At 46.6% G+C, this 64,270-nt stretch overlaps 2 protein-coding genes and 1 gene segment (V, D, J or C); 1 reads left to right on the forward strand and 2 right to left on the reverse strand.

The window, feature by feature from the left end:
* Positions 1-9,413: 9,413 nt before the first annotated feature.
* On the forward strand, positions 9,414-11,170 carry LOC133752039 (probable non-functional immunoglobulin lambda variable 5-48). The segment is given in 3 exon segments: positions 9,414-9,513; positions 10,133-10,429; positions 11,163-11,170. Coding segments are annotated over 3 exon segments (405 nt in total).
* A 15,959-nt stretch (positions 11,171-27,129) lies between these two features.
* ZNF280B (zinc finger protein 280B) lies at positions 27,130-44,447 on the reverse strand. Of its 4 annotated transcripts, none has more exons than XM_062182366.1 (2): positions 44,385-44,447; positions 27,130-32,231 (listed from the first exon to the last, which is right to left on the reverse strand). In XM_062182366.1, the coding sequence occupies exon 2, from the start codon at positions 32,164-32,166 to the stop codon at positions 30,553-30,555; it is 1,614 nt and encodes a 537-aa protein (XP_062038350.1). In that variant the 5' UTR covers positions 32,167-32,231; positions 44,385-44,447; the 3' UTR covers positions 27,130-30,552. The 4 variants fall into 4 exon arrangements, with proteins under 4 accessions (XP_062038350.1, XP_062038352.1, XP_062038351.1 ...); XM_062182368.1 differs by lacking the exon at positions 44,385-44,447 and adding an exon at positions 43,128-43,146; XM_062182367.1 differs by lacking the exon at positions 44,385-44,447 and adding an exon at positions 43,115-43,133.
* A 4,267-nt stretch (positions 44,448-48,714) lies between these two features.
* Positions 48,715-50,343, reverse strand: ZNF280A (zinc finger protein 280A). The gene has a single exon (XM_062182324.1). It carries the CDS (start codon positions 50,341-50,343, stop codon positions 48,715-48,717), a length of 1,629 nt encoding a protein of 542 aa, XP_062038308.1.
* Positions 50,344-64,270: the final 13,927 nt, after the last annotated feature.

The following is a 64,270-nucleotide window of genomic DNA, read 5'->3' on the forward strand; positions in this document are numbered from 1 at the left end:
ATCCTGGTGGGAACTTCAGACCTATTTTTCTCAGGCTACCCGCAACCCTGGGACTTAGTCCCCTTCAACAGTAAGCTTGGATTCAGAGTAGAATGGGGACTCGAGGCTTCATGGGGCTTTCAGTAGCAGAGTACAGACAAGGGTGCCTCGTTTCTAACATGACGTGCCTGAATGCAAAGTCTGAAGTTAAATTAAATTACGACATTTTCCCTGAGAGTAACAAAATGAAAATGAATAGAGCAAACCAACGAACCCAGCCCGGGCACTTTTCGGATCAACTGCTAAATGTCTAGCTTGAGTCTCATAATGCCCCAAACGCATAGCACACAATGAAACGCCATGTGTCGTGTCACAAAGCAGGAACGTCAGAACTTGACTTTGTGCCGAGCATCCAGACGCCAATGTGGAAATGACTACGGTGCTGGAATTTCAGAGCGACAGTCGTAAAACCCCCTGGTGAGCAATTTCAGACGTTCTTGAAACAAACAGGAGAGAACAAGTCTCAGAAAAGAAACAGAAGTCATAAAAACAGACCAAAGGGGAGTGGTTAAAACTGAAAAATACAACATGTTAAACTCAACAACAAACCTCTGGAAAGGTCTGAGAACTTAAATTCCAAGCGCTGAAGAAGGTATTCAATTCAACCAGGGAAGAAAGCACGAATAATCATCAGAGCACAGCAGAGGGAGCTGTGGGTCTGGCTTAGAAGTGAGCCAGGCCTGAAACCACCTCGCACGGTTCACCTGTCATGGATGGGCCTGGTGCTTGTGCTGAGGGGGTGGATTCAGACATGACAGCAGGTGCTTCTCCCAGGGCGCACGATGAGCTCACAACCACTCTACTCCCTGATGGAGGAGCTGCTCCCTGGGTTAAGGAACCAGAATCGGATGGTATTGGAGAAAGGTTCTTATTTGCATCAGGTACACTACCACCCCCAGACATAGGCCTTTTACCCAGGGGCTGAGATAAAAGAGACTTCAGAGGGTTCAGCAGCAGCTGTAGCTCCTGAGAACCCTTGGAAAATCTACACCATGGCCTCTCCTGCCCCTCTTCTCTGTCTTCAGTCTCTGCCCAGGCTCACAGAGATTTCAGTGTCTGGCCTCTGGAGGGATGCCTGTGTATTTTGTCCTCACTCTTTTTTTTTTTTTTTTTTTTTTTTGGATAGGTAGAGTTACAGACAGTGAGAGAGAGAGAGACAGAAAGATCTTCCTTCCGTTGGTTAACCTCCCCCCCCCCCCAAATGGCTGTTACGGCCGGCATTGCGCTGATCCGAAGCCAGAAGCCAGGTGCTTCGTCCTGGTCTCCCATGCAGGTGCAGGGGCCCAAGCACTTGGGCCATCCTCCACTGCACTCCCGAGCCACAGCAGAGAGCTGGACTGAAAGAGGAGCAACCGGGACTAGAACCCGGTGCCCATATGGGATGACGGCGCCGCAGGTGGAGGACTAACCTAGTGAGCCACGGCACCAGGCCCCCTCGTCCTCACTCTTAACATGTGTGTCTTTGGTCTCAGAGACCATTTCTCAGTCTGTGGTGACTCAAGAGTCCTCTCTGTGTCCCCAGGAGGGACATCTCATCTGTGGCTCGGCACTGCGACAGTCACCAAGCGCCACTATCCACACTGGTTCCAGCAGAAGTCTGGCTAAGCTCCTGTCGGTCTAGGAGACAAGCAACAAACTCTCCTGGAGATCTGCCCCGTTCTCAGGCCACCCCGCACCCTCGAAGCCCTGACCCTCTCTGGGACCCAGCCTGAGGACAAGGCTTCGTACTACTGCCAGCTACAGCATGGTGGTGCTTGGCACTCAAATGCGGATCCAAGATAGGAACTTATGCTTGACCACGCCTGGATAAACATAATCGTGTGTCCTGGGCGTCATGCGACAAGAACCCTGGGCTCTCAAGGCAGCCTAATGTGGACCCCCATAGAGAGAAGGGCAGAGGAAAAGCTAGGAATTGACTCCTACTCCTGTTTGAGCCCTATCCTGGCAGGTGTTTGTGAATGATTTGGTCCACAAAAAGCAGAATTCAATTGTTTCATGTTCCAACAGAGCAGCAACAGCTGGGCCGGATCTGAAGCCTAAAGCTGACTTCGTTTCCTCCAGAAAAAATCATCTCCAGTAATGTTCTCTTTGTCAGTTAAGAGCCAAGAGGAGAAACCAACCTTCTGTTGTGTGTTGCTATTAGTTGCTTTTATTATGTTTCATTTTAATACAAATCTATTGCATGATGATTTTGGATATGAAGAAAAAGGAAAATTGTCAGAAAGGATACTTCTTTCTAAAGTTATGTGATAAACTATGTCCCCCTAAGAAGACACGCCACAGTCCCACCACCAGAATAATCAACTATTTTAAAGATGGTGTCACGGGACGAGTATTGTGGCATAGCAGGTGAAGCTGCCATCTGTGACATCAGTATCCCTTTGGGCGATGGTTCGAGTCCCAGCTGCTCCACTTCCGATGCATCTCCCTACTAGTGGCCTGGAAAAAGCAATGAAAGATGGCCCAAGTGCTTGGGCCCCTGCCACCCATGTGGGAGACCTGAAAGAAACTCCTGGCTCCTGGCTTCAGCCTGGCCCACTCCTGGCCATGGCAGCCATCTAGGGAGTGAACCATCTGGGGATGGATGATCTCTCTGTCTCTCTCTGTAACTCTGCCTTTCAAATAAATAAATAAATCTTTTTTAAAAATAAAATAAAAATGGTGTCACCGCATATCTAATTAACTATGACGAAGGGTGACCTGGTATCTGTCCGAGAAGAAAGCCAGGAGAAGGCAGCCAGCACCAGGCAAAGATTCGGACAAAGGACTCGTGCAGCTGCAGACCAAGGAATGCAGAAAATTGACCACAAACAGCTGAGAATCAGGAGAGGAACAGGAAACATTCCTAGAAGGAACACTGGAGACATTTTTGTGACTTTGGAAGTACTGAGGGAGATGTTTGCATTTTCTGTGGGAACCCTTGAGTACATTATGCCTGGAGGAGTTGGCTCACTGGCTGTGTGGTTAGGAACCAGAATTGATGAGGCATGAGAGAAAAAAAAAAATCAATACCCCAGCCCCCAGCCAGGCTTCCTCCCTGTGTTGGACCAGTGCTTCTCAGACCTTAAAGTGCCCGGGGGTTGTCAGAGGACCTTGTAAAATGTGGATTCTGAATCGTGGGACTGGAGGGGGCCTGGGAGTCTGCATTTGTAAGAGGCTCATGCCCTTAAAATCCACATGGTGTAAAATAAGATGTGTAAAATAAGAAGTGATTGTCAGAGAAAAGCAAACACCAGTGTCTTACAGAGAGAAACAGGAGGTTCTGCTTAGAGAGGAACCCGCCAGCCCACACAAGGAGACTGCCAGATACGTCAGCTGGGAAGCTGGGAGAGGCTCCGGTTTATTTAAAAATCAAACAGAAACAAAACTCTTCTTGACCTGAGCTCCCCGTCTAGCTCCTTCCCAGGCCCCACAGCGTCTTCTCCAGGCCTGATTTACAACTCCCCTGCTCCATTCCTGGGTCTCTCTCCCTTTCCCACCACCCTGTGCCTCCTAGGTTTCTGAGCAACTCTGCAATTGCAATTGCAACTAGACGAACTGAAGCAAACCTACCGCACGTGAGTGTAACAGCTGTGTGACCAGGGCTATAGCTTTAGCTATCCAGTCTAGGTATATGTAACTACATATGCACTGAAAAACTTAAAGTTGTTTGTGCCAAGGTTATGGAAGACAACACCTTGCTTTGTTCAGGGCCCAGAATTTTACAAACTCTCCGCTGGGCCCGCTGGCATCAATCCATCAATCAATTGCGCTGTTTTCCTGCTAAGAGCCTCAATGTCCCATCTCTCAATCCGAGTGTCCTGTTACACTTTTTTTCCTAACACCCTGGTGTCAGTGATTGGCTTGATATGCATCCGATGAACCCAGGTTTTATTGGGGGTTTCATAGCATACTGATGATCACAAAAGGACTCTGGTCCCAAGTGGGCTTCTCACCTGTAGCAAACGGGCCCTGGGCTGAAAGCCACCCTTAGGGGCTGTTCTGTAGCAGCCTCAGGGACACCCCCTAGTGGCTGACTGTTGACCAGGTCTCACTGGCCTGAAGCACATTCTGGGTAGAAGAAACCAGGCTCCAATTTGTTCAGAATCTGGGGAGACATCTTTGGTAGCGCAGCCACACCAGTGTCTCGTGTTGGAGGGGGATTTCCATTTCAAGAGCCAGAGAAAGTTCTGTGTCCTGAGAGACTACTTTGTAATGTGACAAATTTTTTTTTTAAAGCTTGATTCTTTGTCAACAGGTCCAGTTGTAAAATTCAGTGAGTAATCAGAGCTCTAGTTTACACTTTGCAAAACTGGGTAGTATTAATTATAAACCCAGGTGTTTTTACTGTAACTCTGCTTGGCCACACTACTCCCTGGGATCCGACGAGAAGTAGTCACTTAATGGATATCTGGGTTACGTCGCTATACTTTCATGAAAAGGAAGAATAGGAAGAAATGTCACATAAGCAAGATTTTATGCTATTACATCAAACGGAGCCAATGCAGAGACAGTGGGACAGGCCTAGAACAATGGTTCAGAAGGAATTAAATTAACCCAAATGTTTGTTGGTTCACATGACTTAGGTAAATCTCTGATGAGTAAACTGTTTTAAACTTGTTATTGAAAAAAAAAAAAAACAAAAAGATGTGAACATGTTTTTGAATTGCTAACATACATTTGTGCCCGTTTCGTGGCCAGGAGACGCTACCTTTGTTAATATTTCAGATCCTCTCATTTTGATGTATGTTACGGATTGGACAGGATTTGGCTGTCCAGATTCCTGCAGACATTGAAACTGCAGTTCTGTGCTAGCGGTTGAGGGATAATACTAATGTCTGATGGACTGGGGCGGAGGCTTGATCTAATTGAGGCGGCTAGGAGGCGGCCTCTCGGGAGCTTGAAGTCGCCAGGGGCTTGCCTTCCCAAAGGGCTGGTTACTTGGCTGAACCACGTGATCCTTCCTCCGTACAGCTCCATGCTTCCAGACAAACAGGGCTGCCCGATCTTGAACAGTGAGCCTCCGACATGCAAACTGAAATAAACCTCTTCCTTCCCAAGAAGCTCCTCTCAGGGATTTCAGCACAAGTAGCAGAAAGCTGACTAATACAACGTAAAAACAAATAACTCAGATTAAAGGGCAATATAGTGGGGCCGGCGCTGTGGCGTAGCGGGTACAGCCGCCACCTGCGGGGCCAGCATCCCATGTGGGCGATGGTTAAAGATCCAGCTGCTCCAATTCCAATCCAGCTGTCTGCTATGGCCTGGGAAAGCAGTGGAAGATGGCCCCAGTCCTTGGGCCCCTGCACTCATGCGGAAGACCCAGAGGAAGCTCCTGGTTCCTGGCTTCAGATTGGCTCAGATCTGACTGTTGCAGCCAATTGGGGAGTGAACCAATGGATGGAGGAGCTCTCTACCTCTGCCTCTTTCTCTCTCTTAACTCTGCCTTTCAAATAAATAAATAAATCTTTAAAAATAAAGTGCAAGATGGTGGCTGTTGCTTCCTGCTTAATGAAAGCAGGATTTATTGGTTCAAGTCCCAGCTACACCACTTCCCAACCAGCTTCCTGCCAATGCACCTGGGAGGTGGCAGATACTGGGCCCAAGTGTTAGGGTTCCTGCCACCCATGTGGGAGACCATCATGGAGTTCCTAGCTCCTGGCTTCAGCCAGGCCCAGCCGTAAGAATTACAGGAACAAACCAGTAAATGGAAGGTTTCTCTCTCTCTCTCTCTCTCTCTCTCTCTCTCTCTCTCATTCTCTCTCTTCCCTCCCTCCCTCCCCCTTCTGTGTAACTCCGCCTTTCAAATAAATAAATAAATCTTTTTGTTTAGCTATAATAAATTTTAGAGTTTTTCTTTTAGTCATGCTTATAAAACATCCCTGCTTTCATATGTAAGCATACTTGTTAAAAAATAAAATAGGTAAACAGAAAAGATACTTGGTCCTAAATATAAATGCAAGTACTCTTGGCTTCTTAAATTCTATAAAGAGAAGGAGGAGGAGGAGGAGGAGAAGTTGGGGCCAGCTTTGTGGTGCTGCAGGTCAAGCTGCCACTGGCATGCCACACTGGAGTGCGGGTTCAAGTCCTGGCTGCTCCACTTCTGACCCAGCCCCTGCTAATGAGCCTGGGAAAGCAGTGGAGGACGGCCCAGGTGCTTGGGTCCTTGCCTCCCACAATGGAGTTCCACCCTCCTGGCTTCAGCCGTTACGCCATTTGCAGAGTGAACCAGCAAATGGAAAATCTCTGTCTTTCCTCTTCTTTCTCTCTTTATCACTCTGTCTTCTAAATAAATTAAATAAATGAATTCCATAAAAAGTTAGGATGTCTGGGACTATTAATAAAAATGGTTTTATAGGATATACGTGACAGTTCAAAATTGCTTACAAGGTTTTCACTAGAAATTAAGGTTACTAATAGTAATTTTTGTCCTAATGTAAACTTACTGATGTTCCACAAGAAGATAGAAGAAAAATACAGGACTAATAACTGAAAGAATATAAAATAGCTAACAGGGTTTGTGGAAGAGGAATCTTGAGTGGTCAGCCTGGTAGAGGTGTAAAGTGATTTATTATCTACAGGGTTTTCTAAAGACTGAACATTAACACCAAAGGTACACAGACTGACACAAAACTGGATTCTAGTCTACTGTATTGAAGCAACACATTTTTCTTAAAATGTCGATCTGTTCTTAGTACAAATTCACAAGAAGGCTTGATCTTAATCCTGAATTTTTTTGTTTTTTTGTTTTGTTTTGTTTTTTGTTTTTGTTTTTTTGACAGGCAGAGTGGATAGTGAGAGAGAGAGACAGAGAGAAAGGTCTTCCTTTGCTGTTGGATCACCCTCCAATGGCTGCTGCGGCCGGCGCACCGCGCTGATCCGAAGCCAGGAGCCAGGTGCTTCTCCTGGTCTCCCATACGGGTGCAGGGCCCAGGGACTTGTGCCATCCTCCACTGCCTTCCCGGGCCATAGCAGAGAGCTGGCCTGGAAGAGGGGCAAACGGGATAGAATCCGGCACCCCAACCGGGACTAGAACCTGGTGTGCCGGTGCCGCAAGGTGGAGGATTAGCTTGTTAAGCCACGGCGCCAGCCAATCCTGAATTTTTTTTAAAGATTTACTTATTTATTTGAAAGTCAAAGTTACACAGAGAGGAGAGGCAGAGAGAGAGAGAGAGAGAGGTCTTCCATCCACTGGTTTATTCCCCAGTTGTCCGCGACAGCTAGAGCTGCGCCAATCAAAGCCAGGAGCCAGGAGCTTCTTCCAGGTCTCCCACATGGGTGAAGGGGCCCAAAGACCTGGGCCATCTTCTACTGCTTTCTGAGGCCATAGCAGAGAGCTGGATCGGAAGTGGAGCAGCTGGGTCTCGAACTGGCACCCATACGGGATGCTGGCACTTCAGGCCAGGGCGTTAACCTGCTGCGCCACCGCACCAACCCCCTGAATTTAAAAAAACTTTTTTTGAGGGGTCAGCACTGTGGCATAGTAGGTAAAGTCGCTACCTGCAGTGCCGGCATCCCATAGGGGCGCTGGTTTGAGTCCCGGCTGCTCCACTTCTGATCCAGCTCTCTGCTATGGCCTAGGAAAGCAGTAGAAGATGGCCTGGTGCTTGGGCCCCTGCACCTGCATTGGAAGACCCAGAGGAAGCTCCTGGCTCTTGGCTCCTGGCTTCAGATCAGTGCAGCTCCAGCCATTGCGGCCAGTTGGGGAGTAAACCAGCATATAGAAGACTTCTCTCTCTCTCTTTCTCTCTCTGTTTCTCTGTGTAACTCTTTCAAATAAATTAATAAATCTTTAAAAATTCTTTGAACTATATTTTGAACTGCAGCTTTTCCTGTCTTTACAGTTTCGATTTGATTAATTGGTGACTCTGCCCCTCAGCTTTAGAGTGAGGTCTTGTACGCTGTCCCTCCCCCCCCCCACACCCCCGGGGTTTTGACTGGACCTCACACTGAAGATGTCGCCAAAGCCTCGGAATAAATAACAGAATAACTTAATTCTTTACTTGGGACTTTTCTTGAAGTACTTAAACCGTTATATGTAATTACACAATTTCAAGTGCTTGTATGGTCTGTAAGTCAGGTACCCTTCTCGTCAAGGCTTCTTGTTTACACTCTATTGTAGTGTGGTGTATACTCACAACCTTGGACACCCGCTCTTCTTATGTCTAATCACATTCAGGTACAGACCCATCAGGTCTGACGCTCAAGTCCTCTCATCCAGCTTCCCATAAGGACAGACAAACACTGCAGGAGGAGGGAGTTTGCTTTGTTTTCCTTTATCTTTCTGGTAACTAACCAAGGATACAAAAATTCGGTTTTGTCAAAATAATTTCTTGTGTTCTCTTTATTAAATTTTGAGTACTTGAAAAAGTAATCTTAAAAGAGCTAAAGCGTTATTTTGCTAGCTATTCATTTTGAAATATTTAATCACTTTATAATGCTGATTAAATCTAGCTTATAACTGGTTGAACCAAACTGATTAAATAGATGACTATTACTTCACAGTGATCTGGGGTTCGATTTTGACCCAGTGTTTTTTGTTTTGTTTTTTGACAGGCAGAGTGGACAGTGAGAGAGAGAGACAGAGTGAAAGGTCTTCCTTTTTGCCGTTGGTTCACCCTCCAATGGCCGCCGCGGCCGGCGCGCTGTGGCTGGCACACCGCGCTGATCCTAAGGCAGGAGCCAGGTGCTTATCCTGATCTCCCATGGGGTGCAGGGCCCAAGCACTTGGGCCATCCTCCTCTGCACTCCAGGGCCACAGCAGAGAGCTGGCCTGGAAGAAGGGCAACCGGGACAGGATCCGGTGCCCTGACCGGGACTAGAACCCTGTGTGCCGGCGCCGCTAGGCGGAGGATTAGCCTGTTGAGCCACGGCACCAGCCAACCCAGTGTTTTAATCCTTTTGACCTTGTTAGCAGGCCTGCTCAAGGTCAAAGTTCTCAATGACATCTCCTGACTGTAAGATATCCAGCTGGGCCCTTCGAGCTCCTCACAGGGTGTCTCTGTCATCTGAGGGGGTGATATCTCATTAGGCTGATTTAGATTACATGGAAAGTACTGTCAAATCACAAAATGATGCTAAGCTTTAAGTTGTATCAGTAGCTTTTTGATATATATCCTAGAGATGATGAAAATTTAGGGAGTGAACCAGTGGATGGAAGATCTCTCTCTGTGTCTCTCCCTCTCTCTGTCTGTAACTCTGCCTCTCACATAATCTTTAACACACACACACACACACACACAAGCTTATGTACAAGAGATCAGCTGGGAATCCAATTATTTAATGTGCAAGAGATGAAAGGCAGACAAAATACGCACATCCTTAACCCTATACCAATAAAAGGATATCATTGAAGTACGTTCTCTGAGGGAGCTAACACGTCTTCAGTTACGTACATGTGTGCACGTCACAGAGACCAGGACTTCTGCTTTGAGGAAGAAACCACAGTAATCACCACGCTGCATCAGAATCACGGGATTCAATACCAGGTCACGAGTGAGTGAGCAGTGCCTGGTGAGCTGCAGAAATCAAATGGATTACTCCCTCTCTGGGACATGAGGCTGTGTGTGTCCTGCTACCAGCAGGGGGCACTGTGGGGCTATCCTGCGGACCCACCCAGAAGCTGTCAGGACCATTCAGAGGAGCCCTGGCCTCGGGGCTGGGCCCTGTGCTCACTGCAGGGGAGTAAGCAGCTGTGTGCTCTCAGGCCTGACAGAGTCCCATAAGCAAGGACTTTGGCCTCACAGGTGCTTCCTGTCCTCTCAAGGCATCCCTGAGAAATGCAATAAACCCTCATCCTCCTCAGTCTGCAGTGGGAGCAGAGCCCCAGCACCAGGGCTCAGGGAGGGGCGGGGCAGGCACTGGGCGGGGCCTCATTTGTATGAGCAGCCCCTCCTCTGGCACAGACTGGGGAAGAAAAGGAGGCCTGGGGCAGCGCAGCCCACTGTGGGCATCAGGGGCTGTGACCACCATGGCCTGGGCTCCTCTCTTACTGCACAGGTAGGTTCGGCCCTGGGGGACCAGGTCCCAGCCTGGCTCAGACCCCTTGCTCAGACCCTGAGGGACGTGAGCCTGACCTCTGCCCCCTCCCGTGTGTCTGTGTCTGTGTCTGCAGGTTCCCTGTCCCAGCCCGTGCTGACTCAGCCGCCCTCCCTGTCTGTGTCTCTGGACACAACGGCCAGACTCACCTGCACCCTGAGCACTGGCTACAGCGTTGGCAGTTATGGTATAGCTTGGCTCCAGCAGGTGCCAGGGAGGCCTCCCAGGTATCTGCTAGCCTACCACACAGATGATATTAAACACCAGGGCTCCAGGGTGCCCAGCCGCTTCTCTGGATCCAGTGATAACTCGGCCAATGCAGGCGTCCTGAGCATCTCTGGGCTGCAGCCCGAGGACGAGGCCGACTATTACTGTGCGGTGGGAGCACAGTGTTTCAGATGATGAGGAAGCGAAACAAAAACCTCTGGGCCCACAGACCTTGGCTCTGAGGGCTTTCAATGATCAACGTCTGTGGAGACCCCTTGGGCAGACCTCTCTGCAGCAGGCTATGCCCAGGAACAGGGAAAAAAGAAAACACACAGGTGCAGCCTGAACCTGAGCCGCATTAGGGCATCTGGGGGAGGCACAGACAGATGAGGTCACAGAGCACAAGGGCACGGCTCTGTAGAGTTTGCACTGAATTAACAAAAGGAAACACACTGTCAGCTGCTGGAAATGCTGACCAGCACAACCACGGTCATCCACCGATCCATTTCCGCAGCTTGGCTCACACAGTGTGCTATCAGTGATGCCCCAGAGCTGATTTATGGGCACCCACTCCGGTGACAGACATGTGTGGCTCCCTCTGAATGCGACCAGATATTCATAGACACGGACTCCATGGACTCTGACAACCCCCAAATCCTCCCTCCCCTTCTCTCTGTCCCTGCATCCCTCGCGCCTCCTGCTCGCTCCTGGAGGGATTCAAGCCTTCACCCATCCCCACACTGCATTTGAAGAGAGACCTGAGCAGGCTCTGCTGCTGCTTCCAGTTCCCAGGGGCTGCATCTCCAGCGAGGGCAAGTTCCAGAAATCACAGCAGCATGGACCCTTTCACATGCTCCTGCCAGCTCTCATCCCCTGTCCTGCTTTTCTGCTCCCTACAGTCTCTTGAACGTGACAACATAATTCATGCTTACTTCCTAAAAATCACCTGTTCATTCAGTCATTGAATATTTGCACATGAAGTATTATCATGGTGGGTTTTTTTTTTTAAATTATGTATTTGAAACTCAGAGGGAGAGAGAGGGAGAGACAGAGAGAGATCTTCGATCTGCTGGCTCAATCCTCAGATGGCTGCAATGGCCAGCACTGGGCCAGGACAAAGCCAGGGACCAGGAGCTTCTTCCAGGTCTCCCATGTGGGCCATCCTCCACTGCTTTTCCCAGGCCATTAGCAATCACCTGGATCAGAAGAGGAGCACTTGGGCCACAAACTGGCACCCATACAAGATAACAGTGCTACAGGTGGTGGCTTTATCAGCTATACCACAACACCAGCAACTCATGGTGATTTTAATTCAACATATTTGAAATTGCACAGTTTAATAAGTAGTAGTCGATATATATATATATATGCATACATATATATAATTTACACACATTAACATATTGTTACATATTAATCTTTGTATCACTAATTTATAAATACAGTTTTTTAACGACCACACAATAATAATACAGAACACTTCCATCACCCATAAGTTTCTCTTGTGGCAATTTTCAATGTCTCAGCAACTCTGACCTGAAGACCCCGGGATCAGCTTCATACGTACAGATGATTCCATCCTAAGGGAAGCATGTGGTGTGTGCTCTGTTGTATCCACTTTCTAATGCTCCAAATAGGAATTGTGAAACCCATGCGCGTAATGTGTGTAGGGGCACTTCATTCTGTTAGGATTGTGCAGGCCTCCAATGCAGAAATGTTGCACCTTTCTGTTTAGTCATGTCCCGGCAAGCATTTGTGGTGTGTCCACACCGACCCGCTCCAAGTAATCCTGCTGCATGTTTTCATCAGTAAGTCACTCTGCGGTTCCATTTCCCTAGAATGATTCACCAGGAGTAGAAGGATAAGTCACAAGGAAAACTGTCTGCTCACTTTAGAAGGAAGTACTCAGCTGTTTTCCAGAGTGGCTGTATTCCTACCAGCAAGGCAACCCTGGTCCTCTTGTTTCGCACCCCTGCTGGTCCTGGCTGCCGTCACGCTGTCCATTCTGAGTCACTGGTCTCTCGCCCGTCCAGAAGCCAGCCCAGGCTGTGGTGACTCAGGAGGAGTCACTGCCCACACATCCTGGAAGGACAGTCACACCATCCTGTGGCTCCAGTGCAGGGGCTGTCACCACTAGTAACGATGGAGCCCCAGAATTCCTTGCTGGATTTTCAGGCTCCCTGCTTGGAGACAAGGCTGCCTTCGCCATCACAGAGCCCAGCCTGGAAGGAGGATCACTGTGCTCCGTGGCATAGTGGCCAACGTCAGTGACAGCTGAGATGAGGAAGTGACACAACACCCTGCCTCAGCCTCACAGTTTGCTCCGCAGCATCTCCTGGTCCTGTGTACAAAGATGAACACCGGTCCTACAAAGTGTGTCTGGCATCTGAGAGGGATGTGACTGTCTCCCGAGGCCAGAGAGCAGACTGTGGGGACCAGACAGCTTCCAGTAAACTCCACCTCTCCTTATTCATGCCCGTGTGTAATCCTGCCTTTGAGTGAGTATGAGTGACTGTTGTACTGAGTGTGTGCTTAAAAGGTGACCTAAGTCAGCCAGGATGCTGTCTGTGCTGCGAAGACGCCAGATGCCCTCTGGCTGGTTCCCAGGTCACAGGACCTTTCAATGAACCTCAGCTGCAACCAAGGAAACAGCAGCCATAGGCAAGAAAACTTCTTGCATCGGAAGGGGTGAGCTTGAAGGCCACTGTAGGATGAGTGATTACTGACCCCGTTGCTTGCCCTCCCTGCCTGACAGATCTCATCCGGTTGTCAATGTGATTCGTAACCATACAGAAATCCGTACTTTGTAAATCTGATTCATGGGGCCAGCACGGTGGCAGGTCAGGTTAAGCCATGGTCCATGATGCCAGTGTCCCATATTGGAGTGCCTGTTTGAGTTCCAGCTGCTCCATTTCCAATCCAGCTCCACGCTGATGCACCTGGGAAAGCAGCAGCAGATGGCCCAAGTACTGGGCCCCTGTCACCCATGTGGGAGACCTGGATCAAGTGTTTGGGACCTGCCTTCAGCCTGTTCCAGCTCTAGCTATTGTAGCCACAGAAACCAGTGTACACCGAGGCCATCTTTAACAAGATGTAACAACTGCATTCTAAGCAGAGAACACAGGAGTGGGGCAGGCACTGTGGTGCAGCAGGTTAAGCAGTGCCTGTTTGAGTCCTGCCTCCTCTGGTTCCCATCCAGCTCCCTGCTGATGTGCCTGTGAGACAGCAGACGCTAGCTCAAGTGCTTGAGTTCCTGCCGCGTATGTGGGAGACCCAGATGGAGCTCCCGGCTACTGGCTTCAGCCCGGCTCAGCCCCAGCTGTTGTGTACAACTGGGGAGTAACCAGCAGATAGAAGATCTTCCTCTGTTTCTCTCTCTATTTAACCTCTCTCTCTCTTTCTTTCTGTGTGTGTGTGTGTGTGTGTTATTTTAGCCTTTCAGATAACAAAAAAATAGTCCTTTCAGGACAGAACACGGAGGCGATGGGATGTCACTCCTGAGATCAGGTTATCTGAAGATGCAGTCTCCCTCGGCTTCTCTTGCCCTGAGGCAGGGGCAGCAGTGCAGCATACCCTGTTCTGGGGCAACCCTGTGGAGAAGCACACGTAGTGAGGACCCAAGACCGTGAGCTGGATTAGAAGTGAATGCTGGGGCCAGCACTGTGGCACAGCAACTAAAGCCGCAGCCTGCAACGCCCGCATCATATTTGGACACCAGTTCGTGTACTGTCTGGCTTCAATTCTGTTCCAGCTCCCTGCTAATGGCCTGGGAAAAGCAGCAGAAGATGGCTCAAGTGTTTGGGTTCCTGCACCCACATGGGAGACCCAGATGAAGCTCCTGGTTCCTCGGTCTTTATGGACATCTGGGGAGTGAACCAAAGGGTAAAAGATGTCTGTCTTTGTCTCTCCCTCTCTCTCTCTCTGTCTCTCCCTTAGTCTCTGTAACTCTTTCAAATAAATCATTAAGAAGAAGAACAAGAAAGAGGAGGAGGACCTGTTGTGCCAGCCTAACCTTGAGATGAACGCAGCCCCTGCTGACAGTGTTCCTGCCACTAAATGAGATGCCTTGAGCCTGAGGCACTCAGCCAGGCAACCCCTTGCTCCCTAACTCACTGAGACTATCAGAAAATAAATGCTTTTATGTTTTGGGATTGTTTGTTACACAACAACAGATAATTAATAAAGAGACTGAGGTCCACAAAGTTAATCATTGGAGGGAGACTGAGGCACTGTCCCCATACACAGACACACTGGGCCTCTGCTGGAGTGGGTACAAGGGGCAGCGTGTGACTAGGCTCACGGGGACTTAACCAGCCTCAGGGCATGGTTGCCTTCAGCAGGTGCAGTGACTTGGGGAAGATGTCCTCAATGAGACATGGACGGAGTTGCAGCTTTCCCAGCTCTCCAGCTTAAAAGAAAAGCAAAGGATTCACATTTTTTTTTTTTTTACCTAGGACCATGGATTTGAGGAAAAATTCAGCCTGTGGATTGTGTGACCTGCGATTATTATAAAGCTATTAATATGGGGATATCAGGATGTGAGGGCAATCTGGCTGCGACACCTGTCACCCCATTGATCGCCAGGGTTGATTTGGCTGATCTGGCTGGCTAGGCAGGTGTCCCCTTCCTCCCTCACCGCTCCATGTGTGTCCCTCCCAAAGCTGCACGCTCAGTGAGAGGACGACCTTCCCCACTAGAGGAGGACTGGTCTGGACTCCCCTGCCACAACCTCCAAACAAGCACGCATGATGGAGACGTCAGGGAAAAGTCTGGGCGAAGGGGACAGAGAAAGAGGGCCCAGTCACTGGGACTGTAACTGAGGTCACATGGTTGAGTGGACAGAATACACCTGAGCAGGCCAGGCAGGTGGCTCAGCAGAGAGGCTGAGCATGCAGTCTATTTGGACCCTCTAGGTGTTTAAGGGAGTCTGTTTACCCCACCTCCTCCTCCAGGACAAAGGATGGAGAGTCCTGGCGGAAGGGCTTGTTGGATGAAAATGAGCAAATTCCTCCCCAGATCTGCTGACACCTGGGCAGAGTAGGGGGGCTTCCTTAGGGCATCTGAGAAGGTTTTATTGCCCCATGTTATCAGGTAACCCATTTGGTCCTGAGGAGAGAGAGTTCTCCTGGGAGCTCTCCTTGGGGGAAGGGCTGGGACCACCTGGGAGGTTATCAGGGTCTGAGCAGGACTTTGAAGTACAAGATGCTGGGCTTCCGGAGCTTCCACAGTAGGCGCTGGTCTTCAGGCCTTTCTCATACACACAGGAGCTAAATTTCTGACTTCCGACCTAACAGTTTAACAAACTCTTTCTAGTCCTTGCATTTCTATAGACATCTGTTTCCTTTTGTGGCCAGTCACCCAGATATCAGCTACTCAGTTCAGAATGGTACAGGGAACCAGCACTGGGTCCCAAGCCTTGGGCCCCTGGCTCCTGGTGAATGAATTCAAGCAGAAGACCTGCCCAGGACCTGTCCAGTCCACCATCCTTGCTTCATCCCACTCCCTCTCTGGCAGCCCAAGAGTTGGATCACTGGAAATGGACCTGCACTGGAGTCGAAGGATGACCAGGTCGGAGCCACAGATCTTATTGGCTCTAAGCTGAAAAGCCCTTCACTCAGCCCAGCTTCCAAAGTGACCACCGCAGCTAAGGAGACGGCAAAGTAGGGTCAACAACACTGTGGGCAGAGCTGTGACTTTCCTGTTAGAGATGTCACCTGCCTTCACCTGGCCAGGTTTCCTCCCAGGCCAGGTAGGTAATGGAAGTCAACAGGGTGCCTTCCCCAAGGAGGTTCACACCTCCCTTAGGATGTACCCCATGTGAAGAGATAGATAGGTCTGGGCCTCTTAACTTACAAGGCCTAAAGCCCACCAGATTATTTTCAAGCCCCTTCTGTCAATTTCTATTTGTCTCTCAATTGGAGAATTTATTTGTGGCTTAGATAGCACCTTTCTTGAGTCCTCTAATAATGACTCTGTCCTTTGTTCTAGACCCTGTCTAGCCCACTCAGGTCTCATTCCTTTGTAATAATAACCTCTACTCTAACATCAATGGCTCTGCTCCCAACCTGTGTGTACTGATGGTCCTCTCCTCCACTTAATGTTATATGATTATTCAGAATTTCTCTACAGACAAACCCCTCCACCTGCAAAAGTTGAGTGGCCTTTCTTCCGGTCTTGGCTGGGATCAGATTTAAGCCACATCCATCAAAAAATCCTCACAAGGGTCCAGAGACCCCCCCATTTCCTCTCCTCTATGAAATCCTTTCATTATCTGGTTAATGCCACTCTTAGGATCATCCGTTGCTATTCTCACTCTGACTTGTATACTACAGTGTCTGTTTAAGTGTTTACAGCAGGTGATAATGGAATGAACCAAGGCCTTCAGCAACCAGGCAGTCAACCAGATGCTTCTCCATCCATACATGCCTGTCCCTGCAGAGCCCCAAGATACCCCCAGCGGGCCCCTGTAGACAACGTCCCCAGTCAGCAGGAAGTAGCCAGAGAGACTCATCGTCACCCCCTTTCCTATCATCAAAAGGTTGGGATGGTAGCTTTGGGGTCCGCAAGGAGGGAAGGCCTACACTTCCGGGAATGGAAAGTCCCTACCTGTACTTCAGGTTAAGAAAAGTCCTTGTCAAGGTCCCTGTGGGTGCCTAAAGGTCAACCAATGAGGATCAGACCGGTCTCAACCTTTAATCCCCATGCCCTGAATCTATAAAAGGAGCTCTCCCAATCTCTGACGCGTGATTTCCCAGGCCCCGCTCTGTTGCTCTGTTGGGACCAGGGACCCTCGCCCGGGAGTGGAACCCCAATAAAAGCCTGTGAATTAATTGATTCGTCTGCCTGGGAAGATTTGTTACGTGCCGGACACCTTGCACTAACTCCTGGGGAGATCAGATGTATGCAAATCCCACCCCAGGCCACCCCCAACACACACCCCAGTAAACCTAGGGCCTTGGAGTGGGACAAGAGGAGACCCAGAACCTGGAGCTCTGCCTGCCTGTTGTTTTGTTGACCCCTGATGCTCTATTGTGGTGCTGCAGATTCAATTTAGCCTGAGTTGCTTCTGCGATTTTTTTCATTTGTTTGGGCCTCTTTGTTTTGTTTTGTTTGTCCCTCTTAATCCCTCAAAGGCCTACAGACAGATAATAATGCAGCCAGGCAGCAAGCAGGAGAGAAAACAGCCAAACTCTAGAGGCCTCTTGCCAAGGACTGCCCCCGAATGAAAAAATAGGTCATCAAAAGGAGAAAAAATAACTTCAACTAGTGTTAAGCAAAAAAATAGGTTTACTAAATATGTTAATCCATTCTTTTAACACAAGCCTCACCTTTTACTTTAAAGGTTTCCATAGAATTTAGTTATTTTATCTTTCAGCAATATGCTAGTTTTTTTTTTTTTCTCTTGCCAACATGTGTAAAAAGGGAAGCCAACTACAAGTGCAAATAATGTGGTATTCTTTTGTAACTAAAATCTTGGAATGTTCTGTAGTGTTAAGCAAAGCCCTATCTTGCTTGATACTAAGTAAACTTTTGAAAGAAAAAAAAAAAAAGGAAACCTGGTCCTCTCACTCTATGCTCCGTGACACTCCCCAAACGTAAACAGGGTCCACAGCCCTACTCTCTCCTCATTGTATCTTTTTATTTATTTCATTTATATGAAACAGAGACAACATTAAGTTGTTATCTACTGATTCACTCCCAAATGCCCACAACAGCCAAGGTGGGCCAGGCTGAAGCCAGGAGCCAGGAACTCCACCCAGGCCTCTCACGTGGGTGGTAGGGATCGTAGCTGGGCCATCACACTCGAGGGTACATGTTAGCAAGAAGCTGGAATCCCCAAAAAAGCAGGGAATCAAACCCAGGCACCCCAAAACAGGATGTGGGTTTCCCAAGTGGCATCCTAAAGTTAGGCCCAAATCCCACCCTGCTCCTCCTTTTTATTTCTACATATCCACATCCATGCTTGTCACCTGCACGGATGGCCTGGGGGCTGTGACCCAGCAGGCCATGCTGGTTTGCAGCAGGAGGACTCCTTCCATGAGCTCCTGAGATGCTCTGGCTGCCGTCAGTATCTTCTGACAATTTTACAGGTGCACTTTGCTTTTTGCCTTTTAACCCTAAGGAGCATTTGAAAGTACTGAAATGTTTCTTCTTGAAAATGGTTTCTGTAAGTTCCATGAAAGCACGCTTCCTCCTTTCGCTCTGGACTACCGGCCTCACCTTTCCTTCCTTTCTGCCCAGACCTCTCCAATACGTACCTCACAGCACATGCAGAGTGCTTTCCTGTACTTCCAGTATGCTCTGGGGTCCTTCCCTTCGAAAGTCATCAAAGTCACCCAAAAGATCAAGTCCAAACTGCAGAGATGTTCTCAGCCCTTCTCAGTCCCAGCGCATAGCTGGCCAAATCAAATCTAGTCTGTTGTACTAGGAATACACTTTTCTTTCTCTCTCATAGTCCTTTGGGTAGGATAAGCTCTTATCCAGAAAGCTCTCATCTTTCCACAGTATCTGCTGGTTTTTCTCAAATGTCACTTAGATCTTCCCTGTACTGGAGAGCGTTCCTGATCTCTCCAGGCAGATTTCCCACCATTTACTCATGTGTTACAATGATGTATTTTCTGTCCCTATATTTTTATAGTTTTTTTTTTTTTTGCCAGTCTCTTGTCTCAGACTAAATTCTAAGAAGGTAGAATCTAATTTAGCTTGTGTCTAATAAGCAGTGATAAGTCTCTTTATAAAGTTGAGTGGGGGCTGAGGATGTGGCATAGCAAGTAAAGCCACTGCCTGCAGTGCCGGCATCCCATATGGGCACCAGTTCAAGTCCTGGCTGCTCTACTTCCAATCCAGCTCTCTTCTATGGCCTGGGAAAGCAGAAGATGGCCAAGTGCTTGGGCCCCTGCACCTGCGTGAGGGACTTGGAGGAGGCTCCTGGCTTCTGGCTTTGGATCAGCCCAGCTCCAGACATTGGTGGACATTTGGGGAGTGAACTAACAGATGGAAGATTCTCTCTGTAACTCTGCCTTTCAAATAAATAAATAAAAGTTGAGTGAAAGGATGAATGAATCTTTTATTTGTTTGAAAGAGAGTTACAGAGAGAGGCAAAGCCAGAGAGAGAGAGAGAGAGAGAGAGGTCTTCCATTCTGCAGTTCACTCCCCAAATGACCACAACGGCCAGAGCTGAGCGAATCTGAAGGCAGGAGCCAGGAGTCTCCTCTGGGTCTCCTACATGGGTTTAGGGGCCCAAGGAGTTGGGCCATCTTCTACTGCTTTCCCAGGCCACAGCAGAGAGCTGGGTTGGAAGAAGAGCACCTGGTACTCAAGCCGGTGCCCACATGGGATGCTGGCACTGCAGGCTGTGGCTTTAGCCCGCTGTGCCACAGCATCAGCCCCTGAATCTTTAACTTCTTTAGGTTCCAAAGGTTCTATTAAGGCATCTCTGTGACAATAATCCTTTTTTTTTTTTTTTTGGGAAAGGCAGAGTTACAGAGAGAGATCGACCTCTCATCCACTGGTTCACTCCCCAGATGGCCACAACAGCTGGGGCTGAGCCAGGCCGATGCCAGGAGCTTCATCTGGATCTCCTATGTGGGTGCAGGGGCCCAAGCACTTGGACTATCCTCTGCTATGTTCCCAGGCACATTAGCAGGGAGCTGGGTTGGAAGTTTGGAAGTGGAGCTGCCGGGACTAGAAAAGTGGCACTTATATGGGATGCCAATGCAGCAGGTGGCGGCTTTACCTGCTACAACACAGCACACAGCATGGGCCCCAAGGGGCACCTCAGGAAAACCCCAACAATCACAACCTCTCATTTCGCAGGTGGCCTGGAAGTGGTTGTACCGCTAGACTGTAAAGGCCCTCATGAGAGAAACTGCTGCTCTTCTGGTCTCTCACATAGCATCCCCAACAACTAGAATTCCTCCAGGCCATTGAACATGCTAACTCAGGCATGAGAATGCTTTTTTCCACCCCCAAACTACACCCACAAATTGTTCCATTTTAGTGGAAAATTCCACCCACAAGGGTGAATAAAGAGTCCAGGACCAGGTGTCTGAGTCCTGGGCCTCTGAACACTTCCGTGTCTTCCTTAAAAAACTGCTTACAATAGGTAAATGTTAAAAGGGTTTCATCAGAAGTGACAGTGGTCATGATCTGTGAGATTACAAAATGAAAAGTTTTTTCCTTAATTTTTAAAAATGTATTTATTTCAGAGGCAGAGAGACTACAGCACTCTCATCTACCGCCAATTCTCCAAATGCCACAACAGCTGGGGCTGGGCCAGGGCCAAAGCCAGCTCCAAAGCCAGGAACAGGAAATGCAATCCAAGTCTCCCACATGGGCGGCAGGACCCCAAGCATCTAAGCCATCACCACTCCCTCTCCCTGCACCCCCATCCTCAGAGATCTGCATCATTAGGAAGCTGGAATCAGGAGCCAGAGCCAGGATTTAAACCCAGGTGTTACAAGGTGAAATGCAGGCATCTCAAACACTGCTTCCAAAAAATAAAAACATTTTAAAGGCAAAATAATTCAATCACAATATTTGGAAGGAGAAAGTGTTGTACCTGAGGGAGTGCAAACAGAGGAGCACCACACATTGATAAAATTTGATGGTCCTTTATTGCCGGCGGTGGAGAGTGGGCTCATGCCCTACAGAACTATCGACCCTGAGGCCAAAGCAACAGGGTTTATAAAGGCAAAGACCACAAAATCGGGAGGGGAATTCATGGTTGCTAGGAACAGGGGGGAATACACGGTTATAGGGGTCAAGCTGACCTAAAACCTATGCGAAATTAGTATCAATTATAATCTTGACAATACCAGTTACAATCTTAACAATTCCAATTATAATCTTGACATTAATTCAGGTATTGGTTTTAATCATATGTAGGACATAGACAAATTACATTTTTATCATTAACCCAGGTGTAGCCTATTCACTTCCAAGCTTGAGCGATCATGCTAGGGGGTTTCTATGCTCTGCCAAGTGTGATGTAGTGCACTGCTATTGTTCAACTGTTTTAGATCATAGTTTCAGACCAGAGTCTCACGGTGTGGGGGGGCACCTTCCCAGAGTGGAGTCTCAGGTTCTCCAAAATTAAGTCCCTACTGTCAAGGCGTTACTTCAAAAGCCCTGTAAGATGGAGTTCAACTGCATTTAGTATTTATCATTCTTTTTCAGAGACACCGCCATATATACCTGTAATCACAAAACACAGATTTGTATGTTGCCTTCTCACTCTGCATTAAATCAAGCCTTCAGCTAACTATCCCCTAGCCAACGTCTTAACAACCTCATGAAAGCTGAGAGAGAACCAATCAGCTAAGCTGACTCCAAAGTTCTGGCCCTCAAACCAAGAGAATCTGATCAATAATTGCTGGTTTGAGTTGGTGAGTCCGGGGTAATACATTACACAGCAATAGATAAGATGGGTTCGGATACGGGGAAGGGGGATCTACTGCAAGATACATCACAGGAGTAATTCTGCAACTGGGGAGTGGGCCGAAGCTAGAAGCTGAGGAGAGTTAGTGCAAGCCGGAGTAGAAAACTGGAGTTTGAAGAGGTTCACCTGGGGTAACTCAAAAGCAGAGAACCTATTATTTAAACTTGGCACAGGGCTACCTAGTTACATAGCAGCAGGAAGTTTAGTGACACCCTCCATTGCAGTCATGAGAAGTGGAGAATGCACCCAATTAACTGAGTAACCTAGCTACGATTTCCAGGCAGAGTGCTACAAGTGCCGCCCGGTTTCTCCTCACGGCTTCTAGTGCAGTACCAGGGGCGAGATCCTCTAGCACAGGAATATTAAGGAAAAGGGAACCAGTACTTGCTGGTTTGGAAAATTCCTTATCTCGCCAGATGGCAAAAGATGCTAAAATCAAGGACTCCTAAGCCAAGATCACAACCAGGACACTGAAGAAATGGGGTCTAACTAAAGGTTGAACATGTGACTGTTAAAATCCTTCATGAAGGCTCAGAAAGATCCAAGGTGATGATTCTGAGGACCACTCAAACAAAGACCCTCCAAAGAGATTAAGGGTGGGCCTGAGATCATCTCAAACAATAGAATAAAAATGGTAATAAATTTAAAATCTTAAGAGAGCAAAAGAATCAGAATTTTAGGAGTATTATTGTTGCAGGAAAACTGGTGAGGTGTCAGGGTTGGTGTCCTGGTGTTGAGGACAATTTACCGGGCTGGATGCAACAGTGAGAAGAGAAGCAGCAAAGTTTTGAGTAGGAACCAGAGACACTCCCAGCAAAGGGAGGGAGACCAGGCCCAGGCCGCTGAGGTCCCACAGTCTAAGGGTATTCGTATGTCTTGAACCCATCATCTCCAAACAGCAAATGTAGTGGTTATGTACCAGCTATTGTAAAGGCAGGGGCAGTCTTAATGGAGCCTTTTCTAACTTCTTTTTGTCAAATCTACATCTTGTTGTCTGTTGGCAAAAATTCATTACGATGGCCTTCCACCCTGTGTTGTCTACTGTATACGTGCTGGAAAGGAGCCATGGAATGGAGTTAGTCTGGACTGCTTCTAGTACTGGGCTCCCTCTTAATCTCTCAGCTGGTTCAGCAGAAAACCAAGACAGAGAAAACCTTAACTTGAAGGGCTGTATCACTGTGGCTTTGGCATCGAGTTCTTTGGATTCAACACAAATAAGACCAACAGTAGACAAAATTTTTAACGACGTGGAGAAACACCAGTAGCTTGGACTGCAAGGACCAGAGTACATAATGAAAAGAGATCTTTGGACCTCAACCTTCTAACACGCACTTCAAAAATGCTGTGGCGAAAGTGGAATTTGGGGCTGTTTGATGTAGCAATTAAGTAGCTCGGGATACCTGTAACCCATTTCAGAACGCCTAGGTTTTGAGTCCTGGCTCTGCTTCCAATTCCAGCTTCCTGCTAATGTGTACCCTGGAAGACAGCATTGACAACTCAAGTAGCTGGATCCCTGCCACCCACACAGGACACCTGCACTGAATTCTTGGCTCCAGCTTCTGCCTGGCCCAACCTCATCTATTGCTGGCATTTGGGGGAGTAAACCAGGGCCTGGAAGATTCACTCTCTCTCAGCCTCTGTTTCTTAAATGCCTGCAACAGCTGGGGCTAGGCCAAGCTTAAGCCAGGAGCCAGGAATTCAATACAAGTCTCCCACATGAGTACCAAGGACCCAATTACTCAAGTCACCACCTACCGCCTCCCAGGGTGCACATTATCAAGAAGCTGGAACCAGAAGCACAGCCAGATCTTGAACCCAAGCACTCAAAAATGGGATATGGGCAACGTAAGCAGCTGTACTTAATACTCCTCAAAAAATAGAAACATGGGGCCTGCACTGTAGCGTAGCAGGTAAAGCCGCTGCCTGCAGTGCCGGCATCCCATATGGGCGCCGGTTCGTGTCCCAGCTGCTCCATTTCCGATCCAGCTCTCTGCTATGGCCTGGGAAAGCAGTACAGGATAGCCCAAGTCCTTGGGCCCTGCACCCGGGTGGGAGACCCGGAGGAAGCTCCTAGCTCCGGATCAGTACAGCTCTGGCCGTTGCAGCCTTCTGGGGAATGAACCAGCGGGTGGAAGACCTCTCTCTCTCTCTCTAACTTTTTAAAAAGATTTTTATTTATTTGCTTTAGAGATAGAGTTACAAACAGTGAGAGGAAGAGAGAGAAAGATCTTCCTTCCGTTGGTTCACTCCCCAAATGGCTGCAATGGCTGGAGCTGCCTAAATCCAAAGCAAGGAGCCAGGAGCTTCTTCCTGGTCTCCCATGCGGGTGCAGGGGCCCAAGCACTTGGACCATCTTCCATTGCTTTCCGCAGGCCATAGCAGAGAGCTGGACTGGAAGAGGAGCAGCCAGGACTAGAACTGGTGCATATATGGGATGCCGGGGCCACAGGCGGAGAATGAACCTACTGTGCCATGGTGCCGGCCCCCTCTATGTAACTCTTTCAAATAAATAAATAAATTTTTAAAAAGAAAAAAATAATAGAAACGTGGCATTGAGGCTTTGATATGTATGTTCTCACACACACACATAGCCTTAAGACATTTGTTTCTCTCCATTACTTTGGACTCTATCACTGGATAGCATTAGGAACTGCAGCTCACTCTCTATCAACAACAATGCTCTGAAACTTAAATTCTTGGCCCAAATGTCATAGTTGCCCAATGCTTGCCCTAAAGCTAAGAACGACTCTTGTGCCTTTGTTGCAGTCTTTCCATACCTTGGTTAACTGTTCTCATTCACATCTCATACCTAGAGCAGGCACTGTGGCGCAGCACGCTGACACCACTTGCAATACCAGCATCCCGCGTAGGAGTGCCAGTTCAAGTCCTAGCTACTCTGCTTCCCGATCCAGCTGCCTGCTAATGTGCTGGGAAGCAGCAAATGAGTCCCTGCCACCCACATGGCAGCCTCTGATGGAGTTTCTGGCTCCTGGCTTCAGCCTGGCCCACCCCTGGCTGTTTTAGGCAAGGAGTAAGTAAATGGAAGATGTTCTCTCCTCCCTGCCGCCTTTTCAAATAAATAAATCTTGAAAAAAAAAAAAAATCTCAGATTCACAAAGGAAAAGAGTCTAAGGGCTACCCACAGAAATGGAATCCACTTTTCTATTTATTAAAATGAAAGCTTTTTCAAAGTAAAATAATTCAATTATATAACATTTCCAAGAAAACAATCATTGTAAGATTACATGAGCTTGGGACAGGTGTATACTGCGGTTCAGATCTCTCCTCTGCATCCCATACTGAAGTACCTGGGTTTGAGGCACAGCTGCTTCAGATTTCAACTTTCCTCTAATGTGTACCCTGGAAGGCAGCAAGGATGGGTCAAGTAGTTGGGTCCCCGCCACCTTCATGAGAGACCCAGATTGTGTTCCAGGATCCTGATTTTAGTCTGGCTCATCCCCAACCGTTGCAAGCATTTGGAGAGTGAACTAGAAGATGAAAGAACTCTTTCTCTACCTTTCAAATAAAATGAAAATATTTTAAAATTAAGTAAGCTTAATTGCATTTAGTATTTATCTTTTTCAGATATTATCATGTACAACTGCAAAATACAACTTTACAGTTGCTGATTTTGCATTTTAAATAAAATTTTGTACTGCCATTAACTTCTGTAGTCATTACTTTGGATAAACTCTTGAAATTGTTTACAGTAGGTATATATATCTTTGAACTTCAGTTTAGTTTCCAATTTCCCTAACTAGGAATTACTCTCAAATGATTATTTTCATGCCTGTGCTTTTTATACTATACTCATTTGGCAGAGATAAAGTTCTATAATTAAAATGTGTTTCCTTTTGTTATAGAAACAAATTTTTATGCAAGCTACATAGCAAGGGAATTTATGTAAATAAACATGACAACATATATATTCACACATACCCTCCCAAGTTCTAAGCAAAACTCAATTCTCATTAAAACTATAAAAATGCTTAGTCCTGCAAAACTCTAAATGTTTGAAATTAACTTAGCCCCCCCCCCAAAAAAAAAACCTGAGCTTGAAAACTTTAATAAAAACTCAAATATGCATCAAAGTATTTTCGATTTAAGCAAAGCTATAAACAGAAGTAGGCAGTCTTAAATCTGTTCTTTATTATAGAAAAAAATTGGGGGCTGGAATCCTGGTGCAGTGGTTAAACCAGTCTGAAATGCCAGCACCCCTTATGAGCTCCTGTTTTGAGTTCTGGTTGCTCCATTTCTGATCTAGTTCCCTGCTAATGCACCAGGGAAAGCAGTAGCAGATGGCTCAAACAATTCAGTCCTGACACAAACATGGGAGACCCAGATGTCCAGATGTTGTTTGACTCCTGGTTTCAGCTTAGTCTAGTCCTGGCTATTGAGGTCATTTGGGTAGGGTACCAGCTATTGAAGACTCACTCTTTCTCTCTCTCAATCTGTGTGTGTGTGTTTATTCCTTCCTCTCTGTAACTCTGCCTTTTAAATAAAATAAATCTTAAAAAAAGAAGCTTTAAAACAAAAGGTCATAGAAAAGAACAATCGGCCGGCGCCACAGTTCAATAGGCTAATCCTCCGCCTGCGGCGCCGGCACACTGGGTTCTAGTCCCGGTCGGAGCGCCAGATTCTGTCCTGGTTGCTCCTCTTCCAGTCCAGCTCTCTACTGTGGCCCGGGAGTGCAGTGGAGAATGGCCCAAGTCCTTGGGCCCTGCACACACATGGGAGACCAGGAGAAGCACCTGGCTCCTGGCTTCGGATCAGCGCGGTGCGCCGGCCACAGCAGCCATTGGGGGGTAAACCAAGGGAAAGACCTTTTTCTCTCTCTCACTCAGTGTCCACTCTGCCTGAAGAGAGAGAGAGAGAGAGAGAGAAAGAAAGTACTTGGGAGACCCAGAAAAAAAAACCTCTGGCTCCTGGCTTCAGATCTGCCCAGCTCCAGCTATTGTGACCATTTGGGGAGCGAACTAGCGAATGGAAGACCTCTCTCTGTCTCTCCTCTCTCCATGTAACTCTTTTAAATAAATAAATCTTAAAAAAAAAAAAAAAAAAACTAGGTGATTTATAAAAAAGAAGGCAGCTGGGATCAGAAGCAGAGCTGGGATGTAGGTGTCCAAGCAGCAGCCAAAAGTCTCTGCCTCCAATTTCCTTTAAAGTCTCTAACAACAGAAACAGAAATTCTTTAAGCAACAGTTTAAGTAATATTCATTACCTTTAATGTTAAGTCACTTCTCATTAAAACCAACAAGAAAGCTCATCAAATCCAGCATTACATATCACTGATTAGAAGTTCCAGCCAGTAAAATAAGACTAAAAATCAACACAACTGGCAAAAATGTATTAAATAAAAATGAAAACATTATGTTATTGGCAGAAAGAGAATGTAACAGAAAATGTTTTTTCACAAAACATTTTATTATTATAATTGCTATTTAACATTCAATTTTTGGCAACATTAATAAAATAAATTTTATTTGAAAGAAGCAAGCAAAATACACAGGGTGATTCACAAAGAGCAGTAACAAAATAGCAATCTTAACAGATATTCAATATATTTGTAAGCAAAACAAAGTGACACTGCCTTAAAAAAATAGAGCACTATTAATAGAAAAACAGAGAAAGCTCCTGAAAGAACTCAACTCACTCTATTAATTTTCTTTTGGCTGCAGGCACAGAAATCAACTCAAGCTATCTCAACTCTAAGATAGAAGCGAAGTTCATAAGGACAGTAATTTCTCACCTTTTTGTGAAAATCTAGGAAACTTAACTGGATTAGAGAGGGGAAAAAGAAGAGGGAGAGGTAAAGTGCCTTTAAGGAAGAGGAGAAAATAAGGTTAAGAGGGGGAGGGGAATTTTAGTGTCATTCTAAGAACCTTGGTGAAGCTAAATGAACCAAAGAGAAGTGTCAAACAATTAAGTGAGGTAGCGAGCCATGCAGGCCTAGGGGAAGAGCATTCTGGAAGAGAATAGCATGTGCAAAGTCTTTGGATCAGTAAGGAAACTGGTTTGCTAGAGGCATAACAAGGCCAGCGTGTCAAAATAGTGCATCAGGGGGGAAAACGACAGAAAAGCATGGCGGTGAATGGAGGTAGGCAGGGGCCACAACACTTGAATCTGTAGTTGGCAATGTCGATCTGCACTCCTTAGGAGCATGCTTTGCAGGGGCAGGGAACCTTTTTTCTGCCAAGGGCCTTTTGGAGATTTATAATAGCATCTGCAGGCCATATACAATTACCAACCGAAAAATCAGCCTGCTATAGATTTATTGCATTTCAAGTCCCACCTGCAGTTGCCTTGGCAGGGCCAGACCAAATGAATTCGCAGGCCATACATTGTCCGCCTCTGCTTTAGACAAAGAACACAACAGAAGAGTTAGGAACACTTAGCGGTCACAAAAATACAGAACTAAAACATTTCTTATTTTTACCACAGAATAAGGGTAGTTAAGCATGTCAAAGTCTGCAGATCTATTTATACATGGTAGAAGTTTCCACTGAGGCCAGAACAAGTGGAGCGCGCGCACACACACACACACACACACTTTCTATATACCTAGAGAAAGGGCTCAGGCTGAGATCTGAGAAAAGTGCCATGGCCCACACAAACAGGCCTAGTAAAATGTTCAAGAGGCAAATCAATCAACCAACCACACAATGTATCTCTTCACTATCTGCAGTCCTTCCTCCTCAAATTATAAGAGGGATGCTAAACCCCTGATGTGTCTTTCTCCCCAGCACTTTGTGAAAGCTTAGGAGATTTAACTAGATCAAGGAAAGAAAGGTATAAAGAGACGTAAGGTACCTTTTAGAAGCAGCAAGCAAGGAACAAAGGAACAATTTCTCCAGACCTATGTCACATGCAGGATGCTGGAGCCCCTGACTGGTGAACACAGGCTGTTGCACATCTGTGTCAGGAGTGGAGCAAGGGCTGGCACTAGAACAGGCCCAGGGAGACAAGCATGGGAGCCAAGGCCTCTGATCAGGAACCAATACTCAGAACAGACTCCACAGTTCTGTGAAAAGCCCCTGGGGAGGGCAAGGGAAAATGTTCTCTGACAGAACAGTGACAGATTGGTTAACAGGATGTATCAGAAAAGGGAGATTTAAATCTTAAGATTTAATACTTTTTAAGTATTGAAGTTAGTAAGTGGTACATCTTTTACACACTGGAGTGTATCAAGTAAGACCCAAACAGTATTAGTATAATAAACTGGAAAATTACACAAATAAATGAATAACTGTTAGCTGTAGTACACTCAGATCTAAGGCAAGGTTCAAAATTGCAAGCTTATTATGTTCAATTACAGTAAGCACATAAAAAAAAACTAAGGAAAAGTCCTATGGGTTTAATTTTAGTCAGTCACCGGGGACTATTTTTGTCCACTATACTTACTGTTTTTGGACAAGCAGTCCCCGCTTCCAGCTTAACAGTGGGAGAACTAAATTTAGAAAAGTCCATGAAATGACAGCTGTCATTTCTTTGGCCTTTTCAGTTAAAACTATGGGTCCACGGCTGGCACTGTGGCATAGCGGGTAAAGCCGCTGCCTGCAGTGCAGGCATCCCATATGGGCGCCGGTTAGAGTCCTGGCTGCTCCAGTTCCAATCCAGCTTTCTGCTGTGGCCTGGGAAAGCAGTACAGGATAGCCCAAGTCCTTGGGCCCCTGCACCCATGTGGGAGACCCAGAGGAAGCTCTTGGTTCCTGGCTTCGGATTGGCACAGCTCTGGCCATTGTGGCCAATTGAGAGTGAACCAGAGGATGGAAGACCTCTCTCTCTCTGCCTCTCCTTCTCTCTCTGTGTAACTCTTTCAAATAAATAATAAATCTTAAAAACAAAACAAACAAACAAAAAAAAACTATGGGTCCAGAACAGTTCAAACTATTTACGACAGGGCTTCTTTCCCTCGGGAAACTTGACTTGCTTTATTACTGCGGCTGAGATGGATATGGCCAGTTCATTCTCCACTAATGGCTAGCCAGAAGGGAGAGAAAGGAATGAATCAGATTTCCCTTTAGAAAACTAAACAGGCAGGCTGCTGGCACCAGGCTTCACTCTATTAATTACCACTGCTTTGTCATCTGAAACCAATGAGACATAGTGGCTGTCTGATGTCTAGAGGAGCCCCTCACCAAACACAAGACATTTTACTAAGAATGGGTCTGATTCGTTGGATGTTCTCCAGTTCGATAAAGATATTCTGAGGCAGTGGTCTTCTGCCTTGTCTCCAGGACTGTAGTGAATGTGTGTCTTTCAACTGGGACAGGGAACCACGGCTCTCTTCTTGACAAAGCTCTGTCTTCCAGTCTCTGTTCATGCCATAGTCTCAGCTTCACATCTGGGCTTTCAGAAACAGGTTATTTTATATCAGCACAGCAGAGGCACTTCTGGGAATTCAGTAGCAACTGGGCTAGTTCATGACATACTCATTCCAGTCATAGTGAAATCTTCTAACACAGAGGAAAAAGTTGATAATAAATTAAGTACCTCAAAAACTACACAAATTCTATATTTAGAAGGAAGAACTTTCAAGCTTAGAAGTAACACAAAATATAAAAATAATAAATAGGTTTACACACTCAAATATACAGAAACACCTTCCATGTGCTAACCTAGATAGTTAACATAAAAAACCAGGTGATTTATTTAAAAAAAAAAAAACCTGAAAACTTAGATCAAACAACATTGCATATGTACAAACATAAAATAAAAACCTCAAGTAATCAGCTAGTTTCGCTACTTTTGGTGCTACTTAATAATGCATTGTTAAAAAATTTTTGTCTTTATGGGCTTTTTTAAAAACTTAGATTGGAATGCTTGCTTTAGATTTACCAAAACTAGAATTAGTGGGAGTTTTTTGAAATTCTGCTTTTAGGCTTGGGGGGTGAGGGTTCCGAGTCAGATGTGCTCACTGTAACAGATGCTGCTTTCACTGATCCTGGCTGAAGAGGTTCCAGCGACACTTGAATGACAACTTTTGTTTCAGGAGGCAACCCTTCCAGTTGCTTAGGCATCTTAAACATTTGATGACACTGGGTCTTGTGCTCCATTTTCTCCTTGAAAGTTAAAAACTGCAGCCGGCACTTAGAACACTGGTGCACAGTCCTTTCCCAGTGCCCCCTATAATGACACATGTATGGTGAGGCAGTTTTGAAAATTTTGAGACAAAATGGACAAAGCAAATTCTTAGTGTTTTCGTGGCACGTTCGAAAATGTGTTTCCACATCCACAAAGGCTGATGATCGGTAACTGCAAACCTGGCACACGTAGGGCATCTCCCCAGGCTTATGGTTGTCCTTCATGTGTTGCAAGAGAACCTGATCTGTTTCAAACGACAATTCACAGATTTTACAGACGGCAGAGGGCTCCTGGGTGGTGTGCACTCTTTCAATGTGACACTGCAGCAGGAAGGGGGTGGAAAACTGCCGGTGGCAGTGCTGGCAGGTGGTGTGGTTCTCCCAGCTGTCACCCCTCTGCTTCTCAAGTTCCAAATGGTGCTTCATGTGATTCATAAACTTAACGTTTTTTAGAACTTTCAAGCAGCTGAGGCATTTAAAGGTTGTGTGAGTCTTCTGCTCGGACTGTCCATCGCCTTTATGCTGTCCATAGTAGAAGTCACTAAGGAGCATGGTCAGGTTGCCTTTCACGGGATCAAAGGCCTTGTTTTGACTTGCTTCACTCAAACAGTCTGGATTTGCCAATTCATTTTCCTTATCAACATTTCTATTTATAGGCTTGAAATGGACACTGTCCTTTGAAACGGCTGGAGAAGGTATTCCATTCTGGACAGGGTTCAGTAAGGTCTGAGCACTGTCTGAGGGCATGCTTTGCTGAGTATCTGAAGAGGACAGAGCTGAAGAATACTCCCCTGTGATTCCATCAAGTTTCGGTCTTTTAGGATCTATGCCGTTTCCTTCAGAAGTGGACAGCTGCTCTGACACACAAGGATTTGCATTCATATTTCCTACTGAAAGTGCTGCTCTTACAGGACTAGGCAACGAACTTGTGAGTGTAACCACAGGAGAACATAACTTTGAAGAGCTATCAGGCACGACTTGTGGTGAATTCTTTTTATAATCAGGTTTAGACAAAGGCTCAATGATAATAGGACTATCTGTTGATCTTGATTCAGATGGAGAAGCGGGCAAGACAGTCACTGCTTCTGATGTAGGGGTCCCCTGACTTGCAGGCGGCAGTTTCTGAGCTGTACCTTTTCTAATTTGGCCATACTTTTTTCTCCTTGAACATGAACCTGGGGTGACCCTATTCAAAATGTTTGAAACAACTGGCTTTGAATTTGAAGTCACTCCAACAAAGATGAGCTCAGCATCTTCATTTACGTGCTCCACCCCAACAAAGATCAGCTCAGCATCTTCATCTTCTACTTGCTTGGTTTCTTTGACACCCTTACTTGGTTCTTGCTCTTGTTCTTCACACAATATAAATGGTTGTGCCATTTTCTAATTTTTTTATTCAAGGGTGTGGCCACAAGTCCAAGTGACTCCTTTAAATAAACTGCCACCTAAATACAAACACAGTACAGAAAAATGTATTCTGTTATTTAATTCTCCTCCAAAATTCAAAGGTAATTATAAACACCCTTATTTTACAGACAAGGACATTGAGACTCAGAGGATGCATGAGAGCTTAAACCCTATGATACCAAGATAGGACTCTGCGACTAGAAAATCACAGCTTCACAGCTTTGCCCTATACCTCCATCAAGGAACCTTTAGCAACTAATCATTACGTGAAGTCACACAGAAAGAGAAAGGCACCACTGGGCAGTGTTTACAAACAGGGGCCTGGAAGATGGAGATAAAGCTGGAATCCACATCTGCCATACACAAGCTCTACCTTCTTCAGCAAGTTTTACTTTTGAATGTGCATCGTACCTTGAAGACAAAGATTCTTATCTGCGAGATTTAAGAGAACAGCTATTTTTTAAAAAACATGAACTATTCAGTGGTACCATACTTTGTAGTAAAACTGGAAGAAAATTGTATCTAATGTACATACCTAAACTGATAACTGATTCATACTAATTTCATAAATATAAATACAGGGGGCCGGCGCTGTGGCTCACTTGGCTAATCCTCCGCCTGCGGCACCGGCATCCCATATGGGTGCCGGGTTCTAGTCCCGGCTGCTCCTCTTCCAGGCCAGCTCTCTGCTGTGGCCCGGGGAGGGCAGTGGAGGATGGCCCAAGTGCTTGAGCACCTACACCCGCATGGGAGACCAGGAAGAAGCACCTGGCTCCTGGCTTCGGATCAGCACAACGCCGGCTGTAGCGGTCATTTGGGGGGGGTGAACCAATGGAAGGAAGACCTTTCTCTCTGTCTCTCTATCTCACTGGCTATAACTCTACCTGTCAAATAATAATTAAAAAAATAAATATAAATACATAAATTTATTCAAATTTATACAGTACCTACACATGGCCAGCAAATAGTATAGTGCAAACCAGATTCCAGGCAGAACAATTAGGAAGGAGCTCTTTCAATGGCCTCATTTCAATTCATGGACTTAATTATAATCCATTCACTGATGTCTACTAAATTTCTCTTTCTAGTCCCGACTTCCCCAGTGAACATAAAACAATACTTCTTCTCTCAACCCACTTCAGTCTCTTTTCTACCTGGTAGGCAGAGTGATTCTGCTCAATCATGTCAGATCATATCACTGCCCAGTTCAAAACCTACCAAGGCCTTCTGATTCACTCAGACTAAGTCCTCATCAAGACCATACTTCCCACTTATCACCCTACGGTTTTCTCACACTTCTTTCCTGCACCTACTTCACTGCAGCCACACTAACCTCCTTGACACTGCCTGAACACACTAAATTTTTACCTTGCTCAAGGTGCTTGTATTTGCTATTCCCTCTAATACCTTCATACAGAAACTCACATGGCTAGCTAGTTCTGTTTCAAGGATCTTTCTCAATGAAGTCTTTAAAAATTCCCATCAGTCAATCTTGCTTTCCTTCTGCTTCATCTTCATGCCCTGTCACTATCTATTTACCTCGATTCTTTTCTAGTGACCATCCAGTTGGAAACAAACTCCAAACAGCAATGATGTGTCTCTTGTTCACTTAGACCTCCAGCACAAAAGAGTGCCTAGCACAGCAAGTGCTCTACAAACGCAGAATTTGTTAAATGAACAGTAACTTTTTTTTTTTTTTTTTGACAGGCAGAGTGGACAGTGAGAGAGAGAGAGAGACAGAGAGAAAGGTCTTCCTTTTGCCATTGGTTCACCCTCCAATGGCCGCCGCGGCTGGCGTGCTGCGGCCGGCGCACCGCGCTGATCCGATAGCAGGAGCCAGGGACTTATCCTGGTCTCCCATAGGGTGCAGAGCCCAAGCACTTGGGCCATCCTCCACTGCACTCCTGGGCCACAGCAGAGAGCTGGCCTGGAAGAGGGGCAACCGGGACAGAATCCGGTGCCCCGACTGGGACTAGAACCTGGTGTGCCGGCGCCGCAAGGCGCAGGATTAGCCTATTGAGCCGCGGCGCCAGCCATGAACAGTAACTTTTATTAATAAGATCTTTTATTTGTAGAACAAATTGTGCTACTTTAATTCTACATTTCCTATCAATTTATTTTTATTTTCTCTAAAAAAAAAAAAAGATTTACTTATTTGAAAGTCACAGAGAGAGAGAAAGGGACAGCAAGAGACAGAGAGAGATATCTTCCACCTGTTGGTTCACTCCCCAAATGGCTACAATGGCTAGGACTGGGCCAGACCAGAGCCAGGAGCATCTTCCAAGTTTCCCACATTGGGGCAGGGGCCCAAGCACCTGGGCCATCCTCTGCTACCTTCCCAGGCACATCAGCGGGGGCTAGATCAGAAGTGGAGCAGCCAGGACTCAAACCAGTGCCCACATGGGATGCTAGTGTCAGAGGCAGCAGCTTTATCCACTATGCCACAATGCCTGCTCCTATCAATTTATTTTGAGAACCATGTCCAAGTCAGAAATTCTGTACACCAATAAAGGATTTTTACAAATATTTTCACTATAATCAATTAAAAATTTTGTTTTATATAGAATCTTATCTCACAAGCAAACATGCATATAAATAATAATGCCTTTATTATATGGGATGCATTCAAATATTTTCTATTTCATTTTTCTAAAGCTGACCATGACCCACAAGATCACTATTAGTGCTCTGAAGAACAATGGTCTAAAGTTAGCAAGATATAGGTACTTTAACCATGGTTCAGAATTCACCAATTTCTGAATAGGAGGGCACTTCCAAAAGTTTGTGGGAAAATAGGATAAAAAGATATTTTTATTTTGGTGGAAATTTTTTAAATCTACAGTTTTTTAATTATATACATTTTCCAAGAATTTCTGAAGGCCCTTTGAACCAGCAAAATCTAATCTATAAAATAACTGTCAGGTAAGATATGCCATAAACACTGCATTTATATTAATTACACTATCAGTACCCAGTTTTGAAACATACAAATAATATTTATTCCTGTAAACATGTATATCACTTTGGAAGTGAATTTAAAAATAAGTAAAAGTTAGTCTTATTCTTTCCCTCACTTATGTTACCCATTATATATTGTTTGTCCAACACTGGTCAGATACTATGCCAAACACGGTTTGGACAGTAGTAAATAAATGCATGATGCTTATAGCCTGGGGTGTCATGAAGAGTGAGTTACAATCTCAAAACTAAGATCAAATAAATAAATAGTAGATATGCAATGTCAGAAAAACATGAAGCAGATTTGAAAATATTGCCCTTCAGAGTCAACGGTCTATATACAGCTTCAATCACCTAATTCCAAGATGACACCATTAAGCTCAGTGTTTCACAACCTAAGCACTATGGATGTTCATCAATATTGGAACAGATAATTATTTACTGTGAGAGTCTGTCAGGTGCACTGTACCGTGTTTAGCACCATCCCTGACCTCTACCTACTAGACACCAGTAGAAGTGCACCAATTGTGGCAACTGAAAATGGCTCCAGGCATTAACAAATGCCATCCAAATTTAACTTTCTTCTCAGGATCACTTCCACACTTCCTACTTCTTTTTTTGTAGATTATTTATTTGTGCGGCTGCTATCCGATTAGCTCTAAGTAACAGTTATTTTAAAGCAAAGTTATTGGAGGGAAGGGGAAAGCAAAAGGTTCCATCAAGGAACTTTCATAATCTCATCCAGATTTAACCTAATTGTTTAGCATCAGCTCTTCCCTGAAGGGGCTGTACGTAAGGATTCATAGCAGTAGTGACTGCAGGTAACTCACATGTAATGGCTATGAGGTAACAAATTGCAGTTTTGCAAGCAGTGAATACAGCTGCTGCACTAGAACTGCTCTGCCACACTCACAGTATCTTGCTCTCACTGTAACCAACTGATGCCAAAACAATGATTTTATCATAAAACTGTAGATGTAGCTAAAAACAGTTAAAAAAAAAAACTATTATTTATTTGAAAGGCAGAGTTACAGAGTAAAGAGACAGACACAAGGAAAGCGATACCGCATCCTCTGATTCAGTCCCCAAAAGGCTTCAATGGCCAGGGCTAGGCCAGTACAAAGCCAGGGGCCTGGAATTCCATCCCAGGATCCCACATGGGTGTCAGGGACCCAAGTACTTGGGTCATCTTCTGCTGCCTTCCCAGGCACAGAAGCAGGGAGCTAGATCAAAGTGGAGCAGCTGGGACGCAAATCTGTGCCCATATAGGATACTGGCACCACGTGTGGCACCTTAACCCACTGCACCACAAAGCCGGTCCCACTTCCACATTTCTAGTAACTATCTCCAAGGTAATTCTTTTTTTTCTTTTTCTTTTCTTTTCTTTTTTTTTTTTTTTTTTGACAGGCAGAGTGGATAGTGAGAGAGAGAGACAGAGAGAAAGGTCTTCCTTTTGCCGTTGGTTCACCCTCCAATGGCCGCTGCGGCCGGCTCATCACGCTGATCCGAAGCCAGGAGCCAGGTGCTTCTCCTGGTCTCCCATGCGGGTGCAGGGCCCAAGCACTTGGGTCATCCTCCACTGCACTCCCGGGCCATAGCAGAGAGCTGGCCTGGAAGAGGGGCAACCGGGATAGAATCCGGCACCCCGACCGGGACTAGAACCCGGTATGCCGGCGCCGCAAGGCGGAGGATTAGCCTGTTAAGCCACGGCGCCGGCCTCCAAGGTAATTCTACACATAAACCCTAACGTCCTATCTAAAGAAAAAAATTCTAAATCAAAATTATTAGTATTCTCCCTGATATAAAAATCAGACAGTGATTTGACAACCAATATGGTCATCAGATCTGAGGATAGCTTTTTAAAGCCTGGAAAAGTTTACAAATTACCTGAAGTTATATGCAAGGTTTGTTGACAGAGCTGACACTAAAACATATTTAGAATGTTAAATTCTAGTTTGTCTTCTGACACAAATCTGACTTAATCCATGCCTATCTCTGATGATGGTACTATTAACTGCTTGGTCTCTAAGAATTAGTGTCTCAAAGATTCTTTTATTTTTACTTTTTTTCATTTTGTTTCTCTTCAAATCTCCCATCAAATTAGCTACCAAGTACCCATGATTTTAAATAACTTTTAGAGCCTTGTCATTCTAATTACTTTTCATTTCTATTCTACTAATATCCTCCCAGCTCCCAGGCCCCAGCCCCAACATCTAGGTTTAGGTCCACTGGTTACTTCATGTTTGTATACCTGTCACAAATTCCAAATTGTTCTGTTTCATTGCCTTTTAAGTTACACCACTACTAGATGGATATTAAAGCGCCACTGTAATCACATCACCCCTGTATTCTGAAATGTTCTATGATTCCTCCAACCTAGAGGAAATGTTTTAGATTATGCTATGGTCTGAAACATTTCTCCCCAAAATTCACAAGTTGAAGCCATAACTTCCAATGTGATGATATTTAAACATGAAGCCCTCTGGAAGTAATCAGGTTAAGTTGAGATCTTGAGGGTAGGGACCTCACAATGGGGTTAGTACCCTCACAAAAAGAGGCACCACTGACCTTGTTTCCTCTCTCTCTGTCATGTAGACACAGACTGTCATCCACTGTCTCAGTGAGAAACTAAATTGAGCAGCACCTTGAACTTGGGCTTCCCAGTCTCCAAAACTGTAAGAAATAAACTCCTGCTGTTTATACACACACACTCAACTGGGTCCCAATAACACAGCTCAACTTTCAACCAGAGGGTCCCGGTTGGATTTTTGGCTGCTGATTAACTCCCCATCCAACTAATCATTCAAGATAAGCAAAGAAAAAAAGAATTTACAGTGAAGCAACAAATCTATATATTAATAGTCAACTGATTTTCTGTCAGATTATCAATACAATTCCACAGGAAACAGAATAATTTTCTCAACAAATGATACAGAACAACTGGATAGCCACATGAAAACATTCAAATTTGGATCCTTGCCTTACACTACATACAAAAAATAACTCAAAATGATCATGGATTTAGATGTAATAGCTACAACTACAAAAGTATTAAAAAATAAGAAAAGAATAAACAAACATAACAAAAGTACAAAAGAAAAAACAGAACTTTATCAAAATTAAAAACTTTTGGTGCTTTAGAAAACACCATCATAAAAGACATCTTACAGATGGGAGAGAATATTTGTAATTCATATATGTGGTAAGAAACTTGTATACAGAATATACAAAGAACTAAAAGTTGGTTTTTTTTTTTTTTTTGGACAGGCAGAGTGGACAGTGAGAGAGAGACAGAAAGGTCTTCCTTTGCCATTGGTTCACCCTCCAATGGCCTCCGCGGCCAGCGCAACACGCTGATCCGTAGGCAGGAGCCAGGTGCTTCTCCTGGTCTCCCATAGGGTGCAGGGCCCAAGCACTTGGGCCATCCTCCACTGCACTCCCAGGCCACAGCAGAGAGCTGGCCTGGAAGAGGGGCAACTGGGACAGAATCTGGTGCCGGCGCCTCAGGTGGAGGATTAGCCTATTAAGCCGCGGCGCCGGCTAAAAGTTTTTTTAAAAATCCAATTTTAAAATGAACAAAGGACTTGTACATTTCTCCAAAGGTAACATATAAATGGCCAGCACGTATATGAAAATACATTCAACATCACTTATCATCAGAGAAATGCAAATTAAAACTGCACACTGTGGGCTGGCATTGTGGTGTGGCAGTTAAGGCCACCACCTCCTGCCACACTGGCATCCCACATGGGTGCTGGTTCATGTCCCAGCTGCTCCACTTCCAGTCCAGTTTCCTGTTAATAGTCTGAGAAAAGCAGCAGAAGATGGCCTGAGTGCTTGGGCCCCTGCTACCCATGTGAGACACCTGGAAAAATCTCCCAGCCCTGGTCATTGTGTCCATCTGGGAAGTGAACCAGTGGATCAAAGATCGATCATCTCTCTCTCTCTGCCCCCCGCCCCAGCTCTTCAAATATAGAAATCTTAAAAAAAAAAAAAAAATGGCTTAGGACATCCACATCCCACATCTGGGTAACTAGGTTTGAGCGCTGGCTCTGCTCCTGATTCCAGCTTCCTGCTAATTAGCAGGTGATGGCTCAAGTAATTGGGAGACTCAGACTGAATACGTGTATTATGAGATTCCAGTTACATAAAATGTCCAGAATAAGGACAGCATTTGGCTAAGCGGTTAAAATGAAGACTAAGACACCTGGGTTAGATTCTGGCTCTGCTCCTGATTCCAGCTTCTGTAAATGCAGATCGTGGGAGGCAATATTGAAGGCTCCAGGAGTTGGGTCCCTGTCACTCACCTGTGAGACCTATACTGAATTCGTAACTCCTGGCTTCAGCTTGGCCCAGTCCTAGCCATTGCAGACATTTGGATAGTAACATAGGAGCTCACTGTCTCTCTAATAAAATAATTGTTTTAAATGCCCAGAATGAGCAAATTCAGTGGGGCCAGCGCTGTGGTGTAGCGGGTAAAGCTGTCGCCTGCAGTGCTGGCATCCCACATGGGCGCTGGTTCGAGTCCCAGCTGCTGTACTTCCAAACCAGCTCTCTGCTATGGCCTGGGAAAGCAGAAGAAGATGGCCCAAGTCCGTGGGAGACCTGGAAGAATCTCCTGGCTCCTGGATTTGATCAGCACAGCTCCAACCGCTGCGGACAACTGTGGAGTGAACCAGCAGATGGAAGACCTCTCTCTCTGTGTAAACTCTTTCAAGTAAATAAATAGATCTTTAAAAAAAAAAAAAGAAAAAGAAAGAAAAAAAAGAAAAGAAACTAGTAGCTGCCATGGGCTGGGATAAAAAAAATGTGGATCATGGGAGGCTGAAAAACCTGTATGTGTTATCATATTTGAAAAAGGGGTCTTTGCTGACAAGATTAAGTATCTTGAGGGGCCGGTGCCGTGGCGCAGGTTAATCCTCCCCCTGCAGTGCCGGCATCACATATAGGTGCCGGTTCTAGTCCCAGCTGCTCCTCTTCCAATCCAGCTCTCTGCTGTGGCCTGGGAAAGCAGTCGAAGATGGCCCAAGTGCTTGGGCCCCTGCTCCTGTGTGGGAGACCCAGAAGAAGCTCCTGGCTCCTGGCTCTGGATCAGCTCAGCTCCAGCCATTGCGGCCATTTGGGGAGTGAGCCAATGGATGGAAGACCTTTCTCTCTGTCTCTCCCTCTCACTGTCTGTAACTCTACCTCTCAAATAAATAAATAAAAATCTTAAAAAAAAAAAAAGGGATCTTGAGACGGAAAAATTATCTGGATCATACATGTGAGCCCTAGATGACATCACAAGAGTCCTTGGAAGCAAAAGGAGATTTCACACATACACTAGGACAATGTGATGTAAAGACAAAAACAAAGATTGGAGCATGGATACGGGAAACCAAGGAAAGCCATGTATACTCTAAGAGGGAAGTAATTTATCTCCCTAAGAATTCCAGGGAAGCACAGTCCTGCCAGTAAACTTCAGTCCAGTGAAATGGATTTTGGACTTCTAATGGAGAGGCTACTTGGGGGGGGGGGGGGTGTTGGGACGCAGTGGGTTAAGCTGCCACTTGGGACACCCACATCCCAATATCAGAGTGCCTGGTTCGAGTCCTGGCTACTCTGTGCTTCCAATCCAATTTCCTCCTAATGCATCTAAGAAGGCAGCAAATGCTGGCCCAAGTATTTGGGTCTCTGCCACCCACATAAGAGACATGGAATGAGTTCTGGGCTCCTGGCTTTGGCCCCACCTAGCCCTGGTTGTTGGGGATATTTGAGGAATGAACCAGTGGATAGATGGTCTCTCCCTCCCTCTGTTACTTTGCCTTTTGTATGTGCCGAATAAATTTATTTATTATCAAGTAATAAATAAATAAATCTTTAAAAAGACAGCAGCTAGTGGTATAATAGACAAATGTGTCAGGTAAACACTTGTGATGGCATTTAGAGCTCACATGTATGATCCAGATAATTTTTCCATCCCAAGATCCTTAATCACTTCTGCAAATAGAGAGAAATAAAGGTACTAAGAGTCAGAAACTAGATCAAAACCTGGAAGGTCCACAGATTCAGAGTGGATCTGAATGTGAAAGAGAGGAGCATGACACACAAGTGATGATGTTGAGCAGGTAATCTCTGTAGTCAGCATTTAGGGAGCGATCTAATGTGGATGTCTAAATTTTGGAGTCTTCAGCATGTAGCATCATTTAAAACACAAGACTGGACGAGATCAGGCAGGGAAAGTGGTCTGAGATACAAGCCCCCAGGCATTCCCCTGGCTAGAAGTCACAGAGAAGAGAAAGTAACAGTGAAGATGAGCGAGAACAGTTACTTTCAGCCATTCACGTGGGAAGTATTTCAGACTCCAAATAAAAAACATCTTTAGAAAGACAAAATGGAGGCCGGCGCCATGGCTCACTTGGTTAATCTTCCACATGCGGCGCCTGCATCCCATATGGGCGCCGGGTTCTAGTCCCGGTTGCTCCTCTTCCACTCCAGCTCTCTGCTGTGGCCCAGGAGAGCAATGGAGGATGGCCCAAGTGCTTGGGCCCCTGCACCCGCATGGGAGACCGAGAGGAAGCACCTGGCTCCTGGCTTTGGATCAGCGTAGCTCCGGCCGTGGCGGCCATTTGGGGGTGAACCAACGGAAGGAAGACCTTTCTCTCTGTCTCTCTCTCTCACTGTCTAACTCTGTCAAATAAAAAAGAAAAAAAGACAAAAATGAACAACCCTGATGAATGCTGCTAACACATCAATTAAAACTGACCACTGGACTAAACAACATGGAATTCACTGGTAGAATAGAGTGGGTTTAAGGGAGAATGAGAGAAGAACTGGAGGCAGCAAATACGGTCAACTCTGGAGAAATCTTCCTGTAAGACCAAGCAAATACACAATACAATAAACAGAAAAGGGCTGCAGCATACAGTCAGTATGTTTGCTATCAGAATGATCCAGAGACAGAAAATGTAAGCTAAGGTAAATCAGACTTTGCTAGAACAGTGCTAATTAAATACACAACAGCACAGGAGCCATTTCGACCTTAGCATGGAGCCAAATTCAGCCCCAGTGATAGGACAATTGCTGAAATCACAAGAAGAATGAGTGGAATAGTGGGTAAATGGGTGTGATGGCCTTCAAGACAGTCTCAAATGAAGCCTACCTTCAGACAGACACATGGTTGTGGAGCCCTCCCACACAATGTAACAGGATTGGCCTGTAGAACCAAGCACACAGACCAGAAGTGATGATATGCCACTTTTGCAATCAGGTTAGAAAAAGACTCTCTGTTCATCTTGGGTACAAGCTCTCTGGAGAAAACCCAATATGATGATATGAAAGGTGTGTGGAGTAAGGAACTATGTGTGACCCCTTGCCCACAGCCAAGTAAGTGAGCTCTGACTTCAGAGACTGACAATCCAGCCCAAAGCCTTACTGCAATCTCATGAGAGATCCTGAAACAGAAACCATCTGGCTAAGCCCCTCTTGGATTCCAGGCCTTCCAGAAACAATGAGGTAACAAAAATGTGTTATTTTAAATTTCAAAGCTTTAAGATAATTTGTTACTCAGTAATAGACAGCTAACTAATAGAATAGGTCTCATCGAGTTAGAGTCACAAGTTGCTGGGTACAGAATTGACCTATAACCTCATTTACCGGCACAAAATGAATTCGGATGGCCTTCACTGTCCAGTCACATGCCAACTACCACATGAAACAAGGTCCCTATCAAAAGGAGGTACAGAAACGAACAAGGAATCAAACACACGTCCAACCTGAATGAACCATTCAATGTATCAGCTGCAATCTTGGGGTATGCCCGTCGACCCTTGTCAGCCTCACAATGCGATAAAAGCAGTCAGCTTTACTGAACATCAAGGTGCTCTTAGCTCTTTTCCCTTTCAAGAGCTCAGAAGACAGAATGCTGCCATCAGCATCACCCTCTCCTTTCTTAAGGAAGCAAATGAAAGAGCCGCATAATTACCTAAATCACCAACCTGGGGGCCAGAAAGTAGCGCAGCAGGTGAAGTTGCCACCAGCACCCCTTGTGGGCTGCTCCACTTCTGATCCAGCTCCCTGCTAGTGCACCTGAGAACGCAGCAGAAGACGCCCAAGTGCCTGTGGGCCCCTGCCACCCACGTGGGAGACCCGGATGTTGTTCCTGGCTCCTGGCCCTGGCCTGGCCCTTGCCATGGCCTTTGTGGCCATTTGGGGAGTGAACCAGCAGATTGAAAGATATCTCCTTCCCCAATTCAGCCTTTCAAATCAATCTTTTTTAAAAATAAAAACAAATAAATTGATCACTAACTGGCCTGAATTTGCTGTATACAATCAGATTCCCTCAGGAAACACTAAATAGCCATGTTTTAGCAGCCAGGGCAGAACAAGGGAGAAAAAGCCAAGGACAAAAGACACCACCTAGGTCCCTGTTCCGGAGCCCTCTCTCCTCTTACCTAGGGATTTGAAACTTGGGAAGAAGTTGGGGTCAGCCAGAGGTGGCCGCACCCTGGATGCGGGTTAACTCCTACCGCCTCTGCCTGCCCGACACTGCTATGCGGCTGTCGATCAACCTCTCTCCCGCTGATCTAGCACAGAGCATTTCCCCAAATCTGTTCCCCCCACCTACCCTACCTCCGTTAAAAAAAAAAAAAAAAAAAAAAAAAAAAACCCACGGGCCTCAAAACTCATCCCTGGTCTTGGCTGTCAGGGGGCCTCCCTCGGGGGTCCAAGGCCGGCACTCAGTACCCAAGCAAACCAGAAACCCAAGCACTCTGCAGCGGGGCCCGTAGGGGCGCGAGGCTAATGGACAATCTGAGAAAGCTTTCAACGCCGTAGGGGTCCTGGGGCCGCAGGACCCGGGATGGGGGCGGGGCTGGAGTTAAAAAAAAAAAAAAACCTGGCTGAAGACTTTTAGATTTGTAAAGGCTCTGAGCACCAGCAGGGACCACGGGTGGCGGGGAGAGAGGGAGGGAGGGAGGGAGGGCAGGGAGCCGGAGCGGTGGGGCAGGGGGAGGGGAGCGCGCCGGGAGCCATGACAGGCCCCTGGTCCCGGAGGCCCGGCTCCCTCAGCCCGGCGGCGGGGGCGGCCGAGGGCGGGCTGCACAGAGCGGCGCGCGCCGGGGTTAGGGACGGCGCTGCGGCCGTGGGAAGCAGCCGGGGATCGGCGCCGCCGGCCGCTCGCCTCACCCGCGCGGGAGCCCCTCCCGTCTCGCCTCAGGGAACGCACACGCCCCCACCCCGCCCCCCGTCCTTACCGGCCCCGGTGGGCGGCCGGCGACTCGCGGGCACCGGCGGCGCTGCCGGGGCCCAGCCCGCAGTCACGCCGCCTCCCTCAGGCCTCAGGCGCCGGCGCCGCCGCCGCCGCACGCGCGCCCAGGGCGACCTGTGATTGGCTTCCAGGTACCGGCGCGAGGTCGGGCAGCCAGGCTCCCGGCGCTGCGAGCTGATTGGTGGCCGGGCCCGGGTGGGCGCATGCGCCCTGGTGGCGCCCGCTGGGCTCGCTCGGGCTGTGAGGGGCCGGGGCTGCGGTGCCCCTCTGAGCCGGACAAGACCGGGCCCTGGGCTGCGAAGCTTCTGGAGCCTTCCTCTTACGGGGTCCTTTCACCGCGCTAGACCCGCTCGCTGGCTGCCCCCTGCCTGGGGAACCAGCCTCTGCTCCGGGCTTGCACAGCTTGCTGCAAGCTGAGAACGGATTATATAGTATATTACATTTTCAATGCCTAGGGAAAAAATAATCAAAAAGGCGATTTATTTTTGTGGCATGTGAAAACTAACTGAAAGTTCAGTGTTCATGTAACGTTTTATCCGATTATGGACACGCCCATTCCCTTCGCCTTGCCTGCTGCCACAGCCAAGTTTTGTTTGTTAGGATTTAATTTATTTGGAGAGAGCGAGCCCAGAGAGAGCTTCCATCCACTGGTTCATCAGCCAGCCCCTGTGGAAGCCGGGAACCTGGAACTCCCTGGGGTCTCCATGTGGATGGCAGGGCCCCTAGCACTTGGGCCATCGTCTACTGCCTTCCCGGGAGCTGGGCCGGGAGGGCAGGGAGCTGGATCCTAAGTGGAGCAGCCAGGACTCCAATCCGGGCCCCTGGGGGAGGCAGGGCGTTGCAGGCAGTGGTTTAGTCGGCTGTGCGGCACCACCAGCCCCTAGGACAGCAGATTTAACGGCCCGAGCCCATGTACAAAAGCCTGTGATGCGCTTTGCAGAAAAAGGTTTGAACACTCTGGATTATTTCCAGCTTTAATTTTTTTTTTTTTAAATTTTAAATTGGCCAGTTCTGTCAGAAGTCTGTTTTAGTACTCTTTTAGGGAAAGCAAAACAACTTTTGGTTTGATTAATCTGTATACTACTTTCTTCCCTATTTCATTATTTCTTCCATTCTGTTATTTTTGTCCTTCCTGTCTCTGTAGGCTTGCTGGGTTTCTCCCCTTTATAAGCTTTGTAAAATAAATACTTACCTCGTTTGTTGGTAAAGTTTTTAGTCTCTTCTGGTTAATGCTATTTAAAAATTGTGTCCCACAATTTTTGCTGGCTAAAGTATTCATTATCCTTTAATCCCAAGGATGTCCTAATTTCCCCCAGGGATTCTCTTTAACGCGGGTTACAGAGTTATATTTTTAAAATTATGGGATTTTTGAAAGCTATTCCTTAATCAATATCTACTTTGTTGCCTTATGATTGTTTATATACAATTGATTCATTGCATTTGAAGATTTCTGTTCAGTGAATATAGAAAAGATAGTTGCAATACCTAAAATGTTTACATGTGAAATGTCTCCTTTCTTCACATTCGTGAAGAAGTTACTGTTAATTAAGCCCTAAGCTTTATTTAAATTTCATTTATTTTTCTACTAGTGTTCTTTTTCCTTTAAGATTTATTTATTTATTTATTTGAAAGTCAGAGTTACAGAGGAAAGGGGAGAGACAGAGATCTTCCATCTTTGGTTCACTCCCTCAAATGGCCACAACAGCCAGGGCTGGGCCAGGCCAAAGCCAGGAGCCAGGAGCTTCTTCTAGGTCTCCCATGTAGAGGCAGGGGCCCAAGGACCTGGCCATCCTCCACTGCTTCCCCAGTCATATTAGCAGGGAGCTGGATCAGAAGTGGAGCAGCAGGGGCTCAAACCAGCACCTTTATGGGATGCTGGCTTTATAGAGAGCAGCTTTACTCACAACACCACAGTGCCAGCCCTATAATTTTCTTTTTCTGCCCTGATCCCCATCTAGGATATTTAGTTTTTTTTTTTTTTAAGAATATAGGCACAAATTACTTAGAATAAATAAAATTTAAAATTCAGTACCTCCTTGGCAGTAGCCACATCTCAACAGCTTAGCGGTCACAGGTAGCGTATCAGAACCAATGTAGAGGAGCCAGTGTGGCAGAATAACAGATTAAGCTGCCGACTGCAGTGGTGCCTGGGAAAGCAACAGAATATGGCCCCAAGTTCTCAGGCCCCTGCTCCCACGTGGGAGACCCAGATGAAGCTCCTGGCTTTGGGCTTTGGCTTGATCCAGCCTTGGCCATTGTAGCCATTTGGGGAGTGAACAAATGGATGGAAGATATCTCTGTCTCTTGCTAACTCTGCCTTTCAAATCAATAAATCTTTAAAAAAAAAATCACCCTAGTTTCAACCCTGTTTTGAACTGTATGGCCTAGTTTCCAACCTTTGAGGGTTTTTTTTTCCCAATGATCTTTTCAGTTACCAATTTGTAGCTTACTTTCCCAGAAGCCAGTAGGTAGCTACAAAAAGTCCTACAGACAACAGCACAGTATGGAGGAACTGAATTTGAGACCAATAATGGGGAGTGAACCAATGGATCCAAGCACTCTCACTGTGTGTGTGTGTGTGTGTGTCTGCCTGTCTCTGTAACTCTGACTTCCAAATAAATCTTTAAGAGGAGGGCGAGGCACTGCTTAGGACACCCACACCCCACATCTGAGTACTAGGTTTGAGTGCGGCCCTGCTCCAGCTTCCTGCTAATACACACACTTGGGGGGCAGCAGGTGAGGCTCAGCTAATGAGATCCCTGCCACCCTGTGGGAGACTCAGGTTGAGTCCCTGGCTACTGGCTTCTAGCAGGCCCAGCCATGGCTGTTGCTGGCATTTGTGCAGTGAACAAACAGTAGGACATCTCTGTCTGTCCCTCTCTGTGTGTCTCTGCCTTTCAAATAGGTTTTTTTTTTTTTTTGGAAAAAATTATATAATATCCAACTGGAAAATAATCATATAAAGATATTCTCAAGAATACTCATCAGGGAAATGCAAAATTAAATGTGTGCTAATTAAAATGATTAACTACCAGGTTTTGGTTCTGTGGCAATGAGATTCTCAACTGATGGCAGGAATGTACTTTGAAAAATACCTGACAGTATCCATCTCCCTTCCCCACCAAAAAGCTAAATATATGCAGTTCTAGCACTTCTTGTTGGTATACACAGAATATCCAAGAGAAATGGGTGCTTATGTCTGCCAAGATGTGTACAGGCTCACAATAGCTTTATTCAAAAGCTGAATAGAAGCCAGTCTTGTGGCATAGCCGGTAAAGCCGCCTGCAATACCAGCATCCTATATGAGCACCAGTTCGAGTCTCAGCTGGTCTACTTTTGTTCCAGTTCCTTGCTATTGGCCTGGGAAAAGCAGCAGAAGATGACCCAAGTGCTTGGGCCGCTGCTAACCACTTGGAAGACCTGGAAGATGCTTGTGGCTTCAGCCTGGCCCAACCCTGTCCGTTGCAGTCAACCAGTGGATGAAAGATATATGTGTATATATATATCCCCACCTAATTCTGATTTTCAAGTAAAATATTTTAAAAAGCCAAATAATGAGCCCCAACGTCCATCATTTGTAAAATGGTTGTGTAAATTATAAATTGTAAAATGTATTGTAAATGGATATGCCCTGCTCATTCAGTGGAATTCACCCAGCCATGAAAAAGAATATGCTGTCATGACACACAGCAAGACTGCATCTCACAAGGCTGGTATTGTAGCAGGACAAGTTAAGCCTCCACCTGCAGCACCAGCATCCCATATGGGTACCGGCTCAAATCCCAGTTGCTCCTGTTCCAATCCAGCTCACTGCTGATGTGCCTGGGAGAACAGCAGAAGATGGCCCAACTCCTTGGGCCTCTGCACTTATGTGAGAGATCTGGATGATGCTCCTGGCCTCAGCCTGGGCCAGCCCTGCCTATTGCAGCCATTTGGGTAGTGAACCAGCAAATGGAAGATCTCCTCTTTAACTCTGCCTTTAAAATAAATAAATCTTAAAAAAAAAAATGCAGCTCACTTATTTTAACACCAAAGACAAGAATCTATTGTTTTATTCCATTTATTGAAAGTTCATAAACAAATACAAGAAAAAGAAAAATCTATGGTGGTAGAGGTCTTTGTGGGGATGAGGGGAGGGGCTTAGCCGTGAAGGACCAAGATCTTTGAGGTCTGAGAGATCCCTTCTTGATAGTAGGGACCTGCTGAGAGCTGTCATTGTAAAACCCGACATCTGATGACATTGCCTGTTGTAGCCTAGCCTGTGCTGTGTTGAGTTTCTACAAGTAGGCAGAACATAGTTCCAGCCAGAGCTCGTGCTACAAGGGACGCTGGGGTATCGAAGTGTTCACAGCCATCCTCTTTTTACTTTTCACGGGTGACACCCAAAGGCGAGTGTTGCTCACCACAATGGAGGCCACGCCTCCCGATCCTGGTCGGTCTGAAGTTTGAATAATAACGTTCGTTTCAGGAGACAACCCACTGAGGGGCTCTGGCTTTTTAAAAGTTTTGTGATTCTTGGCTTTGTGTTCTATTACTTCCTTCTTAGTCAAAAACTGTAGCCGGCACTTGGAACACGGAAAGCCCTTCTTGCTCTGGTGCTTGCCACAGTGATTCATGTATGGGATTGCAGTTTTAAAAAGCTTGAGACAAAACGGACAGAGCAAATCCCTCGTGTTTTCGTGGCACGTTCGAAAATGTGTCTCCACGTCCACAAAGGCTGACGATCGGTAACTGCAAACCTGGCACACGTAGGGCATCTCCCCGGGCTTATGGTTGTCCTTCATGTGTTGCAAGAGAACCTGATCTGTTTCAAACGACAATTCACAGATTTTGCAAATGGCAGAGGGCTCCTGGAAGGTGTGCACGCTGTCAATGTGACACTGCAGCAGGAAGGGGGTGGAAAACTGCCGGTGGCAGTGCCGGCAGGTGGTGTGGTTCTCCCAGCTGTCGCCCCTCTGCCTCTCAAGTTCCAAATGGTGCTTCATGTGATTCATAAACTTAATGTTTTTTAGAACTTTCAAGCAGCTGAGGCATTTAAAGGTTGTGTGAGTCTTCTGCTCGGACTGTCCATCGCCTTTATGCTGCCCATAGTAGAAGTCACTAAGGAGCATGGTCAGGTTGCCTTTCACGGGATCAAAGGCCTTGTTTTGACTTGCTTCACCCAAACAGTCTGGTTTGGCCACTGCTGCAGTGTCGTTGGCTCTGTCTGGATCCCTGAGACTGAAATGTGCCTTGTCATTAGCACAAACCCCAGGAGATTCTGTTCTGTCCTGAACCTGGCTGGGTGAAAAGCAGTCGCTTTTTGAGGGTGTACTCGCGTCCTTGGTGGGCAAGATGCTGGAAGGGGGCTCAGCTGCAGAACACGCACTTGGGATTCCATCACTGAGCTTAGACCTTTTGGGATTTCTGCTGTTTATATCTGGTGTGGACATTTGCTTTGATTCACGAGGACTCGCATCTTGACCTCCTACAGGAAGGACGGCTCCCACCAGAGACGGGGTCCTTGAAGAAAGCAATTCTGAACCACGGCCAGGATCCACTGGGGGTGAGCTCACTTTACAGCCGGCTTCGGATGGAGACTCAATACTCATGGAACCACCTCCTGAACTCCATGGAGGCCGAGCAGCTGGCTTTATGGCCACTGTGTTTTTCGTATGGGAGACATAACTTGCAAGCTGGGAAAAATTAGCAGGGTCTTGACTGAAGGGGCCTTTCTTTCTTCTTGCATGTGAGCCTGGGGTGACTCTATTCAAAATGTTTGAAATGACCGGTTTGGAATGAGAAAGCACCCCGACGAAGACAAGATCAGCATCTTCGCTGACACGCTCCACTCCAACAAAGACCAGCTCATCTTCCTCTTCCTCCCCCTTCACCGTGCATTCTCTCACGTTCTTCAGCTCCTCTGGTTCTTGTCCTCTCACACGCAGGGAGTGGCAATGGGCCATGTTAAAAATCACGTATCACTTGAAGCACGCGGTCCCTTCCACAGCCGAAGAGGTCTGTATAAATTAGCACCTAAGGGTAACCGTGTGACACCATGGTTTCAGAAGACATGCTTTCTCTCTCACGTAAAACACTGGTAACTATCAACATCACTGTTTCCTCTGTGAGAAAACAGACCTGAGTCCATTAAAGTGACATGGTTCCCAATTTACCTCCCTCTCCTCCCTTGAAAGGGTTTAGGGGACAAGATTGAAGGAGATGCCAGTTGAACATCTCCGAGTTGCCTAGCTGTGGTTTTGTGCCTTTGGTGTGTCGCTGCCCTCCTCCTAGTCCTTCCAGGTATCTTCTGGGTAATAACCAATCCCAACAAAACTTAGCTCTCAAAAACCTGCCACTCCCCAGGGCAAGTGTTTAGTGCAATGGTTAAGACACCACTTGGGAAGCCTACATGACATGTTGGAGTTCCTGGGTTTAAGTCCTGACTGTGTCCCAAATTCCAGCTTCCTGCATACGTACAACCTGGGAGACAGTGGTGATAGTTCAAGTCTTTGGGTCCCTGCCACCCACATGGGAGAACCAGATTGAGTTCCTAATTTTGGCCTGGCCCAGCCTTGGCTATTGCAGGCATGTGAGGCATGAACAAGCAGATGGGAAGGCCTCCTTCTGCCTTTCAGAACCCAAAAAACCCTGCTATTCCTATAATATTCCTTTCTCTCAATATAGTCTTCCCTTGGTATTGATTCCAATATCAATGGTTGGTGCCCACGGTGCTCAAGCGCCTTATATAGCATGGTACAGTATTTCCATATATCCTACACATATCCTACATACCTCTAGGTCACCTGTAGATTATTTATAATACCTAATATAAAAAAATAAATGGGTCTATTCAGGGAATAATGGCAAGAAAAAGTCTATTCAATATAGATGCCATTTTTCCCCAAATGTTTTAAGTGACTGGCTGAATCAATGGATGCAAAACACAGATACAGAAGACCCACTGTAAACCCAGTTGCTCAGTCCATAAATGTTGTCATCATCCTTTGCCAGACTTTCCCTCACACCCTAAAACCAATCAGTTAGCAAGCCCTGTGTGCTGTCTCCTAGAAGTATCCAGAATCTGTTCACTCCCTTTCTGCTGTCCTCTCCCTGATGGATGGAAGTAATCAGTTTTTTTTTTCTGGATCATTGTGGAATTTTCCAATCTCAAACATTTGTCATATCTCCTAAGGGTAGCCCCTCAATGGAGAATTAAGGGTATCTTAGAGTCAGTTTAAAATTATTTTTTTAAAAAAAGATTTACTTGGCCGGCGCCGTGGCTTAACAGGCTAATCCTCCGCCTTGCGGCACCGGCATACCGGGTTCTAGTCCCGGTCGGGGCGCCGGATTCTATCCCAGTTGCCCCTCTTCCAGGCCAGCTTTCTGCTATGGCCCGGGAAGGCAGTGGAGGATGGCCCAAGTGCTTGGGCCCTGCACCCCATGGGAGACCGGGAGAAGCACCTGGCTCCTGGCTTCGGATCAGCGAGATGCGCCGGCCGCAGCGGCCATTGGAGGGTGAACCAACGGCAAAAAGGAAGACCTTTCTCTCTGTCTCTCTCTCTCTCACTATCCACTCTGCCCGTCAAAAAAAAAAAAAAAAAAAAAAAAAAAGATTTACTTTATTTATTTGAAAGACACAGTTACAGTGAGAGATCTTCCATTCACTGGTTAGAGCTGGGCCAGACTAAAGCCAGGAGATTCTTCCAGGTCTCCCATGTGGGTACAGGAGCCCAAGCACTTGGGCCATCTTCTGCTGCTTTCCCAGGCCATTAGCAGGAAATTGGATTGGAAGTAGAACAGCCAGGACTCGAACCAGCACCCATATGGGATGCTGGCGTCGCAGACAGCAGTTTTACCTGTAATGCCACAGCTCCTAACACTACTTTTTGTAGCTGACTGTAACCCAGTAAATTTATTTTACAGCTCACCAATGAGACACCAGCTATTGGGGCTGATGTTGTGGCGCTGTGATGAAAGAATGGTGTATCAGAGAGCCAGTTCCAGCCCCAGCTACTCCACTTTCCATCTAGCTCCCTGTAAGAGGCCAGGGAAGACAGTGGATGATGGCTCAAGTACTTGGGCCCCTGCCACCCATGTGGGAGACCCAGATGGAGTTTGGGCTTCAGCCTGGCCCAGATACAGATTTTTGGCCATTAGGGCAGTGAATCAGTAGATAAAAAATATCTCTCTCCCATTCCCCTCACCTCATTGCCAGCACTCCGCCTTTCAAATAAATAAATTTATTATTATTATTTATTTATTTGGAAAGCAGAGTTACAGAGAGGCAGAGGCAGAGAGAGAGACAGAGGTCTTCCATCCACTGGTTCACTCCCCAGATGGCCGCAATAGCCGGAGCTGTGCTGATCAGAAGTCAGGAGTAAGGAGCTTCCGGGTCTCCCACACGGGTGCAGGGGCCCAAGGACTTGGACCGTTTTCCACTGCTTTCCCAGGCCATAGTAGGGAGCCAGATTGGAAGTGGAGCAGCCAGGACTCGAACCGGTACCCATATGGGAGGCTGGCAATGCTGGCAGCAGCTTTACCCACTATGCCACAGCGCCGGCCCCAAATAAATCCTAAAAAAAAAAAAAAAGATGTCTACTGCATTTTTGGCAATGTTTTAAGACTGGGACTGGCAAATTGACCCTCTACAATTCTGTACAGCCAGAAAGTTAAGGATTTTGTTTTTAATATTTAAAAATATCTGTTTTTCATTTTTTACACTTTTTAATTTGGGAGGGGGGGAACCAGAGAAATTTTCTGTGATGTGAAAAACTATACAGCACTTAAAAACTTCCACATCGGGGCCGGTGCTGTGGCGCAGTAGGTTAATCCTCTGCCTGCGGCACCAGCATCCCATATGGGCGCCAGTTCAAGTCCTGGCTGCTCCTCTTCCGATTCAGCTCTCTGCTATGGCCTGGGAAAGCAGTAGAAGATGGCCCAAGCCCTTGGGCCCCTACACCCACGTGGGAAACCCGGAAGAAGTTCCTGGCTCCTGGCTTTGGATCGGCGCAGCTCCAGCTGTTGCAGCCATCTGAGGAGTGAACCAACGGAAGGAAGATCTTTCTCTCTGTCTCTTCCTTTCACTGTCTGTAACTCAAATAACTAAATAAATCATTTAAAAAAACCCTCCACGTCCACAGTTATTTTGTTGGAACACGGTCCTCAACGTTTGTGTAGTACCACTGTGCCATGTTCCATGGCTGCCCTTGGTCCAAGACAGAATGGAACAGTTGCTACAGAGACCATGTGCCCCCCAGTGCCGGACTGCGAAAGAGGCAGAAAGAAGCGTATCAAATGTCTCAGCTCACCAGTTCCTCGCGTTGGGTGAATCCGCGTAGAGCAGTGTTTTCCACGCTGGGCCGGGGGCAAGTCTTTCTGTGTTCCTGCCACTCGGCTCTGCTCCTCAAAGTCCTTTTTGTAGACTGATCAGAAAAATCCCACCCCCTTTAAAAAAAAAAGCCCATTATAATCCAATCTGTAGCCTCTAACCCAGGATCCAATCAGAGGCCTGAGCCAGGTTATTTTGATTGCATTTTTATCGGTTGTTGGGAGTGATCGCCAAAAACTTTCTCCCTCCCCTCCTGGTTAATCAGAGCTCCACCTCGTTCCCTCCCATTTATTGACCCCCCCACCCCGAGCTCTTATGGGTCAGTAGCAGGCGCTGGGGGAGTAGGGAGTGACCTACTGGGCTCTTCTGACACAGGTAAGGAGCTAAAAAGGGCCGGAGTCTCCACAGGTGCTGGGAAGTGCCTGGAGCTCACCCCAGCTGCAGAGAGCTACGACCTGCCCTGGGGCCTCACTCAAACAAGGCCCAGGGCGATCTGACCAGAAGACAGCATCCACGTGGTTTCCAGGCAGGGCCACCCTGCGGGATTCAGCTGCATTCTCCAGACAGCAGCCCACTCCCTGTTTAATCCATTTGCGAGGGTGAAAGGTCTTATCCTGGTTCCTACAGGTCGCAGCTCACTCCCTCTCCTCCCCCTTCACGAGCCCCTCCCTGAGAACATTCTTGATGGAATCTCTTGCCTTCCCAGCCTCTACCCTAACCGACCTTAACAATACACAACGTAGGGCAAACGGAGAGACAGGAGTCCTCAGCGGGCAAAAAATTGTATTTCTACCATTCCCATGCATTTAGGCACAAAATTAAAACAAAAATCCAATTTGCAAATTAAAATGTTTGAAAGTGCCATAACCTGATATACCTTAAGGAATACCCTTGGCTGGTGTGGCAATGTGGTCTAACCTGCCTTCTGCAATGCTAGCATCCCCTGGGAACCAAGGTTCAAGTCCCAGTGGCTCCACTTCCCATCCAGCTCCCTGCTAATGCACCCAGGAAGGCAGCAGAAGATGGCCCAAGTTTTTTGGCCCCTGCCACCCATGTGGGGAGACCTGGATGGAGTTCCAGGTTCCTAGTTTTAGCCTGTCCTGTCCTCAGCCATTGAGGCCTTTTGGGGAGTGAACCAGCAGATGGAAGATTCTCTCTTTCTTTCTACTTTTAAAATAAATGAATAATTTTTTAAATGTCTGAAAATTAGATCTCACGTAACTATTCAACATAAAGTATCCTGTAATCATCAATTTTTTATTAGATTTATTTATTTTTTTGAAAGTCAGAGTTACACAGAGAGAGAAGGAGAAGCAGAGAGAGAGAGAGAGAGGTCTTCCATCTGCTGGTTCACTCCCCAGTTGGCCACAACAGCCAGAGCTGCACCAATCCAATGCCAGGAGCCAAGAGCTTCTTCCAGATCTCCCACATAGGTGCAGGGGCCCAAACACTTAGGCTATCTTCTACTGCAGACCACAGCAGGAAGCTGGATCGGAAGTGGAGCAGCCAGGACTGGAACGGTTGCCCATATGGGATGCTGGCACTGCAGGCAACAGCTTTTCCTGCTACACCATGGTGCCGGCCCCATAAGCTATTCTGAATTCTACTTATTTATGTATTCATTTTATTTGAAAGGCAGGAGACACAGAGAGTGTTCTCCATCCACTGATTCACTCCCCAAATGCCTGCAACTACCCTGATTGATCTAGGCAGAAATCAAGAACAAGGAACTCAATCCTGGTCTCCCATGGGAATGGCATGAACCCAGCCACTTAAGCTATCACCAGCTGCCTTCCAGCGTGAGCACCAGAAGAAAGCTAGAATAAGGAGCAGGACTGAACCCCATCTCAGGCACTCTGATGTGGGAATTGGGTGTGCTAAGAGGCTTCCTACACATCCATGCTGGCCCACACATCCACCCCCCATTCCAACCAAGCTTTTCTAACGAATTAATTTAGTAAGGTTAACTTCAGATAGTTGGAATATACATTTGCAAAAGAGGTTTCTCTTTTCCAGCAAATGAAATATTTACCTCCCCTTGCAAAATGTAGCCTTTTCTAGTGTTGGCTACCATGCTGACCAAGCTAGGTACAATGCCCCTAAGGCTGCAGAATGTGGTGAGACATCCTTTTAGCGGATTCTCTAGTAGTCTCCTTGGAGGTACCTCAGCCTCTGGGAAGCTCCGAGTGGGAAATCTTTCAGGCAAGCCCATTTTACAAACATAATTCTAAGGATTTCATTAAAACCTATCACAATTGTCCAAGAGTACTTGAACAAGTTCACGGAAAATAGAATTCAAAGATGAGTTTATTCTAGTGGGGAAAAAAAAATGTGAAATCCATGCATGTAAGAGGTCTTCAAAAAGACCTCAATGAAAAAAAACTATAGTTGGGGGCTAACGTCATAGCATAGTGGGTTAAGCTACCACCTGAGACACCGGCATTCCACATAGGCACCAGTTCAAGTCCCAACTGCTCCACTTCTGATTCTGCTTGCTGCTAATGGCCTGGGAAAAACAGGAGAGGGTGGCCCAAGGGCTTAGGCTCCTGCACCCATGCGGGAGACCCAGATGAAGCTCCTTGCTCCTGGCTTTGGCCTGGCCCAGCCCTGGCCATTGTAGCCATTTGGGGAGTGAATCAGCAGATGAAAGATCTCTCTCAGTCTTTCCCTCCCTCTCTGTAACTCTGCCTTTCAGACAAATAAATCTTTTAAAAAGTGAAGAGTTTATAAAAAAAAAAAAACCCTACAGTTGGAATTTTAAATGGTTTTGCATCAAAAATAAGTTTATTTTTTAATCCTATTTTTCTGTAAACTTTTCAAAGTGCCTTCTTACTATTATATTTTTTTAAATGATTGCATGACTTGAAACATTTATTCATTCAACATTAAAAATAAATAAAAATTCTTTTTGAACAAAGAATTGACATATTACAGTTCATATGTTAGCTTTCATCAAGTTTTGAAAATCTGCCATTATGGCTTCAAGGTTTTTTCATTGTTGTTAGCATCTACTTGGCTTTGAATGTGTCTCCCAAATTTCATGCATTGGAAGCTTTATCTCCAAATTCATCTGTTAATGGTATTTGAGAGGTGGGGCTTTAGGAGGTTACTGAGTTGGGAGGGTTCTGCCTTGGGGAATGAGTTAATCCATTCATGAATTAATGTGTTACCCTGGGAGTGGTTTTGTTATTAAATCGAGTATTCCTGGCTTTCTTGGTCTGTCTCACCTGTGTTGACTTCTGCCCTGCAGTGACTCAGCAGGAAGGCCCTCAGCGCCTCTGCCCTGCAGTGACCCAATGGGAAAGCCCTCAGCGCCTCAGTCCTGCAGTGACTCAGCAGGAAAGCCCTCAGCACCTCTGCCCTGCAGTGACTCAGCAGGAAGGCCCTCAGCGCCTCTGCCCTGCAGTGACCCAATGGGAAAGCCCTCAGCGCCTCAGTCCTGCAGTGACTCAGCAGGAAGGCCCTCAGCGCCTCTGCCCTGCAGTGACCCAGTGGGAAGGCCCTTAGCACCTCTGCCCCACAGTGACTTTGAGGGAAACCCCTCCCAGATCCTGCAGGTGCTGCACCATGCGCTTGGACTGCCCAGACCACAGCACTTTGTCTAGCCTCTGGCTTCATGAACGGCCATTTTCAAATTCCCACCTTCCTTCATCATCCTGGTATGGATGAGGGATTCATTTGTCCTCATTATCAGTAGGTGGATTTTGACAATTAGTATGGCAGCAGTTTTTTTTTTTTTAAGATTTATTTTATTTATTTGAAAGACAGAGTTACAGAGAGAAGTAGAGAGAGAGAGAGAGAGAGAGAGAGAGAGATTGTCCTTCCGCTGGTTTACTCCCCAGGTAGCCACAACAGCTAGAGCTGTGCTGATCTGAAGCCAGGAGCCAGGAGCTTCTTCTGGGTCTTCCACATGGGTGCAGGGGCCCAAGGAATTAGACCATCCTCTACTGATTTCCCAGGACATAGCAGAGAGCTGGATCAGAAGTGGAGCAGCCAGGACTAGAACCGGCGCCTGTATGGGATGCTGGTGCTTCAGGCCAGAGCTTTAACCCGCTGCACCAGAGCACCAGCCCCAGGAATTTTTTTTTTTTTAATTTAAAATGTTATGATCAGACAATTTTTTCTTGCTTTAAATATCCTGGAGATGCCCCTTTAACATAGCTCCCATGTCCTGTTAACATATTGCAATTTATTTTTCTTCCCTGCTGACACTTGACATCCTCATGTTGCAGGAATTCAAAGTCGCTTCTTTGTCTCAAGGGATGTGGCATTTTTCACAGAAGTAGAAAAAGTGTCCTAGGATTTGTATGGAACCACAGAAGACTCTGACCAACCAATGCAATATTGAGACAGAACAACATAGGAAGCATCACATCTCCCGACTTAAAAATAAACTACAAAGCTCTAATGATGAAAATTGCATGATACTGGCTTGGGCCCTGCACCTGCATGGGAGACCAGGAGAAGCACCTGGCTCCTGCCTTCGGATCAGCGCGCCAGCTGCGGCGGCCATTGCGGGATGAACCAACGGCAAAAGGAAGACCTTTCTCCCTGTCTCTCTCTCTCTCACTGTCCACTCTGCCTGTCAAAAATTAAAAAAAAAAAAAAGATTTAAAAAAAAGTTACAATCTTAACAATGTTAATTATAATCTTGACGTTAATCCAGGTATTGGTTTTAATCATATGTAGGACATAGACAAATTACATTTTTATCATTAACCCAGGTGTAGCCTATCCACTTCCAAGCTTGAGTGATCATGCTAGGGGGTTTCTATGCTCTGCCAAGTGTGATGCAGTGCACTGCTATTGTTCAACTGTTTTAGATCATAGTTTCAGACCAGAGTCTCATGGTATGTGGGGTGGGGCACCTTCCCAGAATGGAGTCAGGTTCTCCAAAATGGAGTCCCTACTGTCAAGGTGTTACTTCAGTTTATAAAGGCAAAACCCACAAAATTGGGAGGGGGAATACATGGTTGCTAGGATCGGGGGGAATACATAGTTACTGAGGTCAAGCTAACCTAAAACCTATGTGAAACTAGTATCAATTATAATATTGACAATTCTAGTTATAATCTTAACAATTTCAATTATAATCTTGACATTAATCCAGGTATTGGCTTAACTCGTGTGTAGGACATAGACAAATTACATTTTTATCATTAACCCAGGTGCAGCCTATCTATCTACTTCTAAGCTTGAGCAATCATGCTAGGGGGTTCTATGTTTTATTTTTTGACAGGCAGAGTGGACAGTGAGAGAGAGAGACAGATACAGAGAGAAAGGTCTTCCTTTTGCCATTGGTTCACCCTCCAATGGCTGCCGTGGCCGGCGCACTGAGGCCAGCGCACTGTGCTGATCCGATGGCAGGACCAGGTGCTTCTCCTGGTCTCCCATGGGGTGCAGGGCCCAAGCATTTGGGTCATCCTCCACTGCACTCCCGGGCCACAGCAGAGAGCTGGCCTGGAAGAGGGGCAACCGGGACAGGATCCGGCACCCTGACTGGGTCTAGAACCCGGGGTGCCGGCGCTGCAGGCAGAGGATTAGCCTATTGAGCCGTGGCACCGGCCGGTTTCTATGTTTTGCCAAATGTAATGTAGTAGACTGCTATTGTCTGAGAGTTCTAGATCATGGTTTCAGACTAGAGTCTCATGGTGGGGGGTGGGTGGGGGTGCTTTTCCTAGATGGAGGCTCAGGTGCTCCAAAATGGAGTCCCTACTGCTAAGGTGTCGCTTTGTTAGCAGGAAGCTGGGTTGCAAGCTCAGCACTGTGACAGCGGATGTGGGCATCCCAAGGGCGGCTTAACTCCCTGTGCCACACACCCATCCCTTGACAGGCTCTTTTCAGACCCTCCCCATCTCTAAAGGTGGTTGTAGCCAACAGTGATGTGGACGAATCAGGGAGTCAGGAAGACACAAAGAGCTAAGAACTGCCAACACCCAGTGCACCAATCAAATCCCATTTCCCAGATCCCATCATCCTCCATGCCAACTCGCCTCAGCTCATTCCTCATGCAGCCGAGCCTCCCTTTGTATCATGCTCCAGGTGCCAAGCTACTTCCTGGAGCCCATCACTGCTGCCCCACCCCAAATCCTGCCTCCTGTGAATCTCCAATCAGGCCCTGAACACCACCCCTTCCCTATGAAAGGAGGACCCCAGCCTGGGTGGGGCAATTCTCTCTCTTGGGGTTGCCCATACTCACATCTGAGTGCCTGCTACACTTTTGCCCTTCAGTAAATCCTGCTCTTCTGTCCACCTCTACCAAAATCTCCCAGTTGTATTCTTACACATGCAAAGATAAGAACCCGGACTGTTCAGCTGGGGTGGGGGGTGGGGGGTCTCTCCCAGCCCAGTCAGGGCTCTCGATCCCCTCAGCATAGTTTGGGGATCCCCATCCCTACAACAAGGTCAAAAGGTTGGGCCACCTTTTTTGGCCAAAGTATGCTCACCATGTAATACATAAATTCAGATGAGAATTTCCCAGAACTCATTGAAAATCACTGGGGTCACAGCTTCCAGGCCTAAATCACTTACATTCTGTCCTGAATAAACCTTTCTCTCTCTTCTTCTTCTTCTTTTTTTTAAATATTTATTTATTTATTTGGAAGGCAGGATGAGAGAGAGAGAGAGAGAGAGAGAGAGAGAGAGAGATCTTCCACCTGCTGGTTCACTCACCAAATGGCTGCAATGGTCAGGGTTGGGCCAGGCTGAAGCCAGGAGCCTGGAACTCCAACAGAATTCCAACCATGTGGAAGGCAGGGACCCAGGTATTTGGGCCGTTATCCACTGCTTTCCCAGCACACTAGCAGGGAGCGGGATCAGAAGTGGTGCAGCCATAACACCAGCCCCTGCCCTGAGTAAACTTTACATTAACCCTTTCTTACAGATCCTGTGTATTTTTCTCAACTCTACAGTATATATGTTGCGAAAATGAAGTTGGGCGAGCGCTCTGCTATGGCCCGGGAGTGCAGTGGAGGATGGCCCAAGTCCTTGGGCCCTGCACCTGCATGGGAGACCAGGAGAAGCACCTGGCTCCTGGCTTCAGATCAGCACAATGCGCCAGCTGCGGCGGCCATTGGAGGGTGAACCAACGGCAAAGGAAGACCTTTCTCTCTGTCTCTCTCTCTCTCATTGTCCACTCTGCCTGTCAAATAAATAAATAAATAGAAAAAAAAATGAAGTTGGGCAGTGAATAGTAGATGGAGTTTTATGCCTTTGTATCTCAGAGCTGCAGAGAGCTGACTCAGGTCTGCAGAGGGGAAGAAGTGGGGCCAGCGCTGCACCATAGCGGATAAAGCCACCGCCTACAGTGCCGGCATCCCATATGGGTGCCAGTTCAAGTCCCGGATGCTCCACTTCCCATCCAGATCTCTGCTATAGCCTGGGAAAAGCAGTAGAAGGTGGCCCAAGTCCTTGGGACCTTGCGCCTTCCTGGGAGGCCTGGAAGAAGCTCCTGGCTCCTGGCTTCGGATTGGTGCAGTTCCGGCTGTTGTGGCCATGTGGGAAGTAAACCAGCAGATGGAAGACCTCTTTCTCTCTCTCTCTCCGCCTCTCTGTAACTCTGCCTTTCAAATAAACAAACAAACAACAACAACAACAACAACAAAAAACAACTCTTGGCCATTGTTGACTTAATAAACAATTAGAGTCTGGTTAAAGAACAAGAGTTAAAATTGAGGATTTAAATCAGGAAACAACAAGTCAGTTGCCTGAGTTAGCTGTTAAGCAAGTTTGTGTTTGGTTGCAGATTTTACACTTTTTTTTTTTTTTTGACAGGCAGTGTGGACAGTGAGACAGAAAGGTCTTCCTTTACCGTTGTTTCACCCTCCAATGGCAGCTGCAGCTGGCGCATCTCACTGATCCGAAGCCAGGAGCCAGGTGCTTCTCCTGGTCTCCTATGGGGTACAGGGCCCAAGGACTTGGGCCATCCTCCACTGCACTCCCGGGCCACAGCAGACATCTGGATTGGAAGAGGGGCAACCAGGACATAATCCGGTGCCCCAACCAGGACTAGAACCTGGTGTGCTGGCGCTGCAGGCAGAGGATTAGCCTGTTGAGCCATGGCGCCGGCCTTTACACTTTTCTTAAAGGATGGGTACATGCACTGAATCAGGTTTAGATAATAAAGATTTGTGTGTGGTTATCAATGACATTGACAATCAAAGAATATCTTGTTGAAAATAGAACACTTGGCAATAGCCAACAGACTCATTATCAATTAAAGCGAGTACATGACTACATTCCCACACTGGATGTTACTTATATGCAGAGAGGCAAACAATTTTTTAAAAAGATTTATTTATTTGGAAGGCATAGTAACAGAAAAAAAGAGAAAGGGAGAGATCGCCACAGGTTCATTCCCCAAATAGTTGTAACAGTTGGGGCTGGGCCAGGCTTAAGCCAAGAACCAGGAACTCCAGCTGTGTCTCCTACTTGAGTGGCAGGAATGCAAGTACTTGAGCTATCATCTGCTTCCCAGGGGCATGGCAAGGGAGCAAAGTAGGCGGGACTCAAACCAGCAGTTATCCCAAGTGCTACAGAACCACCTCAACAATCAAATTGTTGATCACTCCTACTAACAGCCCTAGGACATAAAGATTGAGCCTCCTTAAGGTATAGTAGCTGTTTCCTTAGTCACGGATAGGATAGAGTTACCTGGGAGACAGCCGCAGGTCATCTTCACAGCACAGTGAGTGTTCCAGGCTGACTTACATCCTCAAGGTCATATCTCCATTCTTAAACCTGTGTAATCCAAAAGGAAGTCAAGAAGGGACCAAGTTCAACTTCCAGGGCCTGTCTGTGCCAGCTCATGTCACAGAAGTGCAGCTGAAGCTTTGCTTTGTAGGAAAAGGAATGACCAAGGCTATCACAGGTGTTGGTATTTTTTTAAAGATTTATTTTATTTATTTGAAAGTCAGAGTTACAGAGAGAGGTAGAGACAGAGAGGTCTTGCATCCACTGGTTCACTCCCCAGATGGCTGCAACGGCCAGAGCTGCGCCAATCCGAAGCCAGGAGCCAGGAGCTTCTTCTGGGTCTCCCACGTGGGTGCAGGGGCCAAAGGACTTGGGCCATCTTCTACTGCTTTCCCAGGCCATATCAGGGAGCTGGATTGGAAGAGGAGCAGCCAGGACTAGAACCAGCACCCATATGGGATGCTTGCGCTTCAGACCAGGGCATTAACCCACTGCGCCACAGCACCAGCCCCTAGAGGAGAATCTAAGACTGAATGAAGGCATCTCTAGGATTTGTTCAAAAATGAATCTGAACCCATTTACCCACTCAGTCATCTTCAGCATTTCTACCCAGAAAAACCCAATAAGCTCTTTTTAAAAATGTTCTTTAAAGATGTATTTATTTATTTGAGAGGCAGGAATAGAAGGGGGGAGAGAGAGAGAGAGAGAGAGATCGATCTTACATTAATTGGTTCACCCCTCTCTACCCCCCAAAATGGCCTCAATGGCCAGAGCAATGTCAGGCTGAAGCCAGGAGCTTCTTCCGGGTCTCCCACGTGGGTGGCAGGGGCCCAAGCACTTGGGCCATCTTCCGCTGCTCTCCCAGGTGCATTAGCAGAGAGTTGGATTGGAAGTGGAGTCGAACTGGCACGCATATGGGAGGCCAGCACTGCAGGCAGAGGCTTAGCCTACTGATGTGGGCCAGCCACACCTGTCGAAGGGAACCTAAAGGAGGGAGTGGGAATGAAAAGAGGGACAAGGGCGCAGAGAATGGAGCCAAGACAAAAGTCTGATCAAGGCTCGTTTATTCCAGCGTCTCAGTGATATTTTATACATAACCAGCTGCAGCTCAAGGCAACACAGAAGTTAACAACACAGACAAGCAACTTATCAGGCTTCTGCAACACAATCATAACATGGTTAATTTTAGCGCAGTGTTCTTGTTTGATCATTCTCCTAGAGCATGGGAATAGGTAACTTTTTTTCCTCCCAGGAATTCCACAAGCCAAGACTGACCTTGACTTGTCTATGACTTGTTTATGGGCTGCCTACATCCTACTATGCCACAGCGCCAGCTCCTGGATAAACTCTTGTGTGGGGGTAAAAACATTCGTAGAGTGCAAGCCTGGTCAAAGCTTTGCCCTTGACAGTCAAGCTGTGAATCTCTTGTCCTGAGATTCTTGGTAGCTTGTTTTATTTTTTAAATCTGTATTTATTTTTTAATAAAATTTTATTTATTTATTTGAAAGGCAGAGTTACAGAGAGAGAGAGAGAAAGAGAGAGAGAGAGAGAGACAGAGAGAGAGAGAGAGAGAGAGAATACAGAGAAAGAGAGAGATCTTCCATTCTCTGGCTCACCCTCCTGATGGCTGTAACAGCCAGGGCTGGGCCAGGCTGAAGCAGGAGCCAGAAGCTTCATCAGGTCTCCCACGTGGGTGGCAGGAGCCCAAGTACTTGGACCATCTTCCATGGCTGCCCTGCTTGCTTGAATTATTCCGCAGGGGGTACGTATATCAGCACCACGTTGTTCACTGTAAATGCAGTCAGTGCTACATGTTCTCCTGCTCTGCTTCCTTGCATTCAACCAACCTTGGATGGAGAATATTTGGGGGG

The sequence above is a fragment of the Lepus europaeus genome, chromosome 23 (assembly GCF_033115175.1).
Source record: "Lepus europaeus isolate LE1 chromosome 23, mLepTim1.pri, whole genome shotgun sequence".
Taxonomy (NCBI): Eukaryota; Metazoa; Chordata; class Mammalia; order Lagomorpha; family Leporidae; genus Lepus; species Lepus europaeus.

Bases quoted from the DNA above. Each gene is read 5' to 3' on its own strand.
- ZNF280B (XM_062182366.1), bottom strand. From the start codon at position 32,166: ATGGCACAACCATTTATATTGTGTGAAGAACAAGAGCAAGAACCAAGT.
- ZNF280A (XM_062182324.1), bottom strand. From the start codon at position 50,343: ATGGCCCATTGCCACTCCCTGCGTGTGAGAGGACAAGAACCAGAGGAG.